This window comes from Leuciscus leuciscus (assembly GCF_965113295.1).
Source record: "Leuciscus leuciscus genome assembly, chromosome: 7".
Taxonomy (NCBI): Eukaryota; Metazoa; Chordata; class Actinopteri; order Cypriniformes; family Leuciscidae; genus Leuciscus; species Leuciscus leuciscus.
Genome location: NC_138731.1, coordinates 37,808,454 through 37,861,546, shown reverse-complemented (window position 1 = coordinate 37,861,546; position 53,093 = coordinate 37,808,454). Strand labels below are relative to the sequence as shown.

The window sequence follows — 53,093 nt, the reverse complement described above, 5'->3', positions numbered from 1 at the left end:
GTATAATTCTCAGATCAGAACGATACATATCTAGGATCACGGGGACTGCTTTGTTTAATTAAAAGTGTTTAGGGAGGAGCAAAAAAACATGGCTATTTAAAGGTGCAATAGGTGATCTCGAAAATGCTAACTTTAGCCTGCTAGCATTGAAAGTATACAATCCCAGCCTCCCTGCAAATCGCCGTCCTAAAACAATTGAACGCGCACAGACCAGAAGCGAGATTACCAGAGACAACGTTATTGGATTACATCATGCGTCATTCACCAGTGAGAAATCTTTAGAGTACAGTGAGTTGTTGTTGTTTGTCTGCCATTCTCGCTCTGTCTGCACAGCGTACGTGAATGCGCTTATAATGTATAATGTCTGCATGAACAGGCTGCGCAGTGGTATGCAATTCACACGTTGACTGATAGGGAACACGTTATTACATTCGGACCGAATGGAATGATTGAACGAACATTTTTTGGTCCACAGACAATCTATATTTATAACATTTAGACCGCTTAACATAGTGGTTGCTATCAGGATATGAGGAGAACTTCAACCAGCATAACAACAAATGTTTCTATAGAGAATCACCTATTGCACCTTTAATTAACATGAAGTGTGCATTTATGAATCCAGTTTGAATGTTATTATGCCTTGTATATGTTCTTCAGATAGACTTTCTACAGGTTTCTACAACAATTGCACTGTTTGAAATATCTTGGTGCAGAACGATTACGAAAGGAAAAACACTTTTGTTGAACATTCAAAAAATGGGAAAGAGCAGCAATTTGAGAAGAATGTGGTGCTTTTCTGAAAGACACACTGATGAACAGCACACAAAACAATACATAATTGAGCCAAATTACATTTTGAATTTGAAAAAGTGGGGCGGAAACCCACATTTTAAACTTTTTATGCTAATTTTAAGAGTATATTTTAAACAAATTCAAAAGTGTGTACTGAAAATGAATGGTGCTCAAGTGTATAATGATTATTTTACTGTAATATTACAATTTCTTTACATTGTAATTTCTGATTTCTATAAAATATCTTCCACTTGAAATAAATTACTTAAACACTATAGCACGTGAGTGACAATTTGATGAGCCACCAATAAAAACTAAAACATTTCATACATATTTTTATATATTAAATGCAGGTAAAGGTTTAAGACAGACATGTTACAAAACAACTTACACAGAGAATATGTACCGTTTTCTTTTAATGACTACAACAGCATAGGCTAAAATAATGCTTATAAACTGAATGACCAATAACACATAAACAGAGCTCTTCCAAAGTGCTTCCTTGTGCAAGAGTATACTAAAATATGTAATATAAAATTAAACTGCAATACAAGTACATGTTAATGTGGAAATAGCCCAGTCTTACAATTTATGGCACTGCTTTTCAGTTAAAACATACTGTATTTAAATGGATCCACTGCTATAAACAAAAACAATATCATAATTTTACATGTGATCTGATAAAAAAAGAAGTGTGGTTATGATGTACGTTAAAACATTAATTGTTAAAAATAAAGTTACAAAATAATGTAAAGGGAGCTCTCTATAATGATAAAGTTTTATGGATTTTATGAATTGTAATATGCCATAGAGATACAAAAACAGCGGTTTGTATGTGTAACAAAAGCTTCAAGAATTTGATGAATTATGAAACTTTGACAGACTGTGCAATTGGACATACTTTCTACATCCTTCATTGCCTGTACAAGCAAGGGGTGTTAAAACTACATTACTAGTTTTTTTTTATTTTTAGTTCTTACAAAAATAGTGATCTACTGCTTCTGATTACTCAATATACTTTTTGTAAACCAAATTCAAAATGCAAATACATAAAAAAAACGTAAGATAAGACATTGACATCTTGACTGTAAACCCGAGTTTGGCACCTTAATACAAATGGTTTAACATGAAAGTGACAAAACTTTCTTCTTGGCATCAGCAACGACCTTCTAGTGGATCAAGGGAAAAGATAGTGCCCTCTACTGTTAGTCCCATTTTGAACCCCTCCTGGAGAGGAAAAAACAACAGGAAAACCAAGGTATTTTAGTATTACATCTAAACAACCCAAAACCTTCTAAAACACCCACATCATACACAAACATTTATACAAGTGAAAATAGTTTTTTAAGCAGGGCATGAGGAAGATGAAAATGACACAGGGCTTAATGTTTGGGTGTAAATAATTTACTTGCATCATTTACAGGGATAGTTCAAATAATAATAATAATAAATTGTCATCATTTACTCACTCTCATGTTGCTCCAAACCTGTGTGATTTTCTTCGTCCCAAGGAACACAAAAGGAGACTTTTAGCAGAATATTGACACTGCTTTTTTTTTCATACAATGTAAGTGAATGGTGACTAGGGGCCATCAAGCTTCAAAAACGATAAAAAGCCACAGAATGCAATTTAACCCATTCCAAAGTCTCAAATTTAATTTGGCCAATTTGAATGTGTGCATATTTATGTTTGGCAATGACATTACACATTACCATCACAAACAACTGCACAAAACTACTGCACGGCTTTAGAAGACTGGTTTACATAAACTTGAGTCCAATATACCAAGTCACCATTTATTTTCAATGCATGGAAAAGAGAATTGTGGACATGAAGAAAATGAGGGTGAGAAATGGACAGAATTTTTTTCTTTTCTTTTTTAATGAACTATCCATTTTAAAAGGTTAAGCATGCCAAATTAGACCTCAGCTTTATGCCATCTGAAAAAAAAAAATCAAACTGTCTCAAAATACAAACCATCTTTGCCGCTGCAAGCAGAAAGAAAGCAAAGAGACGGAAAATTGAAGTTGTTAGTTGAGCAAAACTAGCAAATGATATAAATGTTTAATGTAACTGCTCTGTATGAAAGATTTCCTGCATGTTAGTCTATTTTAATCAGGTTCAAAGCATACTTAACAAAAAAGCAAACTTAGCACTTCTCTTGAAAGTTTTGCATCCACATATAGCACTCCAGGCTTCCCCGGGAGCTGCAGCAAACGGCTGCCCACTGCTCCGGGTGTGTGTGTGTGTGTGTGTGTGTGTGTGTGTGTGTGTACTACTCACTGCTCCAAATATGTGTGCTCTAAATTGGATGGGTTAAATGCAGAGAACAAATTCAGAGTATGGGTTACCATACTTGGCCATGTCATAAAGAACTCAGTTCTCTTGCATGGTTTATTGTGCTTTAACTTTCAAGCTCATTTCAGTCTTTATTTTCTCCTTAACCCATGTTGTGTGTGTGTGTGTGTGTGTGTGTGTGTGTGTGTGTGTGTGTGTGTGTGTGTGTGTGTGTGTGTGTGTGTGTGTGTGTGTGTGTGTGTGTGTGTGTGTGTGTGTGTGTGTGTGTGTGTGTTCACTACTCACTGCTCCTTATGTGTGTGCACTATAAACTTGGATGGGTTAAATGCAGAGGATAAATTCAGATTATGGGTTACCATACTTGTCACTTCACTCACTCCCAAGACAAATCCAAAATGAACATAAAACAAAACTTTATGAAATCATCCCTTCAGAATGAAGAAGTGTCTTCACAGCTGCAGCAATGCCTGCTTTCAGCTCCATTAGCTGCTCATTCACACCAGTCCATTTGCTAATAATTCACAGACATGCGGTCACCTGCATCTCATCCAGCTTAGATTGGATGTCGGGAGGAAAGTCAGCTGCCCCGCAGGTGAATGGGTCAAAGGGCTCTGCACCAAATATGTCTCTCCCTAAAGAAGAAGAAGGGGAGTAATTTTTCCTTCATTTTACATGCCACTAAAGCTAACATCTATAATATATGACAGTAAAAAGACTGCCTACGCAACCTGACCTTATGGTTGAATGAGCCAACATTTTGGTACATACTCATCTCTGTAGGCCTTGCTGGGGGTGGAGGGGCCGAGCCATTACTTGCTGGTAATGGAGCCAATGGGGGCATTGCAGAAAATGGAACCATGTCAAATATGTCAGTGGGGTTCTTCGGGGACATGCCATTTCCCTGCAAATATGAATAATGGAGTAGGATGAGCATTCTGAAGAACACCTAATTTGAAAACCCTTTTCATCTGTTAAAGCATAAGAATAAAGTGCTACATATAGAGTGGTGCAGGTATGACGTCCGAATCCGGAAGGGTTTTTGATTTATGTGTAAAATAAAGCCTGTGGAAGCATAACTTGATACTTTGACATTTTGTTCACCGTACACCATACATTGCACACACACACTTATCTAGTTACTTATCAAAAATGTAATGAACTTAACTGCTTCAAAATGAGCTTTTTCACCATGGGTGTTCACTTTAGGTTGTAGAACAAAACGTCAAAGTATCATCAAGTAATGTTTAACACAGACTTTATTTTACACAAAAATGTAACCTATAGGAAACCCAACGGAAAACCTCAAAGGAACCAGGTTTTGACATCATACCTGTACTATTCTATTAAAGAGTATTTATAACGTTAAAGTCAACATGAAATCAGAATTCAATAAATCAAAAAAATCAAAAATCTAAAATTCTTCGCTGAAGCTACAAATTTATATACTTTTCATGATCCAATCAATTCCCAAATTATAAATTCAAGCCCAACCTTTTTTGCTTTGATAAATAGAATTACTTACTTGTAAATATGTCAACTTACAGAAGTAAAATGGGTCTTAGACAAAATTCATGACCACTTAAGGCTAGTTCAGACTGATCCAACAAAACCCAACAACCACTGGAATCTAGTGTTAGTGTGTGTTGAGGCTGTGTAACTAGCCTTTAAAATCTGAGGATAAAACTTGTAAGCTGTAAAAAATAAAATAAAAATAAAAGAAGAAGAAACAACACTGAAAGCAACAACCAAGACCACAAATAAAGAAAGAGTAAACGTAAAAGTGCTTAACAGGAGGGCGAGGAACACTGGCTCCACTGGGAGGTTTTGACAGAGCTGGTATAGCAGGTGGAGGAGTCAGAAGGCCAGCAGAAAGGTTAGAGTCAGGTGAGCTCATTGGCGTTAGTGTAACAGAAGAGATTTCGAGACAAGAGAATGATGTCACGTTGTGACACCAGAAGAGAGATGAGGGTCTCTGAAGCATATAAGCCTCATTAGAAGAGTTAATGTGGAGAAGCTGTGGAAAGATCAGAACTAGTCAGCACTGGTGTTCTAGTTTTCCTGCTGTTTTTTTTCTTTAAAAAAGGAAAAGCTCATGAGTTTAGAAAATATCTTTAGGCATAGCTGATGTCTATATGCAGCTAATTAACAGAATGGTGAAGGCAATTAGATGCACTCTACTGACGAAGTCCATGCAGCGCTTACAGGAGGAACTTGAGCAATCATCAGCTGTTCCTCTAAGACTTGCAACTGCTTCTTCAACTCAGAATTTTCAGCTTCGAGATCTTGAATCTATAAAGACAGATATTAATTTGTCATACACAAATAGTCCTATTTGAGTCATTGAGTAACCACAGTTATAGCATTCTCTAACGATATATCATGCTCACTCTTTTCTGTAGGCCACCTATCTGTTTCCTTGTCTCTACGTCTTTTCCCCCGGACTCCAGAAACTTCTTGTATGCCAAGTCAAACGCTTGGCCGATGGTCAGTGTTATCTCTTCTGCCTGGAATCAACAGATAAATTGCAGATGATTTGCATCATCAGCAGTGTTTTGTTTATTTGTCTTTTGAGACGCACTAAAGTATCTATTTAAATGAAAAGTTAATATAGTTATATAGTATATTTATAATATAGCTATAAATATGAAAGTGTGACAGAATAATTTAATTAAAAAGGACTAGGACTATTATGACATTATCTGTTGTCTTACACATTTTTCACTGTCAAACACATAGCAGAGATGTTTGTTGGACTCTGAATCTTTACAAATGAATGTGAATATCCTTTTGTCCGTCTTATCATCTGCACAGAAGGATATCCTGTGCAACTGACAGTTGTACTGTACTTCCTGTGAAAAAGAAAACAGAATTAGAGACAGTATAGACAAAATATAGGGCCTTTAGATAGATGTGGGCATACAGTGGAAACAAAAGTATTAGGACACACATAAAATATCTGAAAGGGGTGCTTGATTATGATTTCACTTTTCTAACTTTAGTTAGGCCCTGTCCCAAATGGTAACACTTCATATGCAACTTTCGGTCTTGTGGACTTACAATGGCTGCCGCGTACGCGTGTCTGTTAAGTCCGTGAGACCGTAGGGTGTCCCGTTTGTCATTTTAAGCCCCAGAAGGGTGCTCCAGAAGGGACCCCCTTGCGGTCGATATGCGCCCTCGATGCGCACTTCTGCACTGATGCGGGCTGCGCAGCAGACTTCTTCCCAGCAGTCAAAGCGGCATTACGTCACGAAAGTGCGGACTCGTAGGAAGACCAGACTCGCTTAGGGTGCCATTTGGGAAAGGGCCTTAGTGTGTAATGTTGCTGTTTGAGCATAAACAACATCTGCAAAGTTACAATGCTCAAAGTAACACGAGCTTCCTCCCGGGTTAATGACATCACCAACCCTAAAATTTACATAAACCCTGCCCCCTGAACACGATTTATAGATTATCAAGACAGAATATGCTAATCAATGACTAGAAGATAACTACACATCAGCTACATAAATTCATCAACTAACTATTCATGTCCTGTTGCATTCTACATGTTGTCACTTCTTGAGTCTCTCCATCATTGTCTGACTCCAGTTTGAACATAAAAGGCTAAAAGTTTTTGAAATATTCAGTGCGTGTGTGTGAGGTAAAAAGACACAAGCTGTTGAAGCTCCGCCCTCTGTGCTGGGAGCAGCAGCTCATTTGCATTTAAAAGAACAGACACAAAACGGTGCGTTTTTGCTCACCCTCAAAAAGCGACAACTTTAACATGCTATATAAAAATATCTGTGGGGTATTTTGAGCTAAAACTTCACATACACACTCTGGGGACATCAAAGACTTGTTTTACATCTTGTGAAAAGGGCATTATACCACCCCTTTAATGACCTATGGTGATTCTTTGGCAAATGTATAAAGTGAGTTCACCTCAGGTTCACATGGGTGTCCTAGCAGAGTAACCACAGGTGTAGTATATAATATTAACTATGAACATGATCCACTAACATTTAACAACCAGAAAGTGTCCAAATGCTTTTTATAGGGCCATTATAGTCTCTCAATTGGCTTTACTTAAACAACATGGCTCATGTTCGACACAATTTTGTTTCATGTTAGGCTATGCACATACCTTTGATTTAGGATCTAATATTTTCACTCCATAGATGGATATCTGTAATTCGACTTTTGGGATCTTCTGTCCCTCTGACTTCTTAATATGCCTCTGAAACTTTGAATAGAGAAAGATAAAAAGACCACAATCACATTGAGAGATCAAATATGTATAATAGTTATAATAATAATAATAATATTAATAATAATTGTTATTATTATTTTTATTATTTATTATTATTATTTAAATGTGACATTTCTTATTTGATCAATACGCCTTACAAACGATAATGTAAGATTAAAGGGATAATTCCCCCAAAAATGAAAACTCTGTCATCAATTACTCACCCTCATGTCGTTCCAAACCCGTAAGACTTTCGTTCATCTTCGGAACACAAAATCTTTTTTTATGAAATCTGAGAGATTTCTGTCCCTCCACTGACAGCTACTCAACTACCACTTTGACACTTCAAAAAGTTCTTAAAGAGATCGGAAAACTAATCCATATTAGATTTCATCAAAAAGATCTTCAATTGTGTTCCGAAAGTCTTACAGGTTTGGAACGACATGAGGGTGAGTAATTAATGACGTTTTTGGGTGAACTAACCCTTTGTTTATAAAATAGAGTTCTCTATGCATCATTAAACAGTTGTGATCCACCACGTAAGGTCTGTAACAGCTGGAGGGTGCTGATATTACATCCTCTCAAGAGTAATACCACTTCCTGTTTCCAGATGAAAACAATGGTGCCTATTGTGAGCAGCCAATGTGAAGCTAAAGTAACTTACCTTGAGCTTTCTGACAGCATCTTTCACAATTTCTGTACCTTTGGGTTGCTCAACTTCTGTATTTCCCAGAAACTATGGGAGAACACAGATTTTTTTTTTAAATCCATAAATCAATCAATAAAGTGTGTCAATGAAACAAAAAGCTGTACATGAAGGAGATTAAGACTTTTTTTTATTATTATTATTGAACACAAAGCAAACCACACCAGTACTTTTGTGCTGACATTCTCAGTTATTTTGGGTTCAATTATAATATTAATTTCATCATCATTCATAACCCAACATGAACAACACTTCATTCAGCTTCCAACAGATGGAGCTATTAACCTTTTACCCAGTCCTTGTGGTCAAGATGCTGTGCTAGCTGATTTAACAAACATACCCTAATGGCTTACACCTTGCCATTACTTCTTTAGTCTAATGGCTACTCTATTGAAATTTATAATTGAACAGTATTTTGACAGTAACCACAAAGATTTCCAGACTATACTTATGTGAATTTCTTGTCTGACCTATTTTCACGCATAACATTAACTCAACATTTCACTCACAAAAACATTACTTTTCTCTGATGAGGCTAAACAGAATCTTTAAATGGTCCCTCCACCTTTCCAAACACTAATTTCTATGATTCAGTCATTACTGCTGGTCAGCCTCTTTATAAGAATGCATTGAAAGTAATGGATTTATGATTAGTCCTACTCATTACACAGACAAGTGAAATACTATATTCTTCTGGTGGACAAGAACTGCACTATCTTCCAAACTGGAGTTAAACAAATCAGACCCCATAAACGCATCTGCAGCACGTAGTTATGATTGATGTGGTCCACACTCAAGGGCAAGTGAGCACGGTGGAACAGAAAGTGAGGCAGGAGTGATAGATACACTACATTACACTGGCTGGAGAGTCTCTTGTTCCTGACGACTGTTCCCTGCTGGTCCGAATGTGTTGTTTTTTTGCCAAAGACATCCAGCCTTTGCTCATCTATCACCTCCTAACACTGGCAGAATACCATTTTTTCCTTCTTTAATTCACTTTCTTTGTCTATTCTCTTCTCCTCTCCAAAGGCAGACAACACAGCTGAAACTTCAGCAGCTCTGAGAATCAAAATCCTTTTGTTTTCGGGAGGAATTCAGTAAGACATCTTAGTGTCACTGCTCGGAGCAGACAGCTTCTGAACAGAAGACGAGTCTTTGGTGAAACGGAGCGTAAAACAGCACTGACAGTGTATACGAGATGTTCTTTCACACAAGAAGTTTGATGAATAACAAAAGAGACAAACAAATTCATTGTTTTGTGAAAGGACAGCAACAAAAAAAAAAAAAAAAAAAAAAAAGAGAAAAAGTGAAAATGTATATAGCGTTTGCATTGATCCTTCCATTTAGGCTGTCTCTGTTTAGACCTCTGGATATTTGTTGTATTTTTTTTTTTTTTTTTTTTTTAAGTACAATTCCTGTATTTATGACGACAAGCATTAAAGTCAACATGAAATCAAAACTGACCCCATTTTCTTTCTTCATACATACAGTATTTCTGGTTTTATTCTGCAAGCTTCACTGTTATTTCAAATAAAGCCAAGCTATTTATTGTCATAGTTCACAGTACAAGAGTTTTTGTACTAAGGCTATTTCATTTTTATACATAAACTAAATATATTTAATATATATTTAATGTATAAAAAAAATATACAATAAAATATAACTTTGGTTATAAAAAAAATAAAAAAATAAATAGATATACCGTTCAAAACTTTGGTATCCTTAAGTCTTTTTTTATTTTTGATGAATAGTTTTATTCAGACAGAAAGCCTTAAAATGATCAGTTGATAAGATATTGATAACGTTACAAAAGATTTCTCTCTCAAATAAATGCTGTTCTTTTAAAAAAAAAAATGTAAAAGGGATATATTAAAGCATCTTTGGTGTTTCCATGAAAATCGATGCAATGACAATGGCCGTTACATTGGTTAAAACTGCTGATTTCTCTGGATTTAAACATTGTTGGAAATATTTGGGATAATTTAAGTACACAAGTTTACAAAATATATAACATTGCTCTTGTGTTTTTTGGATATTTTAGTACAAAAATCTTACATATTGTGTCTTTAAATTATTATTTTTTAAACCACATTTTTAATTGTAATAATATTTCACAATGTTTTACAATATTTTAGATAAAATAAATGCAACCTTGTTGAGATAATTCTTTCAAAAAGATAATTTACTGACCCCAAACTTTTGAAAATATGCTTTTAAAAAAAAGTATAGATTACCAAAACAGCCACATACATTTTAAGAGAAAAATATTAGGTGGAAAAAGAGGTTCATAACACATACCTTGACATTGTATGCTATAAAATGCTTGGCCAGAGCTTCTGGAGTGTGCATCCATGATTTATCTAGAAAGAGACAGAACACTATGAGCTATTATGAAGTACGCAATATCTTAATGATATTCTCAATGTTTCAGGCAAACGGTCAAAAAAAAAAAAAAAAAAAAAGAGTCCTTTAAATCAGCTGCTGTTTAAACCTCTTAGCAGCGACAATTCTAGTGCAAATGTGTATAAACAATAAACCAGTTATTATAAATGATTTATTAATCAACTGCTGTTCAGAACTCTTAGCAGTGAAACCCGTGTTAATATCTTTAAACAACAGAATTAATAATTAATATAATTTTTATTATTATTATTATTATTAAGAAGAAGAAGAAGATGATGAAGATGATGAAGATGATGAAGAAGATGAAGAAGAAGAAACTATATTGTTTTATCCTAACTGTTAAATAAAGCAATTTCAAAGATTGTCAAAGAAGAACAGCAAAAGCCTGTGGAAAAGAAGGATTTCAGCTAATGCTGCAGTGGTACTGTAGCTCAACCTGGCTTGTCAGAAGGGGAGTTACTGAAACTGGCCTTAAAGGTGTGCAGACAGGGGGTCAGATGTGATGGACAGGAGACACTGCCGTGCCTGTGCTTGTGTGACAGCTTAGAGGAAACTGCAAGGCCTAACTGTGACAAACAAGCCGCAGGAGTCACAACATTCAGAGCGCCTGCCGATTTACTCGGCGTCAACACCAGGAGCTCATGAACAGAGTTAGCCACACCATTGTGTGTCCGAAATCACTCCCTATTCCTTATATAGGACATATGGGGTGTCAGCCGTTTGGCCAACATTTGTAACTCATCACACTCTTTTTCCCCAATTCTTTCGTTAAACTATGCTTTAATTGCTTCTGAGAGAGTGTTATGCAATGGTATTCTGGACATCAGCCATACAGCCATTTAGAGGGAAACAACGACCAATTAATCTCCCATTTAGCTAAGTATAACTCAGGCAGATCGAAATAAAAGACTCCTGAGGACTCAAAACCTCTTCTGGCATTTCAAGAAAGTAGTGATCAATTTTAATCAGAAGTTAATTGTAAATATACAGAAAAAGAAATGGCCTACAGACTGAAAAATGAGTAACTCCTAGATAAGCGGTCATTTCAAAACTTAGCCACACTTTTTGATGCATTCAGAGCAATAAGGGGTTTAAATTGGTGAGTTATAGATATAACTTGTCATGTAGTACATGTACTTCAAAGTTAATTATCAAGGTTCAAATGTTGTGTATTTTGATCTCATTCTTATCCTCATGAATCCATTGTTTATTGAAAATCTGCCAGTTTTTCTCCTTCCATGGATTGTCAGGGTATAGTTTGCATGCTGAGATTCCTCATAGAGTGTGATTCATTGGTCAAATGAAGAAAGCACACCTCAAAATGTTACAGTGTTCTTCTTGCGTACACCCGTGCGCAAGAACGGTAAGTGATGATCACAGTGGTGCAGAAACTGATGGCAAAGTGTCTGAAGAAATGCATTGCTTATTCTTATATTTTTTGAAGGGAAACCAATAGCAATTGAGAATGACTAACAAAGAGAAAAATCTGCCAAAAGGTCATTAGAGAAAGCACTGAAATATGTCAAAAGTGATTGTGTCTGTGGTGCCATCAAAACATTTCTGTGCATATCTGAGCATCTCGATTCTCTCTTTGCCCTACTAATAGCAGGCTGAGCGTGTGTTGTGCATTTAATGAATTGTACTGAATTGGAAGCGCGGCCAAATATCGATAATTTTCCCACACTATAATATCCAATGATCAATGAGTGAACATCAAGTCTGCCAAATCAGAACATCTTGGCATATTCTTAACAGGATTCCTCTGCAAGGGCTTCAGAAGAGCGTAAGAGCCTTGGTAGTCTCTGCATCTAATTTTACAGCTCACTGCTTTGATTCATGGAGCTCTGAATGGCAATAAGGCGACGTTATAGCAAAAATAAGATAAGAATGATCTATTACAATAGTAATGCTTCTTTAAGCCACTTCACTGGGAAGTGGGCACTAAGCCCTTGTTGTATTTCAATTGAAATAGATTTAAGAATTGAAAATGCATTTTAATACACGTTCTGGAGCACAAGCACCTGAGCAATTTTTCATTAAAGAAAGATTATGTTTTATCCATATTCGCAGGGTATTTCTATCATCTCCAGCTACATGCTATGAAAGCCTGGAGGTATTAGTAATGCGATGATGACATGCTTAGAATTTTTTTCTGCAAGCCTTTTGCAGGGAAATAAATAAAATGAAAGAAGATACAGAGACAGAAAAAGATGGCACAACTGTTACATGTAATAGAAGTAATTAGGTAGTATTGTGTATAATTTAGCTAAGGTTATTTACAGGATACTGTGAAGTGTTTTGGGAATACTAGATTGTCACTAATTAACAAGCCGAACACCCCAAACATAATGATTTCTGAGCTTAAAAGCATGAACAAAAAGAAAAGAAAAAAAAGGACAAACAATTCACATCAGAGATTATGCTAAATCTTTTGTGCCGTTTAGGCTATTCAAACTGATCATGTGTGGGTTCAAACTTGATTTTATTATGCTCTAAATAACAGACACTGTAGCTATTTAATGTTCTGTGTCTAGTAATTGGATGCATAAGTCTGGAAAGAATCTGGGTCCAATTATTTCTTTGTCATCACACAAACAGTGCTTCTGCCTTCGAGCTTTGTGAATTACCAACCATCTATTTCAGAAACTAACAGTCTATACCTGTTGAATATGCAAAAAGTAACTGAACCTGTAACTTTACATTTCATTATTCTATATTTTTTCAGCAGATAACCCTAAAGAATCAAAACATTATTTGGTAACACGATTATTTGCAAACTATTAGTCTATAGTTAATTCATAGTTTATATATTGCAGTCTCTACCTTGTTAAAATATGAACAGGCTATATACAAATAGTGAGTTCTTCATTCATTGTCTGTAATTTTATTATTGTTTAAAAAAATAGTATTAGTAGTGTATGTTATGCTTTGTTAACAACAATAATTAATCAACCCATTATACTGGGTTAAATAACCAACCTAATTTGCTGAGTACAATTAACCCAATATGTGTTCTCTCCTATATTTACCCAGCCCTTTTGTAACTTGATATCTATCTATCTATCTATCTATCTATCTATCTATCTATCTATCTATCTATCTATCTATCTATCTATCTATCTATCTATCTATCTATCTATCTATCTATCTATCTATCTATCTATCTATCTATCTATCTATCTATCTATCTATCTATCTATCTATCTATCATAAACATCAACTTTTACCTAGAAGATTTTATTAGGCTGAGTTTTATGAGACAAATGATCATACATTAACTCTGAAAAAGAATAATAATAATTCATGACCAAAAAGAAACAATAAAGACAGACATATTTACATTACCTAACAGAACAATGACGAATCACCCACCTCATTTTAAAGCAGGGTGGCATTAGTCAGACTCCATTAGACAGAAACCTCTTCTGTATCATCACATCAGAACTCACACTAGACACTGCTGATAATGAATGCACGGCCATAAAATGATTACCGTCTCTCTCTGGTAAATGTCGCTATTGTTCGCAACTGAGAATTTAATGCTATCTTTCAGACAGATGGGCTATTGGTGTTCTCCACGGTCCAACGGCACTGTCTTGTGCACCAGAAAGGCGGCGTTTGTGACAGCAGGAACATCCGTGCAAGGTAGTGGAGGGAAATGTGTTGTGGCCGCAAGAGCTTTCTTCAGTGCCAAAATAATTACTTTGTTAAGCCTAACCTCTTTATGAAATCAGATTACAACTTTTTCTGGATAAATGAGCAAATTGTAACTGAATGTAGTACACTAGAGATGCACCAATACGCATGATGCAATAAAATGATGAACAGTAGTTTGATTCATAATGATTTCACAAATTCAATGGCATTGGTGATCAGCTATAGTGGCCTACTTAATATTATTAACAGTTTGTGAAAACATTAAAAAAGCCACCCTCAAATAATAATCTCTATGTAATATATTTGAAAATTACTGCACTAATAATAAAAAAAAAAATACCGCTATTGGTAACAGAAGGGCATTGGAAAAATGGCATTGTGCATCCCTATAATATAATCTCTCATTCATATAAAAACCAAATGTGTTAGTCATTTGTAAACGTATCTCTAAACATCATCATATCTTCCATCATCCCAAGGGATTTAGCATTGGACAGCGCTTGTGATTATAGTCCATATCTTCAAAGCGAGCCAGACAGAGCAACAGGAGCTCCTAACACAGAAATATTACCAGTGCAATCCCTGCCATCTGGGATCGAAGACTGGCCAGTTGGGTTTATCACATCAAAGATCCATTAATTCATTTTGGAAAGAAGGGTGGGACAGGTGGTTGTAAATACACAGAGAAAAAAAACAGGCCTCTGGAGTCAGACAGGTTGTCTGCTCCAAGCCACAGAGAAATGACAGAAAGGGAGGAGAGACTAGGGGAGGAACAAAGAGAGGTTGAGGAAGAAAGAATAAGAGAGAGGAACAGGCAGACTATGAAGGGAGAGTCTGAATAGTAGATTTTTTACAAGGGTTTATGTTAGGCCTGTCAATTTTAACACATTAATATAATGTGAATAATAATTTCAAAAAAGCCTAAGTAATACGTTTCCCTGGTCTGTAGTCAAATCTGTACTTTCTGCAATTTCCAACCATCAGAGCAATTCAAGCTTGTTCACATGTTCAATGAATTCAAATACACACAACAAAGTCTTTGAATCAATTTAATATTGACATTGAAATATGTAAATAATACTGTGATTAATTAAGTGTAATTAATTTGGTTAATTTTTTTTGTCATTATAATTTTTGTATCGTTTGACAGCCATAAAGATTATGTTCGATGGACAGACAGAGAAAAGAGAGGAAAGCAAGACAAAAAACAGGTACAACGCATACCTTTTTTTCTGTTAAATGCCCGGTTCATGCTTGAAAACGCTCCGTCTTGGCTGCGATTTCCTGGAATGTGCCACTTCTACCTGCTGGGATGAGAGCATATATGGAAATTTACTCCATGGAGTCTGAGAAGTAGGACTAAATGCTTCAAAAAAACAAAATTCTTTGAATTTGCCTTAAGGTTAAATCTCCTAGGGTATGTTATTGCAGAAAATGTTACTGGGTTAAAAGCTATTGGGTTCACAAGAAATAACCCCTTTAATAAACAAATATCTCTACTACAAAGAAGTACTACAGCAGGTAGGGGGAATAACAGTCAAAACTATAAATATTATGGGTAACTATGCCCTTCATGGTTCAAATATTTGAACGTGTATTTGTGGAGGATGGTACATGCAGAGTGTTTTCAAAAGTCAGAGTGAAATTAAAGGTGCAGTAAGATAATTGTTTTTAGTTTTTTTTTAAACAAGCAAGAAAACACTTTAAATTGCTTAAGATCCCAATGAATATAAAATTGGATGTGTGTATTAATTTGAGGCCATCTTTATCCTTACGTACTCTCTAACGCTGTTAAAAGGGGATCGTATAGAGACAGAGCGTATTTAGGCCACGCCCACACCCAGGGGGAAAACAAACCAACTGTCCCCATTGACTTTGCATTGCGAGAGGCTGCCTCCTTGTCATTCCTTGCTTCTAACAAAAGACAGAAAAATGCCTAAAAGCTGCTGTGTGACAAGGTGTACAGCAAAGAAGCTAAAAAACCCAGAAATACGTTTTTATTAGCTCTCGACCCCAAAAAACGAGTGTTTAGGACATAAAAGTGGATACAGGCAGTTGAGACAGAGCGTCACGTGTCTCATTACTATGAGAACTAACGTACACCCGCTGGAGGAGACCGTAATCGGCAACACAGGATAGTTTATCTTACAGAAATATAATATATAAAACTGACATTTGGATATTTGGCTCACCAGTGACCATATGTTTAACTTACTGCACACGTAGTGTATTTTTAGTGCATACTGAGTGTCAGGATCCCACAATTTACCCATTAGTTCCAGCCTGTATCCACTTGTATGTCCTCAAACGCTCGTTTTTTGGGGTCGACAGCTTATGAAAACTTATTTCTGGGTTTCTTAGCTTGTTTGCTGTACACCTTGTCACACAGCAGCTTTTAGGCATTATTCTGTCTTTTCTTAGAAGCAAGAAATGACAAGGAGGCAGCCTCTCGCAATGCAAAGTCAATGGAGACAGTTGCTTTGTTTTCCCCCTTGGTGGGCGTGGTCTTCAGATTATGACGCGTTGCGCTCTGTCTCTATAGAGCACCAAAACACACTTGTAGCCAATCAGCAGTAAGGGGTGTATACACCCATTAGGGGGAGGTGCCCGTGTTGTAAAATGTGTTAATGAAATTGGTGGCAGAGCCATCAAGATAGGGGTGTGATCCTTTTGGGTAGGGGCTTGTTTGTTTTGGCGAATTCAAATATGAACTGAGTTTCTCAGAAATCGTTTACTGCACCTTTAAATGTTAACAAACTAGCACATATGAATTTACATATTAATTTTTATCCAATTAAATATTCTCTAGAATGAGAATTTCCTTTCCCAAATGCCACCATGTGAAACTGAAACCTATTAGCTATTGAGAAAAAGAGGAGAGCTCTATGCTAGGGCTGCATGATAAATTGAAATAAATCAGAATCGCAATAAGACTTTGTGAGATTGTCAAAACAAGCAGGCTGTCATTTAATTAAATAAATATATGTGCTACCTTTTTATTTTGAAGAAATTAAGATGAAAATATTAGTATTGGAATTTTTCAGTAAAATAAAGTTGTATTACTCCCCTTTTTATATTACAGTAGAGTTATTACAATATATTTATTGTTTAATTCTTTCATTTTTAATAATAATCACAAAATCATGATAATTACTTTTATTTTATAGTCAGTCAAAATCATGGGGAATGAAAATCAAGTGGAATGATATTTTTTTTTAAAAACTTACACTACAGTAGATTTAGGCTACTTAAAAACTATTTTCACTCAGAAATTGCAAGTACATTTTTTTTATTTATATTTACATTTAATCATTTAGCAGACGCTTTTATCCAAAGCGACTTACAAATGAGGAGAGCAATAGAAGCAATCAAACCAATAATAGGGCAACACTATGCAAGTGTTGTGACTAGTCCCAGTTAGTCTAGCACAGCACACGTAGCATGTTCTTTTAAATAGATATGTATAGAATATGTTCACAAATAATTACAAAGAAACGCCAACACATTGAGTGTGAATGTGAAATATTGAGTGGAAAGACTATTTATGTAAAACATACTCCAATAATGTTTAAATATAACTTAAAAATAAAATATTACAGTAAAGCATTTCTTAAAGGGATACTCCACCGAAAAATTCTGTCATCATATACTCACCCTCATGTTGTTTCAAACCTGTATGAATTTCTTTCTTTTGCTGAACAGAAAGGAAGATATCTAGAAGAATGTCAGTAACCAGACAGTTTTAGATACCATTGACTTCCATAGTATATATTTTTTTCCTACTATGGAAGTCAATGGTATCTAAAACTGTCTGGTTACTCACATTCTTCTAGATATCTTCCTTTCTGTTCAGCAGAAGAAAGAAATTCATACAGGTTTGAAACAACATGAGGGTGAGTATATGATGACAGAATTTTCATTTTTCGGTGGAGTATCCCTTTAAACCTTTCAACCCTAAATTATTTAGCCATTAAAAAAGTCTGAAGTAAAAAGTAATTTTTCATCTTTTTCTTTATTATTAATATTAATATTATTTTCGTTGCAGAAATATTTTCTTTTCTTGCCCACTCAAGAATGATTCATTCTTTCTAACTATAGCCATTAAAGTCATCTGATTAAAATTCCTGTTTTTCTTTATTGCAACATATGGGCACAGAAAAACTAAATATCGCAATGTCATTTTTTCCAATATCGTGCAGCCCTACCCTATGTACCACTCAAAACGTCCTGCTTCAATAGGAAAAACAATTGGACAAGACAGAAAAAGGTGCTCATTTCAGTGGGTCTTTAAGCGTGACACTATAGAAAAAAATGAGGAAGAAGTCAAAAAGAAATTCCATTTTACTGCATGCTTGTTTCTAAGCTTCTCCCTCTCAGGCATTGTCAAACATCAGGAGATAAGCTAAGCCAATGACTTATATAGGCTATGAGACAAACTATTCAAATGTTAAGCCCAATGGGCAGACATATTACAATAGCACAGACGGATGAATGAATGGTGAAAGAAGAGAATGTAAGACATCCCCATGGAGGTCTATGTGCGCATTACAGATTTCCCTGATGCAGTGAAGACAAACCCTTTTCATAGAGGCTCTTCAGAGAAATACATCTTTAACTTCATAATGACTTCAGTGGAAGCTCATCACTCCCACTGCCTGTCTGTGACTTAGCAGTCATGTTAACAAACCATGTCCATCTTTTTCCCGGGTATGTTCATCATTGCATGACTTCACTGAATTTATTGTGTGGCGCTAATCATGTTCATATCAAAATGCAGTAAGATAATAATAGAAAACTGCCGTTTTAATACTGTACACACCGGAAGATGAGCACAGAAATAATATATTCTTGTTATGAATAATTGAGTAACCTTAAGATTAATTGTCAACTGTCCATGGGGAATCTGAAGTGCACTTTTTTCTTCTAGTAAACTGATTAAATAGTAATGAAAGGGTGAAACACAGAAAAGCACACTGTTATGTGCTGTCCTAAGGGGAAATGGTAAGCTTCAATTAAACTCTATTGTCTGAAATGCTATTTTGATATGACTGAGAATTCACACAGCATCTTGCAAAATAAGCAGTTGTAAAAAGTGATTTTATAGTGTTTTCATTTGAAGGGTGTGGAGCGTCATTGGAGGGAAACAGTAAATTATAGTATTTTGGGATGGCATCTTGGCACAGAAGAATGTGATTTAAGGTTTCATGACAGAACAATGCATTTTATTTTATTTTATCTTAAACATATCATTCACCCCACTTGGTACAACATGATGATGACAATATGTGAGCAGCTTAATGGTTTGAGCCAATGAGGCTCTTTGTGACCAACTGTGCAAATAAATGCCTGTCTGTCTGTAAAGTATGAAATTGTGCCTGTATACGTGTACATATTTAGGCTCCCAAGTGAACAGTGCAAACAGACATCAGCATTACAGACTGCCAAGTTTAAATGCAAAGGGGCTGAACAGGAAGGCAGGCACTTGTATTTTTATTCACAGGCAATTTAGCTGTCAAAGAGCCAAACCAACGTACAAGGACAGCGGTCATCACTGACTGAGCAGGTGAAATCACGAGTTTGTCACCCCTGCCAGTAGCCTAAAGAGACCAAGAAGTAGAACAACTCTGAAATAATTCATAAGTCATAAGGAGTTCAGAAAACTTATGAAAAAGGGCTGACATATACTGAGTCATATTTCTGGTCACCATTGCACAACTTCACAGGAAAAATGCCCATGCCATTTCATAACAATATTCCACAGAGAGTATAGAAAATAAACTCTGTGGCTATAATGCCCACTCTTTCCCAGTTATTCTGCTACGCAATATTATCTGTTGCCCGGTCACACCTGGTGCAAACACCTGGCTGTGCCGTCCGCCTGCCTGACTGACAGCAGCTGTGTTTGTTCTCCGTTTATCACTTCCTGGCTGGTCAGTTTGTCCCACAGGGGAGACCCTGAGACCGTCCTTTATGCTGAGCTGCAAAGTTTGCTGATAATATTTAGTATCTTCAAAGTCAACTCCGGCTTAGGCATGTCTGAGAGAAGCCAAAGCCATTTATAACTGTTGGGTGGAGAAGCTATACGGTCCCCCAGATGTGAGGTCTGATGTTGCCTTGGTCCTTTTTGCTGGATTAAAAATGAAAATATAGTTGCAAACAGCAATTATTGGGAGCCAAGTGCAATTAATCTTTGAGCCCAAAAGCTCACAAAAAGATTTGTTGAAAACAGCTGTTTTTTTCCTTTCAGGAATTGTCCATTTTAGTGAAATAGGCCATTTTGACAATGGCCCTCTACAACATTCTGCAGTGTGTCAAACACATACCAGGCGAACAACTTAGTTTTAATAAACTTTTATTTTCTTAAAAAAATTCAATATGTTGGAAAAATGTCTTATGCAAAAATAAATGTGGGTATAGGTGATAGTCGAAATTTTAAATTTTTTGTTGTTGTTTTGTTTTGTTTTAGAACCACCAATATAAAATGTTTTGCTCCTTTTACTCTCACATTCATTCAAAGTAGAAGCTACAACAGGATCATTTATGGAAGAAAATTGGTTTCAAAAAGAACCTTTTAAAAACCTAAACTGACTATTAGGAAATTGTGTTTCTTTGAAAATTCTATCCAACTATCAAAACGTTAATTTTCAAATTATTAAATAAGATTTTAGTTTTTCTTATAAACAACAATATTTTGGGAAATGTTTCAAATAATAGTCCTTAACAATGAGCTGAAAGTATAGAAAGAACTAAGGAGGACAACAAACATTCACATAACCATACTGATGTTTGGAAATAAAATAAAAATGACCTACTTTCTCATTAGAATTTCTTTTTTATGATGGTGTTCAAAAATCCAAAATTTGGATTTAAAAGCACAAAGCATGCAGAAGCTCAGGATGAACCGAATAATGTAAACATCCACAGCCACAAAAAAAAAAAAAAGTTAAGGCTGTTCAAAGTTGATGAGCATTCCACTGATATGACCCAGATCTGAGTAAACATTGCCAGCATTTACAACAAAACTATGCTTCACCACCTCAACTGAGCTGAGAAAAAGAAAAAGAAATAAAACTATCCTTTGTTTCCAACAGAACCCCATTTACTGAGCTCAAATAGCAAAATAGCAATGTTTATTAATTCAACCCTCTGCATTCCTTTCATGGATCAGTTGTTATTCACCGCTGAGCTCGGAGCCATACTCCAAACACTCATGTCCTTTCTGTCAGACCTCTCCACATAAAAAGGCCAACATTCTTACCAATAAAGAGAGGAGATTTCCAAAGCACCAGCCAGTGTCTTCTGCCAAATACGAACCAAATGAGGAAGCCAGTGGAGAGCGCTTTAAGACGAAGGCAAAAAGATGGGTGAAATGCAGAGCGACTTATTCGCTTTCTCACAAGCTGGGATACTAAGGAGGAAGTTCCAGCAGTGCCTAATAGTTTTCAGCTGTGGACCAGATGGGGTTATGTGAAGTACTAAAGTAAGAGGGCGGCGGGTTTGCAAGCAAAACGAGGTGTCTCATGAGTGTGAGAGAACCTCTTGAAAGAAAGGAGACAGGAAGAATGAAAGACGGAAATAAGTAGTGCTGTGTAGGGGGAACATTTTTCAGATTTATATCTCTGGAACACTTCATGCCGACTGGACAATCAAAGCATTGTACAATCAAATATTTCTGTATAATGACAACTAAACTGTATATTTGTATCTGTATATTCCCCATTTATTTTCCTTTTCAACATTAGAATAAACCAACTGGCACCATCTTGCAACTCAAAATGAAACCGTAACACTGCAGTAACTGACCAACACTCTAAAAAATAAAAGTTTTCACAGCAATGTCACAGAAGTGACAGAAGTTCTAGTGTGAATAAGACTTCAATAATCAAAACTTTTTCCACTATAAAGAACTTTTTATATAAATCGAAAGGTTCCATGGATGTTAAAAGTTCTTTATTGAACCATTGATGCCAATGAAGAACCTTTATTTCTAAGAGTGAAGGCTGCTATGCGTTTAAAAATAATAATAATAATAATTAAAAAAAATATTATTGGTAATACTTTACCATAAGATTCCATTTGTTAACATTGATATCTGTTAATATTATTTAATGGAAGCTAACTGACAACGAAAAGTTAAATTCTATAACAATTGTATTGCTCATTGTTAGTTAATTTTAGTTAATAAATTATCTAACATTAACTAATGGAACCTTATTGTAAAGTGTTAAAAAAAATTATCTAAAAAGAAGTATCTTGCGGTATTTGGTCAGTGTTAGAGAGGCAAAAACATGCGAGTATCGGTAATTCACATAAGGACATCAACTCACTGAAAACTTGCTGAACAGATGAAAACAAAAAATTTTCCATCACAGAAAAAAGACAACATCAACCGCAAACTTTCTGGTTCATACTTCAGCCACAGAGCAACTTGAGTGCAAGACAGTGGACTTTGGCAGCTAACGGTGTTATGCTGACTGAAATCTGACACCTATGCCTTATTCAACAAGGTCACAACTGTAACAGATGACCAAGACACTGGGCAGACATGGAAATCCACAGCTCATATATATATATGGTGAAAAGTACAGCCGTTCTTCTCATCTCCAAAACTAAGTAGAGTGGTCTGGGTGGGGTTGTGCTAGTCTTGGCATCAGCAGGTCTGAGAATATTTTAAAAGATTCTTTTCCTTTATTATCCTAAAATTTGTTTTCCTTTCCATCATCTAGCCCCCTCCGCCTTGTGTGGACAGATGTGGGGAGGGGAAAGTAATGCGTTTAAGACTTTGGCATTTTCCATTTCGTGAGTTAAAAGTACTTATTCTGTGGTTTGGACCATATGCTTTAAGAAGTGCAGAAGTAGTCACAATCTTACATGCACCTGGCTGACATTAGTAAGAAATGTTGACAATTAAATGTTTATCTTGTGAATATCTGATAACATTTACAGAAACATGAGCCAGAAAATAAACTAGCATAAGCAGCATCAACAACGTGTCCTTAAACTACTAATAATGAATGCAGAACTACACAAATGTAATACAAAAATAATCAACTGTTCATTTTAACGAATCAAATTAAAAAGTATGTTCCATATAGTGTGAATATGGGGTAGTATGAATGAAATTTGGACGTACTACACCATATTGTTACCGTCACGTGACCTGCCCGAGTCAGTTGCGTTGCTTCACTTCCAAATATACACGACTGGATAATAAAAGTCAAGTCCAGTCAACTTTATTTATATAGCATTTATACATAATACAGATGGTTTCAAAGCAGCTTTGCAGTGATAAACAGGAAAATAACAATTCAATGATGCAAACAGAATTCAATTATGCTGTAAAGCAGCTCTAAGAAGACAATAGTAGTCATTATTATTCACTTGAAATCAGTTCAGTGTTGACTCATTTCAGCGCAATAACTGTATAAAGTACATCAATTATAAAATGAGTTCAATTCAGCTATAAAACAGCTCTGCAGAAAACAGTGATGTCATCATCCAGCTAAGTTGAGTTCTCATCCAATAAAAGTAGTGCAAGTCAAATAAGTAATATTGCTGAATAATAAACAGAGAAAATTGTTAAAAATCTGACAAATATATTTCCCAACCCTTCTAGCCCCAAACTTAAATGTGACACTGAGAGACTTTATGTATGTTGATACATTGGCTCAGCGACTTACAGAAGATGAAAAGAAATGGAGTGGGTGTTGAGATCTTGGCTGGGAGAAAGAGGAGCACAATCTTGTTAAGGTCGGAAGCTAGCTAAGGTAAAAGTCTTTGCATTTCTATTTCTGCTTTACCCCAGTCTTCCTTTTCTAGGAATGTACTTGTATCTGTATCTGATCATGGCACAAAAAAGGTATTCAAAACACAGCTCTGTTCCAAAATTCCTAGTGAGCTGCCAACGTAGGGAGCATTTTCAGGCATCATTGACAAGCTTTTAACTTGTTTTTGAAGGGGCACCAGTGGTAGTCCTGGCTCACTTGGTTCCAACTTGGCTGCTTATTTTTTAAAGGCAAAATAATTTGAAATCAATAGTGAGTTCAATCTCCCCTGCACTTCATGTAAGGTGCACTATTAGCTGCCTAAAGCATTTCAAATCAGTCACTTATGAAGTTAAAGTGGTTTTCTTCATTAATTAGGATAAACAGGTTTTGATGAGCCATAATTACAGAAGAACTCTTCAAGACAAACCATATCATCAACTAATAGCACAACTCCAAGGTCGAGCAACAGAGCAGTTTCCAATAGGTCAGCTGTTGACATTTTCTGATTCAAGAGCCAGGAAACCAACACATTTTTTAAATATTTTTTTTATATTGTTTTATAAATAGACCAGAGCTTGCTGCTCATTCAGTGAGCAAAGATGTTCTACACTCTTCAATAATTTGATTGGTTTAGGGTTCACCAGGGTTTAAGAAGAGCTTGAAAGGCCACAGTCTACTAATGTCTCTTGATATGATTTTATGAATGACTCATCACACTGCTTTACATAAAAAGAGCACTAAAAGAGACAAAAGAACAATTAATAGATAATTTAAGAATTTCAGAGGCATTTTGCTAAAGAAAGTTTGAGTGCTTTATCATTAAAGAATATTTATAGACTAATATCAAATGGCAAGTGAGAAGCCCCAACCTCACAAATGCAGGGTCCAAAATTAACATTTTGCCACAAGTACTAGTGACAAGTGAATTGGGAAAGGCTACTTCACAGACATGAAAAATATGTCAACTTTTAAACAAATACTCTCTGATTATGTAAATTTTTCTCTAAAGGCGTGTCCACTGTACTGCAGAGATGGTGAGTCAGCATCGTCAACTTCAACTTTGCAGCCGACCCTGACTCAGATAACACTAGTTTATTAATAAATAATTGTCTCCTTGCTATTTTATCCGACACATTCATAATCATTACTTTTGCCAGTGCTTTACGGCAAGCTTTATGCGTGTGCTTGAGTTAATATAAGTTGACCAATGGCTTAAATTAACGACTACTATAGTCGACTAGAAAAATCTTTAGTTGGGGGCAGCCCTACTGAAAGTAAAATATTTCTTTGCAGCTATGAAACTGAGTTGCATTATTTCTTGATTGTTTTGTCATTGCACATAAGTGAAAAATGATGAAGTTGATTGCTTATCTTGTAGCATCATATTCAAGCTAGAAAAAAAGTACATCAGTGGAGTTCAGAACTCAATTAAAATTATTCATTAGATTGAACTTCCGTGTGAATTTTCCACCCAATGGTGCCCAATTTTTACTTGGCACTTCAAAGTGCCCATATTCAGAAAAAAACACATGAACACTACACTTCAGATCCAAATCAACATGCTCAGTGCTAAAGGAGCTACACTACAGTGCTTTTTATGTTTACAGTATTAGTGTAAGGGTCATTTGGACCATTTTTTCCCACATCCCCAGGTCATTCCACCTAAATCAACAAAGCATGGCCTTCTGAAGTAACCACATGATTATCTTTTAAAGCAAATCCCTTAGCAGTACTGAGACAGAACATGTGTTTACAACCACCACTGGATCTGGAGCAGGAAATGTGGGATTCGGCCTCAATGATACACTGGGAAAATGTACCCATCTGTCTATTCAGACTATAGATAGCAGGAAATGAAGTCCTCATCCATTCATTTCAAATAGTACACACTCAATACAATAAGCATGTTTGCTTTGAACAGCTGACAATGATGTGGCTTTTATTATATATATCTCCACCACAGTTCAAAGATTTTGAAAGTGACAGTAAAGACATTTACAATGTTACAAAATAATCTATTCTTTAAAAAACTGCTGTCTGTTTGAACTTTCCATTCAACAAAGAATCCTGAAAAAAAAAAAAATTAACATGGTTTCCACAAAAATGTTAAGCCCCGTTCACACTACAAGCGACACGATACCATTCATTTCAATGGGGAGCGGTCGATTTCCAGCGACACGCGCGAAGGCGACCGGATGGGGCGAGTCTGGCGATGCGACAAAGTTGAGATCTGTTCAACTTAATGCAAATGAAGAGCGACTTTCGGGAGCGACAACCAATAGGAGTGAAGTCAGTGGAGCACACGTGATCCGTCACTCTTCAGTGCCGAGTCTGACCAAGGCTGTCCAACTGTCCAATAATTTATGATATGTCTCCGTGTACATACAGTGGTACTCGCCGTGCTGACTCCGAGCCTGAATGGTTTCGTGAACTCAGAAAGACTAGTATATTTGCCCATTTGCTGCAGTTAAATAGCCGTGATAGCAAAGAGCACTCGCTGTTTCTCATTCATCTTTAATATTATGCATTTTATGTACTGATTCCATTTATATTTAGACTTTTCCTTCCAAAATTTTAGCTTGTAGCGGCAAGAAAACAGATTTGTTGTCTACAATATGGAGTAACATCCGTGAATGTCACTCACAAACATTACTAGGCAACCAGTAGTGGGAACGCCCACTAGCGACCTCACCACCAGCCACTGGCGACATACAGCGACAAAGTCGCTTGTAGTGTGAACGCAGTAAGCAGCACAACTATTTTCAACATTGGCATTTATTGACCACCAAACCATCAAATTAGAATAATTTCTGAAGGATCATGGGACACTGATTTGGAGTAATGGCTTCTGAAAATGTAGCTTTGCCATCACAGGAATTAATAATATTTTAAAACATTAAAATAGGAAACAGGTATTTTCAATCGTAATGATATTTTACAATAGTACTGTTTTACTGTATATTTGTTCAAATAAATGCAACCATGGTAAGCACACGATCCTTCTTTAAAAAAAAAGATTTAAAAATACACAAATATGCATATTACATCAATTTAAATCATATCAACTAAATTATGCATTGAATTTAATAAAAATGTTTCCTCTGTCCGACAGTACAGTCTGACAGCCCTCAAAAATGTAGCCTCTCATATCCCATGATTACCTCTCTCTGCCATGCAAGGTCACATAACGTGGTCCATCAGAGAGAGAATCAGAGGCTCCTGCTCTATATCTGTAAAAACTGAATTACAGCCGGCTCACTCTGTCAAAGCCAATGTACCCACGGCTGCAGAGCCAATGGATCATGATCAAGTGAATCTCGAGCATAGAAAAACCCACCAATGTCTAACCCTCTCTGTCCCCTACACACACTTCTGAAATGCAGCATATTCCCATCTGTGGTCTAGACCATTTCAAACATTTAACACTAATGAGAGAGGAATATAGAATCTGTAAACACTACACTGAGGAGACCTAATTGCCAATTAGAGTCAGTTTGCAGTGGAACTAACAGATGTTGTGCTGCAACCATAAGAAGGACCTTTCAACAGATGAAATGCCATTTTTGATCATCTCTACGAGCATCTGATTTATCATAGAACATTTCCTTTACTAAAATCAGTGTCCTTTCAAACATATTTATGATTGGTGAAATTGATGCTAGTAAAGACAATTGCAGTGTCAAAATTGGAAGTCTAAGTGGCACCAGTGCCGACTGTGAAGTTTATGAAGCAAGATCTAGACCAAGTCTTCTTTCTTATTTAAAAGAAGAATGGAATATATTTCCTGTGGGACAAATATGCAGAATATGATGCGACTTCACTGGAATGAATTAAAATATATGCAATTCTACAACCATAGTTGAGAACAGCACCACTGCACTATCCTAGCCACCGTGGATAAGACCTAGGCCTAGTCAAATTGTGAAAGTTTGCATCACTTCAACAAAGAAAGGAAAAAAACGTCTAATGCAGTTATTAATGCAAAGTAGTAACTCTAAGACAACGCCACTTGAGACACATGTATAAGAATAATCAAATACTGCGGCCGTTATGCAGACAAACATTGCCAACTAAAAAGTAGCTTATTGTTAATCCCAAAGGATCCCAAAAAAGAAAATCACAGGCAAAGAAGATCAGAAGAATATGGTTCTGGTCATAACTCGGAATAAAAATGGACTCAACTCAACACTTTCTCAATTCTGAGAAAATAATTTCTAAATATACCGCTGGACGAAGACAACAAAACAATGTTCTGAGAAAAAACACCAAGAAAAGGATCAATCCTTCACTTAGATATTTAGAATCAATGTGAAGCCAAATAGCTTTGGGCGTACGTGAAACCTATTGTACAATACAAACCAGAGTAACTGGGTATCATACAGCAATAGTAGGGTCATTACGTGTCAACTCAACCAGAGGTCCAAGATATCTTAATATCCTTCTAGATTCTCATTCCTTATCAACTTTTCTTTTTGAATCTTAATTTGTAAAGCCCAATATAGTTCAGCCCATAGATATCGGGACCCCAATGTGACTCCATTTCCAAATTGTTTAATTTTACCCCTTTTCAATGTAGGTAGCATTTTAAACAGCTGATAGTTAGTGTTTATAGAAGAATGTCTGAAGAACAAATAACCTAACACTGAAACTAGAAATGTATCTTGTTTCCCTCTATCAAAACAATTGAATACAACAAACCTCACCGAGTTCCAAAAACAACAAAAAAATTCCGAAGTTTAAATATCTTTAATTCAAGAAGTGTTAAAGATATCTTAATGTCATTTTAGATATTTGTTCTTATGAAACTTTTCTTTTGGAATCTTCATTTTTAAGGCCCTGTGTGTTTCAATCCCAGAGATATTGGGATGTCAATGTGGTAACGTCACCGCGTGCTTGAACTCTTGGTACAGTAGCTTCAGAAGCTATTATATAATGAATAAAATCCAATCTTCCAAATATCCCTAAAACTGATTCAAATATAGATTCTTATAAAATGTACTTCTGAGAGCAAGTCAATGTGCCTCAACTTGACCATTTTCAGTAGATTTGTGGTACTAAGAGTGTTATGTTTTATGCAATTCTTTTGATAGAGGGAAACAAGATACATTTCTAGTTTAAACACTATTTATTCTTCAGACATTCCACTTTAAATGCAGTAAGTATCAGCTGTGTGCAAAGTAAACCACGTTTGGTTTTCGATCACTGAAAATGGGTAAAATTCAACAATTTGAGAGTAACTGAACTATATAGCCTAGGCCTTGAAAACAAAGATTTCAAAAGGAAAGCTTATTAAGAATGAGAATCTGGAAGGATATTAAGATTGAATATTGATATTGAATACTTTTAAAGTTACAGGCATGCAAACTTTGGAAAAACAATATTTATGGCAATTAGACAGGTACTGTACATGTTCTATGCAATTGTGTTAATAGAAAAACATGATATATTTCTAGTTTCAACATTATTTGTTCTTCAGATATTCCTCTTTAAAATAAAAGCATCAGCAGTATGCAAAGTGACCCAAATTTGGTTTTCAACCACTGAAAATTTGTACAATTTATTTAGATCCCCATATCTCTGGGAATAAACCATTGAGGGCCTTTAAAATGAAGATACCAAAAGGAAAGTTTGTTAAAGGGTAACTAAACCCCTGGTCAGAGCCTGACTCCACCCACTGGCAATATTTGAAAAATGCTGGAAAAGTAGGCAGAGCCCAGTGGAGAGGGGGCGTGCATCTGTGACATATCTCTCTGCAGGCAAGGGCGTGGTTAGCTGGTACCCTCTGATGTCAGAGGGTACCACAACTTCCAATAGGAAAATTCAACTGCAGTAGCCACTGTTCAACCTGAAGAGGGCAGCACTCAGACGTTTTTACACCATATTTTGTAAAATGAAAACACTTTAAACACAAATGTCAAAAAAATTACTTGAATCAATGAACAGCACTAATAAAGCCCCATTCTTACAGACCATTAACTAATAAAAGTTGGTTTAGGGTTTAGTTACCCTTTAAGAACAGAATCTAAAAAGATATTAAGATATCTTCTTTACTACTTCTTGAGGCATGCAAACTTGAGGCAAAAAACACGTGTTTTTTGAGCCGTCACCGTTGGCATATAATGCAATAAAGATTGCTAATTTGCTGAAGTCAACAGATTTGACTAATAGACCTACCAATCTCTGTGTAAAAATTAAATAATGATTCTGCCATCTTTCTAAAGTCATTTTTACACCCCTGTAATTTGGCTCCAAATCTCAGTAAAACATACATCCATGACATTTAATATTTTGGCTTTCATCACTATTTATGTTTGTCTTTGTACAGAAAAAAAATATTAACAAATTCAAAAAATTTGTGATTTGACATGGAATGACCCAATATCATAATCGTAAGTGGACAAATCATTTATCTGATAGAAAACAGCATGATTGGAAACCATGGGAGGTAAAAATGCAGTGCGACAACCAGAAGCTACAGTCAGAAAGTACATTACCACAAAAAACACAAAAGATTTCATCAGCTAATAAAGCATGAGATGGGATTTCATGGTCTTGAGAGCAAAGCAGACAACTTGCACCTCTTCTGAGAAAAGATTTCCATATCCTTTTTCCCTTTAAATGATTCACAAATCTCCTTAGCCTAAGTCAGCAACAAAACGCCACAGTACTCCAAAACTCCAGACCAAGCACCACATTACTGTATGCAAACAGGAAATGAGATTTTCTGCTGATGATCTTTTTGAAATACTTGAAGCTATTCAACATTCCTTTTTAGACTTCATTTAAAAGACGCTGGAATCCTTTTGCACCAATTAATTTTTTTATACATTTTGGTGTAAACATTTTCCCTAGACAGACTATACTGCCAATCCCAGCAAACCTAGTCTTAAATTTAGCATTCACCCCAAATATTAGGCCAAAAAACACGGTGTACATGCTGTTAGAATCAAGAGGAATGTGAAAAAGCCATTTTGACTTCCAGCCCACAAAAACCCAATGATCCCCCCACATCTGGTGAAGTCATACACATTCACCTCAAATGTAGAAAAACATCCAGGCAGGGGGGGAGAACATTTTATAGACAGAAAACTGGATGGCCTTGAATATGTTTAGCATTAAATATACTCATTAACAGAAGTTAGCTGAGACATGATCTTCTATTCTACATGCCAGTGAAAATAATTTTTGTGATTAGTGAAAACTGTTAAGGTCAAAAGATTATTAGGACAGGTCAGTATAAAGTATGAAAACATTGGGGTGAAGAAGAGCCAGTGAAACACAAGCAAAATGAAACTCGATCACAAGGAGTTCCTGTGCAATTCATTCAGTCCTTTCTTGAATGGAGAATGGTTTACGAACAATTTTCACAGAAATTCGGGTTTCATCAAAACGGCCTGCTGAGTGAACCTTTAAAAGTATGTATGAAAAAGATTATTTAGATAGCAAGTCAAGGAGGTGCTTTAAAAAAAGAAAAGAGTGAAGGATGAACGTATTAATCAGACACAGACCCTGCTGTCCTGAGGACTGTTCCAGATAGATTGATATTTCTGCTGTCATCAGCAGAAAGGGCCCACAGGATATGACAGGCATTTTGTCTTCATTTGATTCACATGAAGTAGTTTGAGGGCTTCTCAAACACACCGGCAGAATGTTCAAGAGCCTTTCTAATACCTGAAGATGTCAGCACATCAAAATGTCTATACTTATGGAGGGGAGGAAAATGTGAGTGACATTTAGGACAGAGGGAAATTGTCCTTTAGCCCTTTTCAATGGAGAAGGCTTACTGCAAACACTGCAAGGAAACTAATGGATTGAGTGAATAATGGACTGGCCACATGCTTCTGTTAAAAGCCGTGATGTGAAGATGGTTAAAAAAAGGTTAAAGAAATGGGCAGGAAAGGGTTTGTTGTTAGAATCCTCCATAATTTTACAAGGTTTTAAATGGAAAACACGTCCTTATTCTAACAGATTTCTCACTCTAAAGGGATTCTGGCCGATGTAAAGCCTTTTAACCCTACTGCTCCAAACCACATTTCCACCACAGTCTCAATGCCAATGTTCTGGCATGGGCAGATAAGAGCCTCAAAACCAGCCACATAGACTGCGACAGAATGAATTTTGGAAGCTATTGGAGACAAGCTTCCAAGGGCCAGACACAACCTTTCCATCTATTAAACCAGTTACAAATGCTTGCTAAAACTGAGGTCAGCAGAGCCAAACAGCCATCCCCCACCGAGCAACCTTAAGGAGCACAAATGGATTATTCTGACTGTAAACAGCTTCAATGAAGCTTCAGCTTGAGAAGGAAACAAAATCAGTCTGAACCTTAATATTCCGAGAGGCCCTACTCCATTATTGTTCTTTTAAAGCCAAAGCTAATAAGTCTAGAGTGCTGAGAAAGAGGGAGGATAGAAACAGAGGTAGTGGCTACATTACTGCCTGACCCAGTTAGAATAATTGATTTCATGTGTCAACTGAGTCAAGTTAAGTTGAACAGTAATTCTGAGAGAGTAAAATGGAATTAATCATCAGGCTTCAAACCTGAACTGCAGACAGGAAGACCTCTGGCTAAAAAAGACAGGGAGCATTCACGTTATCGATTAAACCATACTTGAATTTCAGTATTTAAACTAGGCGAGTTTACATAACATTACAAACAAAAAACAGACTGTAGCCAAAGTAGGCTTGGAAAATAATCATAAAGATTCGATCATAAAGAGAATGAATGAATTTTAGACAAACATATTTTTTTTTTCAAACTACAATACTTGTGCAACTTAATTATCTTAATATTTATGAATATAAAAATTATAGTTGTGTTGCACCTTTGCTGCAAGTGGCACTCATATGTTTCATATTTATATGTTTGAATGGGCATGATGCTTCTGTGAATACCGGCGCAAATAGCAAAGAATAGCAAAGAAAATGCCTCAAATAATTCAATATACAGTCTCTGTTGATGAGCCTAAATGGACCCAGTTAAAACCTTTCTGCAGTATGTCTGTCTGCTTGTTCACAGCAGGACGGTCAACTATAAACAAGAAAGCAGCATTCAGCTTTGTTTTGCAATGGTTCCAGAACTATTCCAGCTTCTATAAATAGAGAGCACTCTAAATTAACAGTACAACAGTACTATGCAAGATCAGGCAATATTTTCAAAAGCTATTGGTGATTGAGCCATTCAAACTGAAAAAACATTTAAATGCATCTATCAATCACTGTCTGCAGTCCTTTCTCCATTGCTTTTGATGTGAGCAGAACATTATCCAACTAGAAAATAGGTCTTTTATTAATTATGGGCTTATAAAACTGGAATTAGAGCTATTATTTTCACATATAGTGGACTGGCAACCCGCTATATTAACTGATCACTCAGACGTGTACAGCTATACTATTTTCTGTTTTACATGCTCACCAGCCATGTACACATTTTCCGAGCTTAGATGTCTGTGCTCTCAATGGAAGCTGGTGATAAGAATCGAATAAAGAGCCATTGAACACTCACCCATGGGCCCTTTATCTTGTGTATAGTGTGTCAAAAACTACATGGTGGAAAAACAATCACTGCAATTTTCTGTGGCAGTAACGCTACTCCATATATCAGTCTTGTGACATTAAAGCTCTCATATATAGCGGAGATGGAGATCAAAATGACCATATTACCAAAGTCGTCTTGACACAAACTCATAATGATCCATAGATGAAAATAATCCTATTGTTAAAGGAAAACATGGAATATATTGCATTATAAAAGCCATTTGATGTTCTTTTTGCTAGGGGCTCTTTTATAAAACTGTTTCTCTAAAGCAATGAATTGCACAAATAGCACGTAATATCTCACAAATTGAATACCAATTTAGTTTGAAAAGCTTTATTTCCTGGAGGAAATTAATTGGTCTGGTTAAATTTAGATTAATTAGAGAGGTAATTTGATTAATTATGGTCTATGCCTAGTGGAAAATAATTACATACTTGAATGATAAACTTCTGTTGGAGGCTTTATATTGTGTGTATACATTGTGCACTTATACTGGAAGTCAAAGCTGAGTTAGTAACTGAAAGGTTGTTGATTCAAACCCCCAAAAGGGCCGATCAATAAACTATCTTCTCTGTGCCCTTGAGGAAGACACTTAACCCTAGGCTGCCATCTATGTACTGCAAAGACGCTTTGATAGAAGTTCCAACTACTGACAAAGTAGTAAACAACAGTAACCGTAGTCAGAAAGAGAAGAACTGACACCACATGCCATTTAACTCTGATTTGTGTGGATGAAATTACGGTAAAAAAAAACAAAAAAAAAACACTTGACATCAACACTTCAACAACAAGAAAAAAAGCTCTTTTAGATTAGCGCTTCATTCAATTTGAGCTGAAAATGAACAAAAAGTGGTGTGTGGGGGGCTGAAACACCATTTCCAAAAGAATACCGGGGATCCAGGATCCATGGCTGGTGTGATCAGAATCATGATCCAGGGCTAGAGTGGAACATTTTCACGGTACCACACAGACCTCAACTGAAAATGACTGTGTTAATAATCCAATGATGTTGTGTGACGATAATTTCATCTACGCGGAACCTCTCACTTTTTCTTCAAAGTGTCTATATTCCGGGTGAGATACAGGATAAGATTAAGGCTCAAACACAAACAACATGGAAGATGGGTGTCCTTTCATCCTAATGCATTTCCCAAAATGTTCTGGCATAAACTACAAAGACAGGCAAAGGCAGACAGCATGAAACTGAGATAAAAAAAAATGTGCACTTAACAGATTTCCATGTATGCCATAAAGTGGTGTTGTAAAAGTGGTGAGGTAAATGAGTTGATCCTGGGTAAGCAATTATAAAACAAATATATTATAAAATGGTTCTAAATTCTGATTGGTTGAGCCACACCTCGGACCACACTCTCTGTTAATGTGCCAAACTGCCATGTTGTCGTATGACTTCAGTAGACTTGGAAAATAGCACATAGGTCATATGGACTACTTTTATACTGCTTTTGGGTAGTTTCATTCTAACTTCATGGAAAGATTTACCAGAAACATGTAATAAACCAATCTAAGCTCATTGGAAAAACATGCATCTACCTACATTTTTGCAAAACTCCAAAAACTTTCTTATACATTAAATTCACTGCAGTTTCCATCTGAATTGAACACTAGAGGCAATTAAAGACCAACAAATTTTACTCCTCACCAATTATGATTACAATGACAGATAATGCATTAACAAACACTTATTTTCACATGGTTTCTTGCACTATATTATGCTATGACAATTTTACCATAGTGCATGAATTGTAAACTAATACATTTAGATGTTTGCATCACATAACCTGTTGAGTTCCATTTGTACATTATATGTCTTTTCTGACATTGCAAACTTGCTCAATAACTCAGTTTTTACTGTATTGCAGTTGCGATAAAGATGAAATTACTGTTCATAAACAAACGTGACAACAGCGACACAAACCCCCCATTGGACATTTCACTTTGAAAGTGTCCTCAAAAATGCAAGAAGCATTGTAATATAATTATGCAGAAATGTTGATAGGCACATTTTCCCTATGAGCCTGGGTTGCAATAAAAAACAAGAGCATGAAGAGAACATGCCATTTTGCTGGACTCACATGGTCACATGATTACCATCAATCACAGTCTTTTATCCCAAACACTGGAGGAGCTCTGACAGATGAAGAGGACAATAATGAGGCACATAGCCCTGGATGGCAATAATGAAAAAGAAGACCACAGCTTACAAGATAAAACCAGGCTGCCAAGATGTCCTACAGCTGCTTGCAGCTCTGTCTCCACGGGAGCTGCAGAAAACACCCAAGGTCAAAACATGAGAGTGCAAAAGACCCACAACTGAGGAGACATTGATGAGAGATTTGATCCATTAGATTACATGGTTTGACATAGACTGGAACATTTTAATTCTTGCAAAAAGAAAAATCCTGTGATTTCAAATAATCTGCTGTTTTGGTGTTCCACACCCTTGTTAGCAGTCTATGTAAAGAGCAAAAAATAAAATAAAAAGGTATGTAGCACATTCTGCATCCTGAGACATACTTTAGACCAATAGCATTGCATAAATCTTTAGCAGATAAGGCCATCTCATAATGTAATGTAACTGCTGTGAAAAAAGTGAAAAATTATTAGCCTATTAATAATGATTGTAAATATAATTTATTCAATATGAAAAAGGAATAAAAAATGTGTACAATCTAATTAGAAATGGCTTTGCTCAATATCTGTGCACAAAGGCATATATTTGCTTAATTTTTTACACAAATGTAAAAAAGTACAGGCTGTTAAAGGGATTCAGAAATCTTTTTTCATTTCTGTATCTTTATTAACAGCTACGTAACTGAAATTTTTACGCTTCAAAAAGTTCATAAAGAGATCGTAAAACGAATCCATATGAATTTGTCAAAATTTTCTAAAGAGACACGATCACTTTATATGATGAACAGACACTTCAATTATGGTAAACGGATGCTTGAGCATTTTCGCTAGATGTGCGAGAACCAATGAGGTTCATTCTCATGTTACGCAGCACGTTTGAGTTTCAAGAACCAATGAAATTCATTCTCGTGTGTTACGCAGCTCATTTGAGGTTGAGCTTCTGTTTATGTCCATTGATCAAGGTTAATATGTGAATAAAAGTCTAAATTCAATCTGTTCATCATATAAAGCGATCAACTCTTTTCAGAAAATTTAGACTAAACCGCTCAATTCACATGGATTAGTTTTTCGATCTCTTTACAAACTTTTTGAAGCATCAAAGTGTCAGTTGCGTAGCTGTCAATGGGGGTGAGTAATTGACAGAATTTTTTTTGTTGTTTTTTTGGTGAACTATTCCTTGAGCAAGTTGGTACACACACAAAATAAACTAATTTTGGAAGAATTAAATTCACAAGATGAAGAAAAATCTATCATTAGTTGAATGATAGGTTTTATCTGAGAATTGCATCGATTTCACTGCTTTATTTGATCATATATGGGTTTATCGTGCACCTCTGAGGAGAATATAGAGGCATTTATCATGTAATCATATAGCATGACTGAAATAAAAGACAAATCTCTCAAGATTTAAGCTTTTTTTTTAGAGCAAAGATAAAAAATAAAAAAAGATTTAAAAAAAACTCAACAGCACAAAATAAGAAATAACTAAAATATAATTCTTGAAATTACATCACAGGCATGATCACAGAATCACATCACTAAAAATGTATGGTGAGAAAATTCACACATTATTTTCTGTGATTAATGTGGGTAACATAAAAACAATTAATGCAGCATCTCCCCCAGAAAAAACACAACAACAACACCAGCACTTTCGCAAGACGGAACAAGTAAAACAAACTTGCTATACATCTCTCCAATTATTTATGTTCTTTTTGATACGTTAAAACTACTTTTTTTTCTTCAGAACTGCGACATGTCTTGGAAGCAAAAGGCTTAATTTGCGTAATATGGTATTGAGAATGTTGGAATGGAACAGAAAAACAATGTATTAAAATATAGATTTCAATCATAAAGCCCATTTTATAAGCTCCCTCAGTCCTCAGATAGAGAAGAAAAATCCTGGTCTGCTGTCAGAATTAAACTATGATACAAGCATAACAAGCATGCAGTATCTACGTGTCCAACCAAATTACTGGAATATAAATCCAATTGCACAGCAATGTATTTACACCCTGTCTAACTATCTTCACAAAGGGCAAAAAAGGTAAAACAAAATGTCCTGCTCACAGAACAAAAGAAGAAAGGCCAAGCCAGGCCAGCTAGAGGGAGCATGGGGCCAGAAGTGAGATGAAAGGCTGGAAGCACAAAGCAGCAGTGGGTGGTGATGGGTTCTTTATCTTGACTCTGCAATAAAGAATCAGCAATGCCATAAGTGATCTACTTTTCTGACAGAATACTAGCTGTGTCAAAGGTAGTAAAAGGCCATGCTGTACTAAACCCTTCGGCTTTGATAAAACTGCCCAGTAACAGGGTTGATTGCTGTCGGATAGCAGGCGTCAAAAGCACAGGTCGTGTGGTTCAACTTCATTCTGCTGATGGACTGGAACATGGAACATTCCAGAAGACAAAAGTGTTTTTTTTAGGTCTTTCTGAACATCCTCTCTGTCTCTGTGTTTTATTTAAGCGTGTAATTTCTGCGCTACCAGTGTCACCAGAATAACATTTCTATTGGTCAGCCAAAAAGACAGTACCTCTCTAAACCAAACCATTGCTGTGTCAGGCTATTCGGATTGTTTAAAAAACTAAATGGGAGACCAGCAAAGAAGCTTAAGCTATCTTAAGATGTTTTTTAGTTGTCTCTGCATAAAGTTGAGTAAGGAGAAAGTATTATAACGTTACATAAATCATTCTGAACGATTAAGGAGAAATACGGCAGACCTGACAAAACTCTTAAGGGTAGCTGCGGGATTCATGTCCAATTTCTAGAAGTTGAAACAAGTGGAAAAAGGGTATTCACACAGTGCATAAATCCTGGGATTATGCATTACTCAGGTTTTCCCACACTGTGTGTGTGTGTGTTTGTTTGTATGTCCTTAAATGATACCTTAGTTCAGAAAAACAGATGCCAAAAGCCAAAAAAAAAAAACCTCACTGAGATACTAGGTTAACAAAACAATGATTTTGTCTCTTGAATAAACATGCCAGAAACTACTATAAATGCTATATTCAAAACTTCAGCAACAAAAATTATAGACACACTACCATTCAAAAGTTTGGGGTTGGTAAGATTTTTTAAAGTTTTTAAAAGAAGTATCTTATTGCTAACCAAAGCTGCATTTATTTGACCAAACTGCAGTAAAACAGTTTTCTATTTTAAATATATTTTAAAATGCAATTTATTCCTGTGATGGCAAAGTTGAATTTTCAGCATCATTACTTCAGTCTTCAGTGTCACATGATCCTTCAGAAATCATTCAAATGCTGATTTGGTCCTCAAGAAACTATTATCAAAGAAAACAATTGTGCTTAATATTTTTGTGGTATTACAGCACAGTGAAATATACCTCCTGTATTCCTCTACAATACACAAGATTAAAAGATAAATAGATTGATCATGAGGTTAAATATCAATAAATGTTATTTAAGCATACTCATGCATAATAGGAAATTAGGCAAAGTCCAATCAATATAGCCTACCATTTCATAATTAGTCACATTAGCACCTCTTAAAGGAAAAGTTCAGCCAAAAAACTCCTCAGGCTGAAATCTTATTTAATTTTATATACCACTAATCTATGAAACGATCAGTGCCTCAGGTCAGAATCACATAGATATCCTAAAACGATTACATTTCAGTAAGGGTGAGAGCATTTGTTATGAAAAGAGCAAAATGGTCCAAATCACTCCACATCAACTGAATCATGTGGCAGGCATGACTTAAAGCCTCTTGGGAGAGACTTTGAAGGTAAATACAGCTCAAGTTCAGGGTTGAATGATTCTAATAACTTCTGTCTAGAGCTTTGAAACTCTCTTGCCTTGAGTAAGATATGAACCAGAAAAGACATTACTGCTGCAGTTTAGACTAAAAAATGGTCGGCACGCCCGGCGCGTGCGTCTAAAAGGGTTGTCCCTATTCTTATAATGAGTAATGGGTGTGTTTTGGGATTTACGTGCATTAAACCAATCAGAGTCTCATCTCCCATTCCCTTTAAATGGCAGTTGCGCTCACGCCATGGCAGATTCGCTATTTACATGACGGAATTTGATAGAGGAAAGACTGAAGCCGTCTGCAGAGCGCAAACGGATCTGCTCGCTAGCTGAGAGAATTGGTTTCAATTTGGCTATTGCTCTTAAATAGAAGCAGCAACCATTTATTCTGATGACATTCGCCTATAGCAATTCTTTTAATAGAAAATGTCTTGTTATACTTAAAGGCACAGTATGTAATTTTTGCTGCTATGGTGCATATTCAAAACAATAACAAAGGCATAGCTTGATGACAAGGTGAAGGAGCGTGGAATGATGGGAGTTGTCATCTTCACCTCCACTGCCGATGGAAATCAATCTGACAGGACTCACAAATCATGTTCATGGATAAAGAAATGAAATAAAGTTTTAGAACCATTACGTTTGATCACATTTCCATATAACTACTACTTACACATTTTTTCATGAGACTCACTGTACTGCCATGGTTTCTACGCCAGTAAAAGTGGAAACCGAGGACAATTCGGACATGACACCATTGACAGATGATGCAATGAGGAGGGGCGTTACACTGGTTAAAATGGTCAATTTCTCTGTATTCAAACATGGTTGGAAACATTTGGGATAATAAGTACACAGGTGAACAAAATGTATAACACTGTACTAGTGCTTTTTGGATATTTGAATGCAAAAATATTGTCCCTTTAAGGTATTTTGGGTTTCTGTAGCCCTATACGCCTTCATTTCAACCACTCCATGGTGATACCTTAAAACAACACTTCACCCAAAAAAATATAAAGTGTACGATTATTTAGTCACCTTCATGTCACTACTTGTAAGCTGTTATTCTTTCTGTGAAACACAAAAGGAGAAATTTTATTCTCCCGTTTTCCTATAAAACAACAGCTCTTAGTGGCCATGTCTATTAATAAAAAAATAATGTTGATGTAGTTCATTCCACTTAAGCTACAGTATGTGTGGAAAAAGCTGAAATTGTCATTATTTTGCTGATAATATTGCCCTCCGTGAACTTTTTGTCGAAAATAGAATTAGTGAGTTGAATTCACGAACGGCTCAATTAGTGACTCACTAACTCAATTATCCGGTCACAGCAGTTCTTCAAGGGATAGTTCACCCAAAAATGAAAAATCTGACATCATTTACTCACCCTCATGTTGTTCCAAACCTCTATGAATTTCTTTCTTCAGAAACTTGTTGAACACAAAAGAAGATATTTTAAAGAATGTTGGTAACCAGACAGTTGATGGCACCCATTGACTTCCAGAGTAGGAAAAATAAAATAATGGAAGTCAATGAGTACAGTACATTTTTTACCCATATTCTTTAAAATATCATCTTTTGTGTTCAACAGAAGAAAGAAACTCATTCAGGTTTGGAACAACATGAGGGTTAGTAATTGATGACAACATTTTCATTTTTGGGTGAACTAAGTATACAACTCAACGGAGGGGGAAATTATCAGTGAATAATGGGTTAAATTGCAGTCTTTTGACTCCTTTCCTCATACAAAGCCAACCGGCTCTGTGGAAAAATTAGCCTGTGGTGACATTTCTGAAAAATTATAATATGTTGCTCTACAGAGGACAATAGTGTCATTATTTAGCTTAAGTCAGTTCACTGTTGGTTCAGTTCAATAACTGAGTAAAGTTCATCATTTACAAATGAGTTTAATTTAGATACAAGTAGCTCTACAGAATTATTCAGCTCGAGTCAGTTCAATGTTGATTCAGTTCATTTCAATAACAGTGTTAATGTTGCTAAATAAAATATATAACAAAATTCGATTCAGCTCTAATGCAGCAAGACAATAGTGTCATTATTCAGCTCAAGTTAGTTCACAGTTGGTTCAGTTCTGTTTTACTGCCACTATTGTTTATTTCAGCAAGAAACTGCTTTGGATTGTATGTACAGGTATTTGAAGGATTTTTTTATGAGTTTAGCAAAACTGTATGGCACATTTTTCCACTGTGTCTATATTGCACAAAGCTGTTGTATGATTGTTATTCTGTTATTGTGACTACTTGGTTCATTCTTTCATTGTAAGCAGCCACTCCAGTTGCTGGCTTATGTAAAGAATACCTAAAGCACTAGATGAAGCACACTTGCTGACTGGAATACAGTAAGTTTCTCACTGAAGAATAGTCTCCTGTGGGAGAGATTTTCAATAATCCATCACCTGAGGTCAAACATTCTCCTCACACACCACTTTGCCCTTTTCCCCCCTTCTCACATGAGCCACTCCAGCATCCTAACTGCATACACGTCCTTCGTTGCACAAGCACAATTCATACACCCTTTGGAGATTATATTTCACACATTTTTTTGTTCTCTCTTCAACTTGACCTTAATCAACTCTGCGCTAAATCAGTATGTCTGCTCATCCAAAATACTCATTTTAAAAGGGCATTTTCAAATATGTAAATTAGGAACTCAGTGGCAACAAGTGTGCATATAACCAGTGGGAGCCATTTTAAAAGAACAGAACTGCGAGCGCAATTTAGTTTGCAAATAATTCAGCCGTGCTTTATATAACCTGGCCTTTTATTGCAAAAGCGTGACATTAGACACGATAATGGCTTCACTGGTTTGGGAATTATGTGGCACCGAACAGGCTCTCAGATGAAATCACAGTGGCATGTGAATTATCTAGAGTTAGGTAAAGAGCAGTGGAAAACAACTGGAAATCGCAAGTTTATCACAGGGTTGCTAATACTGAGATTTGTGACAATTTAAAGGGATAGTTCACCCAAAAATGAAAATTCTGTCATCATTTACTCAACCTCATGTTTTTTTTCAACCCAGTAAGACTTTCAGTCATTTTCGGAACACAAATATTTGTAATGAAATCTGAGCGATTCCACTGACAGCTACGCAACAACCACTTTGACGCTTCAAAAAGTTCATATAAAGAGATCATAAAACTAATCCATATGAATTGAGCGGTTTAGTCAAAAGAAGAGACATGATCGATTTAAATGATGAACAGATGCAATTTAGTCTTTTATTCACATATAAACATTGAGCTTCTGTTCAATGTTCGCTGATCAGTGTTTATATTTGAAATGCCTAAAATCTATTTGTTCATCATATAAAGCAATCGTGTCTCTTTAGAAAATTTGGACTAATCCGCAATTCATATTATTATAGGATTAGTTTTACGATCTCTTTATGAACTTTTTGAAGCGTCAAAATGGTAGTTGCGTAGCTGTCAATGGAGGGACAGAAATCGCTCAGATTTCATAACCAATATCTTCATTTGTGTGCTGAAGAAGATGAACAAAAGTCTTGTGGGTTTAGAACAACATGAGGATAAGTAAATGACGGGTGTTATTTTGGGGTGAACTATCCCTTTTAGAAGATTGCCAAGCACTTTCCTTACAAAAATAAGTCTGGACACAGTGAAAGATGCACTAAAAATATTAAACAGTCTACACTTCGGCCTACACTTTTAAACAATCACAATCAATAAAGAACATAAAAATCAGATGGACTAAGCTGTCCAGCAGCACAACAACTGCTTCTCAGGTGCGCCCATCATCTCTTTATTGCATTAGGATAGGGAAGGTAAATTGCTTTGTGTGGATATCTCAAGACTGGGCATCAACAGCTGCATAAAATCAGAGCAAATCCCATTTCAGTGCAAATGTCAATGGAGACAAGCCTTGTAATGAAGAAAAATAAATCTTATTGGGTTTCATGAGTCCGTGTTTTATGGGTCTAGCTGGGGAAGAACTTGGCACATACTGATTAGGGCGCCCAAATAAATAACTTTAAATCAAGTTATACAGGCCTAGCAAAATATTTTAGATAAAAAATGTTTGTTCTTTTTAAACAACTTTGCTTCAGCTGGATGATAGATATAAACACTAATGGGAGCTTAAGTAATGAGGCAGCATGAGATGGCAAAAACCATTCAGTATTTCATGAACTTAATTTCAAAAACATACTTCCAGATACTTTTAATGGTAAATAATGAAGACAGCCATTAATGGAAATAATTTTATAGAACAGATATAGTGATAAATGAAAAGCAGGGACATTGTGTAAAAAATATACTGATATACTGGCGATATGGTAGAAATATGTCAACCTGTAGAGATTTTGGACTATTGTCTCTATCGCGGTTACACTCACGTGATGTTGCTGTGGTGCATGTTCACAAAAGCTTATCGTTTGCATGAGTTTGTAAGCATTGCGGTTTAAAAACAAGTGAAGCGCGGTTTAAACCGGTGAAGCGTGATAAACAATGAAAGAGAACTAATTTTGCTATATGCGAGCGCTGTCTGAGGGGGTTTACACGACAACAATGTACTAAAAACGGAAACGTTTTTCCTTTGCTTGTTTGATGTTGTTAAAACAGTCCCCGTCCACACGGATTTGCAAAAACTATTAAAAACGCTGTATTATTCATGCCAGGCCAGTAGTTGTAAATGTCACTTTGTAAAGAAAAACTATGCGCCTACTGACTGAACACGTAATAAGCATGTGCATGATGTCACCGTTTTCACAAATGCGCATTTTTGTAGTTTACACAGAGATGCTAACAGTATAGGTTTCAAAAACTTGCCCTTTGAATCACATTTTCAAAAGTTTGCTTTCTCAGGCCCCCAAAACACATTTGTCGTGTAAATGAACAGCCAAAACGCATCATTTAAAAAAAAAAGTTTTTTGTTGAAAACAAGTGTCGTGTAAATGGCCCCCAGAGAGAGATGCGCACGTGAAGCCGCAGCTCATAGATCACGTGAGTACTGAACCAAGTTGCAACTTGCCCACTAATTGGGCTTGAATTAGTTATAATTAACGGTTAATACACATAGTATTTGTGTGTCAAAATAGCCATTTATGTCTTAAGTTAATGTAAACAGTTGAGAAACTGAGCCTAACATACCTGCTGTTATCTGTGTCATTAACATTAATCTACCAACAAAAGAGAAAATGTATATTTGATATTTAATGTATATTTGTAATTTACACAGTGAAGACTATGCAGTGTTGTTTATACATTTGATTACTTTATATAATGTATGCATTTATGTTTGTTCTATTGTAGTTTGTTGTCCTATTGCTTGTTATTAGTTTCTTTGTTTTTATAATCACTGACATTACTTGTCTTCAGATAGCTTGAGATATTTTATTTTACATAGGCTAGTAGTTGTTTTGTAATATTGAAATAGGTGGCAAGAATTATGAAATTTCAAATGGTATCAGAAAGTGCTATCATTAAAACCTTATTTAAAGCAGAAAATCTATATTAACTGTTGTGAAATAAAATTAGATTTTGGCCATATCGCCCACCCCTAATATAATTTAAACAGCATATAAATCAAAACTGCCTAATGTTATCGGAAGAGATTTCGAACCCATGAAAAGGTACAGGACAGTGAGGCGTTGGAGGTTGATGAATGAAATCTATTCAATCTCAGTTTTTTGATCATCGTTCTAAACCCGATCCGGATGTAGTTTTTGACGCAATTTTGTTCAGAATTTGGCTTTTTTTTTTTTTTTTTTTTTTTTACTTACCCACATTCAAGTGTTGATTTAAAAAAAAAGCTTGAAGGTAGAATATATATTTATTTATTTTCCATTTAAAAGCATAGGCTATGTTCTTTCTTTTGATATATTGAATGCTCAGATATTCATACACCAAATATTCTTGGGGCCATGAAAGTTTTGTGAAAATGATCAAAAAAATGCTGATGCTGGATGGCAGCTTTTTCTTTTGGCGAGTTAAGAAAAATACTTTTGCAGTATTAGAACCACTGTCTTTTTGTTCACAGCTATAAGGTCAATGACAGATTGTTGGTGAATGCTTAGATGCTATTTAGAAAATGTCAGCAAACCATTTCAAGTGGAAAATGAATGGGAGAAAGGTTTCCAAGCTAATTAACAAACTAAACTAAATTCATTCTTGAAACTTTATTTCACATAAACTGCATCCGAATGACAAAAGAAAAAGTATAGGGGAAACACATGGTTCTCTAATTTAAATCTTAAAAGTTTATCATCAAACAAATTTAAAAGCCAATGTAGAGACAGTATTTCAAGGGACAATAATGGGCTGCAGAATAAACTACCCCTTGTAGTCAGCAACCTCAAATATGAATAAATCCTGAAACTCCAAATAGTGGCTGCACCTAGACGCATCCAATGTAATAAGATTGATCTCCCATGAGTTATGTCTTAAGCACTCCCAAAGTTGTGCTGGAGAGTCAGAAATAAAGCCAAGTTCTGGGGGCATGAGCTTCAGACCTCCACGGTCATTTGGTAAAAGTCACAACAAGAAGAATAGATTAGAACACTTCAGCGACCATAACGGGCACACAAGTATAAGTGTAAGTAGATCCATTTTTTCCCCAGGGGAGCATTTCCTATTAGGTCCACAAAGACAGCAATCTAATTAAGATATGATAGATTTATAGGGAAAATGCTGTCAGCTTATAAATGATTCTTGACCAAATGTCATTGATGTCAAACCTTGAAGGACTCTTCCAAAAGCACCATATCTGATTGCTGAAGCTCTCCATTTTGCAAAATAGAACAAAGAAAATGATGCAGATTTGGATTTACATTAGAAATGACAGAATATACATTTCTGAATAAAATATTTATCTAAAACAGAAATGTTATATCATCACCAAACACAATTACAAAGTTAATTGTTTTCAAACTGGCAAAACATAGTCCCAGTCTAAGCTCATTCTACTGACTGAGCCAGTGTTCCATTAAAAAAAATTAAAATTAAAGAAAAGCCCTAATCTGTTCTTTTCATCAAGATTAATGTTAATCAATCATTCATGCTAACTTGCACTTATAAGTTCTAATTGTTTTTCTCTAATCTGGACTTCAGCAACAGATGAAGTCATTTTAGTAGTAAAAAAAAATGATGAAGTAAAAAAAATTCATGCCGCTCATGACAGAGCCATTATATTCAGACAATTCACTGTCTGTACCAGTAATGAGGTCATTGGATGTTTGCTTCATCCTTTTCTGTGTGCCCTCATTTGCAATTCGGTGCTTTCAAAAATACATCTGGCAGATGAAAGATTTCTAATCGTTATTTCTTCACATTTAGTGATGACAGAAATGAAAATGGAACTGATTTTGCCGTTAAAACTGCTCTTAGACGTAGTTCACTGTACATGAACACAGAGAAAATACGTCAAGTTTAAATTGAGAACTCAAGAGTAGAGTCATGTCATGAATAGCATTGGGCATAACAAGTTAAAAACTTCTTATTCAAGTACGATATCAATGGTAAAAGGACGGCTGAACGGGAGAGCTGAACATCCCTGAACTAATCGATGTGTAATGCAATTACGGTTATGTATTCTAAGATGTGCTAGGACTATTAACGGATTGTTGATTAGATTTTTCCTTTCCTCATGGTTTCCTCAAGGACTAATGTATCCCAGTGAATGCACATCTGATGTGTGTATGTGGACCATCTTAGCTATACTTTGGGGACACTTTTGTAAACAGAAGAGAGCTAAATCTGACAAAATCTTCCTTGGGGATATCCAGGGACTCCCGCAGCCTCAATTGGAAAAAAGATTAATGTATAAATAATACATATTTTTTATCTTAAAAGTGCAAACGTTTTCATTTAGGGGCTGAGATTAGTTGGTATTTAAAACAATATAAGCCATGTAGTATGTCCTCTTTTATGTAAACAAGATTACCGTTTGTGTGTGTGTAGAACCACAAGACTTTAACTTGCAAATAAGTACTATAGATCACTGGAAATGAACAGTGTGCACATTTATAAACTTCATCCCAATAAGGACATTTTAAAAACATTGAATAATGATCTGGCATTTGCAATTAAAAAGAGATTTGGAGTCTGACATGAGTCTGACAAAAACAAAACATGATTTTAGATTAGTAATGCATCAAATGCAATCTAGAGAAAAACACAGTAACATGCTTCAACCTGAAAGGAAACATGTCATTACACATAAAAGCAGGACAGCAGACCTTGCAAAATCTCTAAATACTGTAAAACGTTTTCCATCACACTAACAAAGTCTGATTGCATAAGTAGACATTTACACACAAACAGAGAGAAAGATAGAGAGAACATCAAAATGTTCATATGGTGCAATATTCTTCCTGTTCAAAGGACTAAATTCATAAATTCATAATTTACCCCTTTATGTTGCAAGAAAAGTTCATCCAGCTATTAATCACAACAACAACAAAAATACACCAAATAGCGCTCATACTGTATGATTAATATTCCAGGTCTTCTTGTGAGGAACAGACCAAAATATAAATTGCTATTCACTGCAATCATGTCACGTTTAAAAATATTAAACGTATAGTATCAGTATATACAAATCAGATGGAGGACCTGCACCTAGACACGACCACAACGCATCCTTGAAGTGTCAGCAGAGATTGTGTCAACTAGACTCTCCCCTGTGAAGGCCTCATCGACACGACAGCCATCGGCACTGATCCTCAACAAACCCGTCTCCATACCGGCATGACTCCGATCTTCAACCAGATGGAACTGGATATTAGATTGTTCCAAACCAATCTGACTTCTGACCTATAATGCTGCCTGAATCATAATCATACACTGTTCGTTCATTGGCCAGAGGAGAACTGGCCCCCTGACTGAGCCTGGGTTCTCCCAAGGTTTGTTTCTCCATTCTGCCACCTGATGCAGTTTTGGTTTCTAGCCACTGTCGCCTTTTTCCACCTTTGTTGCCATTGGCTTGGCTTGCTTATTTGGGGACATAAAATGTAACATTTAATTTAACATTCAACAATAATATTGATCTGCCTGCATTTACACTATTATACAAGAACTGAACTGAGCTGGATGATGACATCACGGTTTACTCTAGAGCGGCTATATATATATATATATATATATATATATATATATATAAAAAATGAACTAAATTAATAACTTTTTTTTTTAAACAAAATGAAACATCGCTGAACTTACTTAAGCTGGACTGTGACGCTATTTTCTTCTGGAAACAACTGAATGTTGAATGTGCAAATGACTGAATGTTCAGAGAATGGATGGCATGGGGAATTAATTGAAGTCTCCTTGCTGGCAGAATATTTGCAAAAGTACTTTCAGTGATCAGTTTGTCTTTCCCAGAGAGGGACTGTAAATCCAGTAAATCTGACCGGCTCACACTAAAGGAAAAGGTATTGTCATGCAGATTACAGCTTGGAAATGGCCTCTGGTATCCATGGACAGACCTTGCCAGTCTCTCCCAGGGGCGTCACATGGCCAAATAGGAGTTTTAACTAGCCTATTGAAAATCTGAAGTGGGGGAAACCCTTCAACAAGCTATGGAAAACACAAAATAATATGATCAGGATAAGCCAGTGCATAAAAAACAGAACATGATTTACATACAGTCAGTCAAATAAATAGATTAATTTGAAGATGACAGATATACAAACAGAAAGAAAGATTAAACAGACAAAATACAGATCGGAAAAACAAGTAAACGGGCCGCTAGGGGAAATACAGCATCTAAAAAATGCAGATTGACATACAGATAGGCTACAGTAGGTACAGACAAATAAACAAATTGACAGGTAGCGCAGTGTCTACAGCATCTATCCGACGGGAAACATACAGCTAGACAGACAAATATAAACAGCTAAATAAGGAGACATATAGACAGATAGTTAAATAAAAAGACAGACAGACGAATAAACAGACCGTCGCAAGTTATTACAGGTAAAATATAAAACTGTCTGGTAGACTCTGTTAAATGACTTTGTCCCTCACACAACACAGAGGGAAAAACGAAGAAATATATAAAACTTGTTCTACTTTACATATATTCACCTTAAATGCGACCCAATTTTAATCTATCGCATGATTCGCATCAATAAACTAATCATAGCATCAATCTGAAACATGAACACCAAACAGCTGTCAGACACGACAGTAATAGGCTACTTTTTATGCAGATTAAAAACCAATGCAAAGCTTTAGGAAATTCAACATCTAGTTCCACCAACAAACAACAACAACAACAACAACAACTACACAATTAAATCCAATTGTCAATTTCAAGATCAAAGGAAAGAGCAGAAAGATCCCGCCTCCTGGCACTCGTGCATCCATGTTATAGAATGAACCTGCTCGAGCGCATTTCATCCTTACATGACGTCCACAACATTCTTCTAGGATGCAGCTTTAAACAAACCAATGTTTACATCATGGCTGAAACTACATCTGACCAACATAATGTAAAATAAAGTTTTAGTAGGCTACACATGTTCTCTCTACAAGGACTGACTCACTCACTTTCCAGGACTTCAAGTTTCTTTTTAAAGAAAAGCGCCGTACAAACACAATCCACGATCCCGAAACGCTTACTTTCCGAGGCAAACGTACAATCCACTCACCGAAAAACAGGAATCCTCTGCGCGTCCCAAGCAGTGCACGCACACGCTGTCTTCAACACACACACTCTCTCATCTTCCACACATTCGTACACGCGAGCGCGCGCGCGTGCACACACACACACACAACCCGCTGGAAAGTTTAGTGACGTCACCCACTCAGTTAAATGCCACCGCAGGAGTCTCGCCAACCAGCTGGAGGTTTAAAGGGCCAGAATATGGGTTATGACATGAGTGCTACTCTGACACAAACAAATACTCCTTCTCTCATTGCTGTTACACATTTTAGATAGGCTAGTGTATCTTACTTTATAAATGTATGAGGTAAACACCTTTTAAGCTATATAGTCATTTTCAGAAATCTTGTAGGAAGAAGAGCACAATATGAGACAGAGAATAACCCATAAATACTGATAAAAATGCATTTACAAACGTTGACCTAACAATGGGGCATGTTGTCACAATATTAAATATGTTGTCTAAACAGAAATCAGCTATTAAGCATCCTATGTAACGTAAGGAAATATTAAACCATTGTTTTGAGCAACAAATAGGCCTACTGTAAATAATAAATTGCATAACATATTGTAACATTTAAAACAAATGTTTTAAATGTTATATTGGTAAAAAATTAATAAATAAAAAATACTCTTGTCCTACGAACACAGTTAAACTTTTCAATTAAAATATACTATATAAATATATAAAACAATAGCCTTTTCCATGGTTTTATTGTGTTCACTTGTTCACCCAGCAGCTATATAGCAAAAATTATTTCAGAATTCAAAAAATGCATTCTAATTTAAGAGGGTTTTGAACAAGGTATTTAAATCAACATACAAAACCACTGTTGAGGAATGTACACATTTGTGTAACTAGACTTTTGACTCGACATCTATAGATACTGAGGTTGAGCCCTTATGACAACAACCCCTATATACATGAGCAGGTCTTTTCATCTGACATTCCAGGAATTTCTAGATTAAAATGTCTTTGATCACATATTTTTTTTCCATATCAAATTTGTAATTTATATTTTTATATAATATTTATATAAATTTGTATTGTTGTTTTGTAATTTATACAATTTCATATTTTTATCCAAATTATCATTAAATGTAATTAAATTAAGAAATGTCAAAACCCATTTTACAGTGAAACAGGACATTTATAGGATTGATTGGATTGTGGATTATATAAGCATTAACAAAGTGTCCTAACTATAGGCAAGTGGTGCTCACTGCAGAGCCTAATGATGCCCAGCTTCCATCTCATGGGTGGAGCTTTATAGTCCAGATGCTGTGTTCCAATTCACCTTCTTATAGCCTACTACGCCCTAAAAGTATGTACTAGAGTGTGTAGCAAAAGAGTAGACAAGCTTTGAGACATACTATTATGCCATACAATTGTGTCTTTAACGGTTGCTGTCTGTCGCATCCTATCATCGTAAACTGGCCTGTTAGTCATCTTTTCACAGTTAAAATCCTCCACATTTAATTTAATTTCCTTCCGTATCGGAGACAAACGTAGTAGCATGTTGATCTGCAGTCGCTGGTCTTTTATGCAAAGAACTCTCCATAAAAATTAACCCATTTTTGCCCAAATTTGTCAGAATGGTTTCATGCAGTCATGTTAATAGCCTATGTGAACATGTTCTGCATTTATTTTTCGCAGGGTTTTTTTCTTCTTCTTTTTTTTTCTTGAAAATCGTATTTGATTTTGGAATTTGCACACACAAGTTGTATTGTATTATTTTAAATGTAGTGACGCACATTTGTGAATTTGTCAAATAGATGGGTAGTTGTGCACACATTAATAATTAGCACCAGGCCTATTTATTTGTAGTTGTTTGTGTGTGGGTTGTGAAATGCTTAAAAACAGCGAAAAGAAAGTCTCAAAATCCAAATGAATCAAATGAGATCGACTCAGAAAAGATGTCAATGAATGCACGCGTGTCACCTGATCCACACATGCACATCTTCTTTGTTGCATGCGCAAATTATGATACACTAATACAAAGGAAAATATTTGTATTCACAAAAATGTCTCTATTTGTACAAATTGGTACACATTCATTCAATTTAGAATTTTGCACACGCAAGTTGAAAGGATAAAACATTTCTGCAACATGTATCAAGTTCATTGATAATTGTGCTTGCACGTGTTAATCATTTTGATACTATATCCATCCCATATTTCTTTGGGAGGGTCTGCCTTCGCCATGCTTCCTGGAAGTAGGGGTAGGAAGTTGACAGCCTCATGTGACAGGAAAGAAGTGAATACCTTTTTTTCTTTTTGTTGAAATCCTTTATTTGGTTGTTTGCTTGCATGTCATTGAGACATAAAACAATGATAACATCTAGAAAAATACTTACAACAGGAAAAGTACAACTATATACACTGTGGCAACTATATTTGCCGGTGGGCTTGCATTATAATGATGAATTTAAAAGTTAATGGCCAAACGGATCTTTAAAAAAAATAGCCAATCGAAACAGCTCTCTGTAGCTGTATCTCATTTCATACGCAGCATCTTCCAGAGGTCGTATTTATCAGTTGCGTACGCCATTGGTCCTGTCCCAAATGGCACCCTAAACACTCGCGGTCTTCCTATGAGTAAAGAAGTTTCATGACGTAACACCACTTTGACTGTCGGGTAGAAATCTGCTGCGGAGCTCGCTTTAGTGTAGACTCTGCAAAAGTGTGCACAGAGGGAGCATTTTGACCACAAAGGGCTTTGTCCCAAATGGCCCCCTAAACACTGGAGGTCTTCCTACAAGTCCGGACGTTAATGACGTAACGCCACTTTGACTGTCGAGAAGAAGTCTGCTGTGAAACTCGCTTCAGTGCGTATCGAATGCTCATATCGACAGCAAAGGGGGTGCTCGTGAGCACCCTTATGAAAAATAAAATGATAAAAGAGACAAAAGTCTTGTAGACTTCACGATCATGCGATTGCACAGCCATTGTAAGTCCACAAGACTGTAAGTGCATATGAAGTGTGCCATTTAGGATAGGACCATTGAACTTTACACTTCACAAGAAGAACGGTACATTTTACAATGGTTACTTCTGAGGTGAAATGAGACATCATAGGCCTATATCCCAGCTGAAAAACTAAGATCACATGCCTTGTATTTTTATGACTTCTG

At 35.9% G+C, this 53,093-nt stretch overlaps 1 protein-coding gene across 6 annotated transcripts; it reads right to left on the bottom strand.

Moving 5' to 3' along the window:
* Positions 1-1,194: 1,194 nt before the first annotated feature.
* gulp1a (GULP PTB domain containing engulfment adaptor 1a) lies at positions 1,195-50,092 on the bottom strand. Of its 6 annotated transcripts, XM_082176706.1 has the most exons (12): positions 49,945-50,092; positions 15,313-15,395; positions 10,327-10,388; positions 7,987-8,058; positions 7,218-7,316; positions 5,806-5,943; positions 5,482-5,598; positions 5,297-5,383; positions 4,884-5,108; positions 3,863-3,995; positions 3,632-3,726; positions 1,195-2,022 (listed from the first exon to the last, which is right to left on the bottom strand). In XM_082176706.1, the coding sequence occupies exons 2-12, from the start codon at positions 15,338-15,340 to the stop codon at positions 1,951-1,953; spliced, it is 1,128 nt and encodes a 375-aa protein (XP_082032832.1). In that variant the 5' UTR covers positions 15,341-15,395; positions 49,945-50,092; the 3' UTR covers positions 1,195-1,950. The 6 variants fall into 6 exon arrangements, with proteins under 6 accessions (XP_082032832.1, XP_082032827.1, XP_082032830.1 ...); XM_082176701.1 differs by lacking the exon at positions 4,884-5,108 and having other exon boundaries at positions 49,945-50,090; XM_082176704.1 differs by lacking the exons at positions 4,884-5,108; positions 49,945-50,092 and adding an exon at positions 49,844-49,925.
* Between the last annotated feature and the right edge of the window lie 3,001 nt (positions 50,093-53,093).

Coding starts and splice junctions, on each gene's coding strand:
- gulp1a (XM_082176706.1), bottom strand. CDS start 15,340: ATGAACCGGGCATTTAACAGAAAAAAAG. Junction 5,599..5,805: donor TGTTTGACAGTGAAAAATGT/GTAAGACAACAG, acceptor TGTTGATTCCAG/GCAGAAGAGATAACACTGAC. Junction 3,727..3,862: donor AGCAAGGCCTACAGAGATGA/GTATGTACCAAA, acceptor CTTCTTCTTTAG/GGAGAGACATATTTGGTGCA.